The 66,267-nt window shown below is 40.2% G+C and overlaps 1 protein-coding gene across 1 annotated transcript; it reads right to left on the bottom strand.

Annotated features, from left to right (window-relative positions):
* Positions 1-12,751: 12,751 nt before the first annotated feature.
* Positions 12,752-47,466, bottom strand: LOC115256775 (pupal cuticle protein Edg-84A-like). The gene is made up of 2 exons (XM_062842336.1): positions 47,148-47,466; positions 12,752-13,999 (listed from the first exon to the last, which is right to left on the bottom strand). The coding sequence occupies exons 1-2, from the start codon at positions 47,157-47,159 to the stop codon at positions 13,043-13,045; spliced, it is 969 nt and encodes a 322-aa protein (XP_062698320.1). The 5' UTR covers positions 47,160-47,466; the 3' UTR covers positions 12,752-13,042.
* Positions 47,467-66,267: the final 18,801 nt, after the last annotated feature.

Genomic DNA, 66,267 nt, shown 5'->3' with positions numbered 1-66,267 from the left:
CTGAAGATCCCATACAAACCTTCAACTTATTTGCGCTAGCTCAGTTTTAAACCGATTGAGCTGAAATTTTCACAGATTGCCCTTCTCATCTAAAGGCACGATTCTAGAGGATGCCTCGTGGAATTTTTCGGCATTTTCGTATTTTGACGAGTCTAAGATTAGGTAGGCGTAGTTTGACGTTTGACGTGCCTGCACCCTCCCTGGTTTTATGCCCCAGTTGAGTAAATACCCACAACAAATAGTTAATTCTGATATTCGTGTTATTCGTGCGATGTGTGCGTTGGTTTGTCCGTGAGTGGAGAGAAAATCGCGCACGTGTTTTTACCGAAAGAGTGGTCGAGTACACTCTCGCTCCCGCGTCGCTCTGCTAGGCGTCGCGATCTCCGACGCTCGGTCAGCTGTTTTCGGTGGGTGGAATGCGAATGATGGTCGATCGTGTCGTGCCGATCGCCGCCCGACGCCTGGAAATGGGTGGTCTTTTGCTTTATGGTCGTTTGGGTCGTTTACTGTAGGACTTTGGGGGTGGACTGGAACGTTCACTCGACCCATTCAATGACCGATCACTTGCCCTCGCCTGCCTACCTACCTATCAGTTCGATTCGATCGGCGCAGGGCAATTGAATTTTCCAGAACATTCCGTGCAGGGTTGCTAGATACGGGGGGTATTTAATTAATAAAATGAAGACGTTGAATATTCCATTATTTTTTTTTAATCTTGGTTTGGTGCGAGAACTAGTGCGGTTTTTTTTAATAAATGACACCAAAAATGTTTTATGCAATTCTGAATCATAATTTCTGTTTTATATAATTCATTTTGGTATCATAATGGCTAACTTTTCCGATCTGGTTCATAATGCAACTGAAATTAGTTGCATAATGAAACATCGTTGCATAATTTTCAACTATTATGTATCATAATTGCAACTCATATTCAATGCAACTCAAATGAATTGCATTATGAAAAAATCATTGCATAAAATTTTGTATGGAACTCTTTGTATTTATCCAACTCGACAAGCCTCGTTGGATAAAGGTACCCCAAGTAACACAGAAAACATCTTTGGATAACAAAATTTTCAAAGATGTTTTTTAAGCATATTATAAGCGGCATAAAATACATCTTGTGTTGTTACCTAGTTGTAAATATGCTATGCCAAAACAAACAGCACCGAAAAATATCATGTACGGTACCACGTATAAAATACTTCGAAATTACAACTAAACAACAGATGAATCTAGCACACGAATAACTTTAATCAAATCAAAATTGCTATAAAGAAAAACAAGAAGAAGCAACCAATGCTTGTAATGGAATAGAATATTTTTAGGATGCTGTTGCCAATGGATTATCCATTCCACGGGCGTATAGACCGCGAGCGATTCAAGGCAGGTTCTTTCAAGTACCAGTGAGTTTTCAATAATGGCCACAAATATGTCGTGCTTCATTCTATTTTCACCAGTGATTGCGTCTTGTTCGAACCACCATCAATGTTCAGTTTATCACATAACCTGTCACCCCAAACAGAGAATGATTATGATGGTTCCGCCACCTACCATCACAAAGAAACTATAGTTAAATCTGGCCAGCATACGCAAAGACAAAACAACATCCTGAGTCTAACTGGCTTCTCCAGTAATAAATAAACAACAAACTGTGCTGCAGAATAATTTTGATGATCCAGTTTTAATCAATCGATGGAAACCCATTTGTGACACCTCCAGCGCTGTTATCAGCTGCTTTACATGGTTACACACTCGACCACTGGCTGACATGAAACCCTCCGGGACCCTGTCTCAGGGATCCGGTTTGCTGCGTAGTTTTTCGTACCTATCGATCACCTGGAATCCTCCGGCAATTATAAACTTCCGTCGGGCCACCGAGACCAACAAGCAACGCTAGTGAGATTGGCAATGTTTTGATATTTTGACAGTTGCTGCTCTGCTAAGCATATAGCTCTATATAAGTTATTTTTACGTTTTGAAAATGTCCACAAAACAGAAATGTGGCTATTGCTGACTGCACCCCAAATTGGACTGACACAATAGTGTGCACAGACCTTCAAAGTGTGATTGCAGCGCAGGACCACGTCGGATCGAGTTGAGGTCTTCGGTGCACTTATTCCTTGTAAATAGAGGAATAAGTGCACCGAAGACGTCGAGACGATCCGAGGCAAATGTGCACTTTTATCACACTTTTTATGCGTATCAAAAAAAGTGTGATAGTCCAATTTGGGATGTAGCCTGCAATAATGTCTCTTATCTGTTGATAAGATGTTTTTGCCTTTCTCGTACACTAAGTGTACTGGAAAGGCTATATGTTCACTCCAAAAATGACTTTTTGATAGAAGGCCCGGAGGGTCGAGTCACATATACCAATCAACTCAGCTCGACGAATTGAGGTGATGTCTGTGTGTATGTATGTGTGTGTGTATGTATGTGTGTATGTGTGTATGTGTGTGTACAAAAAACTCACATCACTTTTTGGCAGTATACCTCAACCGATTTTAATGACCGACGGTTCATTCAACGCGGAGTCTGGTCCCATTGTTTCCTATTGAAAATGGTTCGGATCGGTCCAGCCGTTCCGGAGTTATGGCCATTTAGGTGTTCCGGACCGGTACCCCAGGAAGGGGCCAGATATGAAAATGCTACAACCCTATGCATGTGACACATAAAACCGCAGCATTTTCCAAAACCTGATGAACGGTATGCAGGAAAATACTCTCAGACCATATCTGAACCGGTAGTGTTCCAGAACCGGTTCCGGGTGCCCCGCCGGAAGTGGCCAAATAAAAAAGTGAACCAAATCCATGCATGCGACACATCAAATAGCGGCTTTTTCGATAACCTGATTAACGATATGCAGGAAAATAGTCTCAGACCATATCTGAACCGGTAGTATTCCAGAACCGGTTCCGGGTGTCCTGCCGGAAGTGGCCAAATATTAAAGTGGAGCAAACCTATGCACGCGACACATCAAATCGCGGCTTTCTCGATAACCTGATAAACGGTTAGCAAGAAAATAGGCTCACACCACATAAAAAACTACAGGTAGTGTTCCGGAACCGGTTCCGAGTGTCGCCGCCGGAATTGGCCAAATACAAAAGTGAATCAAACCCATGCATGCGACACACCAAACTGCAGCTTTTCTGATAACCTGATGAACGGTAAGCAGGAAAAGAGTCTTAGACCATATCTGAACCGGTGGTGTTCCGGAACCGATTTCGAGTGTCCCGCCGGAAGTGGCCAAATACATAAGTGAACCAAAGTAATGCATGCAACACATCAAATTGCAGCTTTTTCGAAAACCCGATGAACGATTAGCAAGAAAATAGAACCAGACTACATTAGAAACTACCGGTAGTGTTCCGGAATCCGTTCTAGTTGTCCCGCCGGAAGTGGTCAAATGTAAAAGAGAACCAAACCCATCCATGTGACACATCAAATCGCAGCTTTTTAGGTAATCTGGTGAACGGTTAACGAAAAAAACTCAGACCACATTAGGGAAAACCAGTACTGTTCCAGAACCGATTCCGGGTGTCCCGCCGGAAGTGGACGAATGTGGAAGGAAACCAAACACATGCGTGCGGCTCATTAAATACCGGCTTTTTCGATAACCTGAAGAACGATCAGCAAGAAAATAGTCTCAGATCACATTAAAGACTACCGGTAGTGTTCCAGAACCTGTTTCGGGTGTCCTGCTGGAATTGGTAATATGTAAAAATGATCCAAACCTATGCATGTGACACATCATTTCGTGGCTTTCTAGGAAATCGGGTTAACAGTTAGAGGAAACTAGTTTCATGCCATATTTGGGACAATTGGTACTGTCCTGGTTCCAGATGTCCCGCCGTAAGTGGTAAAATGTAAAATTGAACCAAACTCATGCATTCGGTGCATCAAATCATGACCTTTTCGATTACCTGATGAACGATCAGTAAGAAAATAAGTTACTACCGGTAGTGTTTGTGGTTCCGGGTGTCCCGCCGGAAGTGGCCATATACAAAAGTTAACCAAACTAATGCATGACACTCGTCAAATCGCGACTTTTTTGATAACCTGATTACCGGTTAGCAAGAAAATAGGCTCAAACCACATTAGAGACTACCAGCAGTATTACAGAGCCAACTTTGGGTGCTTTGCCGGAACTACGAAAGTGAGCAAAATCATAGCGAGCGATAGATATGTGTAATTGTTCTCTTCATCATGACAAAACTTAAGTGATCTCAGAACTCATCAAATCACACCATTTCAGATTCCTACTCATCCTTACAGTCAACGTTGTATGGGAAAATTAAAAATTAATCGCAACAACTCTGAACATTTTTTTCAATCCCCTTTTGCGTCTAAAGTTACTACACAAAATTCTGATGTGATTGGTTGCGCCCTCGCGTTCTGTAATGTGGTTGAAATGTTATTGAGATTTAATTTGGGAAATTTCACTTGCTTGCATTTTTTTTGTTCAATTTTACATGGATCTTGTTATCAGCGATAATAAAATATAGCCTGAAGAGTGATCTGTGGTTGTGAAAAAGGTTATATCTTAGCTTGTAATCATCGTCTTCATATTGATTGGCGTCCAATGACAGTGAAGGAGGTCAAGCAGTCAACTGAGAGCTCTGATATTTTTAAGCTCTGCCTATACGTTGAACATGACGTCGGAATACGCGTCATCAATAAGTTTTTCTATTCGATAATGGCTTTGATAAAATTCTTGCTTTTCTCAATAAAATATTCTCAGGATTCAGGAACACTTCGGCTTACGTCGACATCATGAGTACATATTCGACGAGAAAGGCGCTATCACCACTAGGTGGATTAATCAGGGTTTTTAGATATATTTTCAAAGCTCTTAAAACGGCCTTGCACAATCTGTTGCAGAGTTGCTATCGGAGTGTAATTTTATCGCAATTTCAACATTTCTAAATGCAAACTCTGGAATTGTTGAGATATGTTTTGAGTATTTTATATAGACTACAATACCGGTCAAAAGTATGGTTACACAAATAAAAAAAAAATACAAATTGGAACGTTTTACTGAGGTTTTTGAGACTGTGTTGAAAATTAAAATTCTTTATTTTTAACTAGATGTTTGTTGATCTTACTTGAGTCAAAGCGAGTAGTGAACTATTGGCACATTTATAATTTTGTTAGAAATTTAAATTGATCTTAATATTTTTGAACGACACTGTAAGCGGCATAGAAGAGATGCCATATTGCTTTTCGTGTGGACTGAGGAAAAGATCCCATCAAACGGCACCATTTAGTCGGTTCAACTTACAATTTTCAAATAAATTCAATGGCGATTGAATTATGGATGAGTAGAAACAACTGTTTCACCATAAATCTCAAACCGCAAGTGGAACACCACACTACTGACGAGTGTTGGCAATGTCATAACTTTTATAGGAATTATTTACAAAATGTCATGTGTAATCATCTCCATTTTTCACTTGGAGTTATTTTTTTTCCAAATTGCCAGAATACATTTCCATTTACTTTTTGGCGATTGCTACTTAGCGTACGCATTAATAAATTTTCTATTCGTATTAGTTTGTTAAATAAATGGTATCCGTAGGTTCTGTTACCTACAAATAGCCTAAATAGAACCTTAACATATGATATGTAATATAAAAGTTGCGCATCAGTTATATAACTTTGAAATAACCTAATTTCAACCAATGAAAATAATTGTACCATTCAAGTATTTAACAGGTTTTTTTATTGACACATAACTGAATTTGAGCTTATCAATGAACGAAAGCAGGGTGGAACGCAATTATTAGTACTATAAGCATATTGAAAAACATCTTATAAAACCTGAAAGATGTTTTATAAGCCGCCATTTTTTGCGCTGTTTTAAATATATAAGTGTTCAAAACTAAGTAAATAATACAAGAAAAATACAACAGAACTTGTACGAAAAGTGTATTTTAAACTATTATATAGCAAGCTGTGTTACTTGGGACGACTCGTGTTGAAAAAAAACTTTTTGCAACTCGTTACATAAATAACTATAATCGAAGACGACTAATAACAAGGCAGACATCTACCTTCTTGCTCCATATACTTTGGGAGCTACAAGCACACTAGCGCCGCGAACGACTTCAGGGAACAACATCATGAATGAGTGTGCGTGCGATGCTTCAATTTCCGTGTACATATTAGCATGGACACGCACACAATCATGTTTTAATGTTCCTGTGCACGGTCGTTTGCAAAAACCCATTAATGGGTGAAAAAACACCCATTTTCGCTAGAAGTGCCTCTCCCCATTTAATGGGTAAAGGCGGTTTACCCATAAATGGGTAAAGACGGTTTATGTCAGAGGATGGGTAAATTTTTACCCATTATGAAAAACGAATTTTCAGAAAAAAATGGGTAAAAATACACCCATTTTTGCGATTTTTGCCGGGAGAATTTGTCCAAAATTTTCATAATGGTAAGATGATAATTAATAACCAAAATTACGCCAGATTTGTATAAGTTTTATTCGAAGAACAAAATATACATATAATTTAACACAAATTTGTTAAAAACATTCACTTGTTCAAGTCCAGGCTCCTTTGCTCCGGATTGACCCAGTCAAGTGCATTGGCGTCCTTTCCGATTCGATTCTGGATCCATTTGGTAGGGTTGCGGCAAGGCTTTCAGGTCTGGTCTGGATCGTGTTGTGCGTCTGAACAAATGTAGCGAACTTTGTTCCGGGAGCATTGAAATTTGCCTTGAAGATATCGTGCAAAACCACCAGATTTTGAATCTTCATGGCGTAATCTAAAAACCGACGAAAATTATAAGTGATTGCAATGAACTGAAAATGGAATTTGTGGACGCAATACTTACTATTTATATGAAATCCACTGTTTACTTAACCGGAACATGATTCGTCGAAAAGATTGAAGTAGATAACGTGGTAATAACTAACTTTTAAATAGTTGAGAGTGAAGACGGCAAACGAGGTAGCGACGACGAACTTTTACAACTATTTTTCACCCATTAATGGGGTGAACAGCGGTTTCTAAACATGGGTATTTTTTTACTCTTTTTGTATTATTGATTTCACCCATGTTTTGACAGAACGGCAATGTTCTCGAAAATGGGTGTTTTTTCACCCATCAATGGGTTTTCGAAAACAACCGTGTGAATCGTTGAGGGCCAATGAGAGTATATTACAGGTGGGGAAGAAGAAGAGATGGCTATGTATTAGTAAGGAAAGAAAAATATAAACACAAATAGTGACGTCACTATTTGACACGCGTTCTTATGGGAGCTCGCTTTGCTTGTAGTAGTGACATGTTTTGCACCAGACACGGATCTCACGCACACGAAGTATCTTCTTCCCCACCTGTAATATACTCTCATTGGTTGAGGGCGTTTCAACCATGTCGCCTGCGACAGGGTGGGAGCTGTCTGTCTTGTTATTAGCCGTCTTCGCTATAATCCACCCGTTTTTGTTTTTCTGTTGTATGCCTAAATAAATAAAAAAAAATCACCGGGCATCCATTCTCGTGGAGGTACGCCTGCCTTTTAATTATGCAAGGCGGTGGAATTCTCCAGAACAAATCAAGTGAGATAGAAGTGCGCGCGCTCACAGAGAAAGGCCCACCCAAGGATCATGATCGATTATGAACAAGTCAGCTAAACGGACGAACTCCGGTTGGGAACGGAGCATGGCAACGAGGTCGTACCTGCCTGATGATCGTCCAACCTGGCGTCCAACCGGTGATCGCGAGCGCGATTGCATGCAAACGTTCTAATTTTATTGTTCCATTAGGATAGGTACTTTGCTTGGTAACAGCCCAGCAGCGCCTGCTGGGTACGCGGCGGGTATGGTTGGGTTCTAAATGGATCTGAAATCGATCTACCGTGGAGCAGCCGGTTGTTGTTGGGGAGGTGAACTTTCGATTTTCTTCGATCGCGTTTCGCCGTTGTTCGTCGTTGTAAGGTATACTTGCGAACACTAGCTGGCAGCGTTGGGCGGTGGTTCAAGTTTAATGTGGTGTGGTTTTATTGGTGCTTAAACGGGTGCACTTTTTAATGGTTGCTTTTAAAGGGCGCTTCCATTATGAAGCAAATTGCTGGCAAATGTTAATCATTGTTCGGATTCTAGATGCAATCTTTACAGAAAAGCGACATACACAATACCCAAAATGTGTTTAGTAGTAATACATGTTAAAGGACCCATATAGTCACAGCCAATCGTTCATTATTTTTTCAAAGAAAAATACTGTTACAGTACATCGACGGTCTTTTTTTTTTCGAGCACAAATCTTGTGATTTCCCTAGATTTATACGTATTTTTGCTGAATTGTACGACCAAATTTCAGGTAATTTGGTCTTCAAAAACCCTCACGACGAAGAGAACAATCCTGCCGACAATACTCACAGTCACTCTAGTTTAAATTTATCCGCGCCTCTTAGAAAACATTCAGGCGTCGATGAGAAAAAGAGCACAAGCGTTTCTTATCGACAACTCTTTCAGAAATTGACAGAGGGTAGAAATCTACTTCGTCAAATGCGTTAATTTCCGTCATATCAAACGGAAAATAGCCGGTAATTACAGATATTCCAACTTACCATTGCCAATAGCTCTTCAGATGGAAACAAAAAGATATATACTATGAATAACCTATAGCACTGGAAATCGAAAATTTACGCAAAATAATCATAGGATTATTGGCTATTTTTATAAAAAAGATTTCCCTTAGACTGTCCAAAACCGGTGCCCGTATTCTACTCACTTCCCACAGTTAGGCACGTCTTCCTTCATTCCTCACTGTCTATTTCTATTTGGCACTATACATTGCTCACTTTTCACTGCTCATTGATGACTCCTCTCTCCACTTTTTTGTGCTCACTCTACACTTACTACTTTTACTCACTCCTCGACCCTCACTGACCATTCTTAACAGTTTACTTCTCACTTTTCATTGGCCCTTAAACACTTCTAACTGCTCCACACTTCTCATTGCTCACTTATTACTTCTCATTTCTCACAAATCGCTCCCCACTCTTCGTTGCTCATTCCTCGGTTCACGCCACTAATTTCACATTCCTTTTTCACTCACTTCGTTCTTCATTGATCATTCCTCACTAATCAATCTTCTCACTACTCTATTTTACTCAGGGACGGGTTTTTTTAACGGTTCTTAGCAAAGTGGCAAAATTTTTCATTTCGCAAATTTAACTCCATCTCTTTCACAGCACAGAGAACAGACATCCAAGTCCGGTTCCGAAACTGTGTAAGGAATTTAACGGCCATTTGAAATCGGCAACACAAGTGGCAATAGCGTGGCGCTGCAATCGGTTAATTTCCCATACAAATTTAATTCACCACTTGAAATGTTTCAATTCACCACTGACTGTGGCAATATGGTGTTTGGCGGCGTTAGTGTTGTCATCGTGTATTGGTTTGCAACCTTACTCAAGTAAAGATTCAAATCCTTACACAACTTTCCGAATGAAATTTGTTCTAGCCTGGATGTCTGTTCTCTGTGTTCACAGGCTAAAATATGCTTTTGGAAATCAGAAGTGATTCTAACTCATTAGTGTGAAATAATGGAGCTATGTGGTGGTAGAAAACTTTGTCTACGGGCGTCTCCGTGCGATTTTTACGCACAGTGACGACCAAAAGACCCGTGTATGGCGGAAGAAAGTTACGGAGGGAGTGGCGACTGGACGGAAGCTTCACGAGAGGCAACACAGTGGAGCTGTTTGAGCCCAATAAGGATCCTTCTCCGGCCGATAGAAAGGCAGCAGAGCCCAGCGAACTGTCTTCGCGTACTTAGATAACTGTTGTAGCCCAGCAGGGAATAGTACTTTTCCTATATTCCGGTTTACGATCGGATTCCTTGCGTGCTATTGGCGGCACGCTAAAGCGTTGTGTGCTACATGTCCAAGGGATCATCCATTAGGTACGTCACGGTCCTAGGGGGAGGGGGGTTTGTGAAAGTGTGAAAAGCAATGTATTAAGCGTGACGTACTTAATGGATGCTCTCCAACAGGAATTTAGATTTAAGCACATTTATTATTATTTTTAGATATAATTAACTTCTTTCACAGTAATTTCATTTATTTACACAAGGCACCAATAGATAGCTGCTTGGGACTAACCACTAATAAGACTTTCAGAGATGAACCAGCCTAGGGCTGAAAATCATGATGATTGCAATCGCTTGTTGCCAACAGATCGTTGAGTCCTCTGCGCTTGCACAAGGTCATGCGGATGTCGGAGTGTTGGTGGAAAATGTTTATTTTTAGCACAGGGTTCACGCATTGGTGCATGGATGACAGGCGTAAAGTGATAGGTTGTGTGAATATTACTGTGAAGCGGCACAGTTCGCTTGGTTGCATAACTTGCAGGCGATATATGCTAGACTGTCTAAGTTTAATCACCGCATGACTTTATGATAATTGAATTTCATTGGCTTTTCTCGGTGAACTTAATACTACTCAAAGAAGGAGGAAGTACCGAAAGTAATGAAAGAAACGGTGGATAGAATCGCAAGTGTGCGGTGAAAGAAGTTGAATAGAAGTTGATTATTAACAGAGGGCCATAATTGAACAACACAATCACAACGACGACCCCTTTGCCTAACGTTCTGGTTTTGAACGGCTAGGTACTAGTAGTTTGATGATGACTACTAGCCCTAGACATGCAAAAAGAAAATAGGAGTATATGAGATGAAAGCGCAAATCGTTCGCTCGATATGGTCTCTGTACAAGTGTAATCGATCAATAGAACCGAAAGCAAGGCCGAACAAAATACAACAGATCACAACCACGATCTTTGACTATTATATAAAAATGGTGCCTACTATTTCTGCATGGCGATTTTCATACATGGCGACAAATTTGCAGAACGACTGTAGTTAGCCAAAAAATAGATATACACCATGCTATAAAAGTGCTAAATAACAAAAGCTGTTACTAACACTATAACGAATAATTTCCATACATGGGCATACGTAACAGACATGGACTGACTTTATGAACAAATGAAATTTCTTTTATTTCATTTAATTGTTCTATTCCTTTGCCTATTACTAAAAACGCCAAATGTTACAAATTTCTCTCCTCCCTCACTGATTACTTTTTATGCCTACCTCATCCCTCATTCTTCACTGCCCACTCCTCATTTCTCATTTCTAATTCATCAGTATGTTACAGCTGATTCCCCACGATTTATTTATCACTCATCATTGCTCATTCCTAACTTGATACTTTTCACTTCTCTCTCATCACTACTCATATGTCAAAGCTTCAAACTCCTTACTGTTAATCTCTCACTGCTCACTTCTTACTCCTCGATCTACATTTCTCACTTTTGATTTCTCACCTTTCTGTGCTTATTCCTCACTACTCACTGCTCACTCCTCACTCAGAACTAATCACCTCTCACTCCTCATTCTTGTAGTCCGTCCGAAGTCTAACACCGTACATCAAACCGCTTTTAATTAGATTTTGTTTTAGATTTCATAGAGGCATTTTAAAATCTTCCCCTGTGTTATAGAGATAGGGATTTTTCAAAACATCATCGTTCTTCTTCTTCTTCTTCTTCATGCAACATCAAATCACTAATCACCTAGAATGATGGTGACTTCGGAAAAGTTGTTGAGTTGCTCAAGGACTGACAGATGCCGGTCCGTTTGATTCGGAACTTCACACATAGATGGCGCTAGTAAGCATGTAAGTATTACGCATATGATCACATTTATAACAAGATCCTGACCACATAGAAATTTGGTGTCTTTGGCAAAGTTGATTATTGGGTCAAGTGTTTAATAATGATGGACCGTTTGTTTGAAAATTCTAAACCTAGATGGCGCAAATAATAGTGCTTTTTTATTCCATGTATTTCAGAATCCTGAGCACCTAGAAAGATATTATCTCCGCAAAGTTGTTGGGCAGGCCAAAGATTTACAGATTATGTGCCGTTTGATTTGCAACTCCACATATAGGTGGCGTTACTGAGCACGCATTCTTCATATATCTCATATATCATAGGATTCTGATCACTTAGAAAGATGGAATCTTCGGAAAAGTTTTTGCGTAGGCCAAGTACTTACAGAACATGAGCCGTTAAATTTGGAAATTCACCATACGTGGATGGCCTGGTTAGCTTGCAAATTGTATATGTCATACATTACAGGATACTGACCTCAAAGAAACATGGGGTCTTCAAAAACTTTCAGCTAAATTATTATTTGGTTCAAGTTTCTGATTAAAGCCTGTATCCGCAATTATCGGGACACAGAAGTACGGCTGTAGCTCTGTAATGAATCGGTAAAATTGGCCAAATAATTGACTGAGAACTCTTTGGTGTATGTTTATTATTTGTGCCAAATTTCATAAAAATCGATGCATTACTTTTAACTGTGGATGAAAAACAAACAGACGTGGTTTTAAACATTTTGTACAATCATGACCAATTTTCATTCGCATAGTAGATGGTTCTTTTACGCTACAGTTCAAAGTTCGGTGTGATAATTATGAAATTTCGTTAGCAGTTATGATACTTATAGAGACACTTTCTTGCAAAATTTCATCAACTTTGATCAATTGGTTTGAAAGCTACTGGTGTTGATAGGGGTGAGTGTTAGTGAAAATGTTTCGTGTTTTTCATGAGCGATTTTTGCCTATTCATATCTTTTGAATTTCTCTGCCAATTTTCATGAAATTTTCACAGAAGTAAGATAACTCACGATTAATTCCAGGACACTTTCGGATAACACCAAGCACACCACGGAAGTCAGTTTTCATCAATGCTTTGCATTATAACATACGACTTCTCCTTCATAAACATACATACAAATCAATCAACATTGTTCAACAGGTGCCAAAAAGTGCGACACGCAGAAAAACGAGCGAAGATCGAGCGTCGGTTGAGGCTACTTCCGCCTAACGACTGCGGAACGTGGCCCGTAGCGGCGGAAGCATTCCTCCTCCTGATTGGCACTCAAAACATGGTTCAACAGTAGGAAAAATAAAAATGAAATCCGGCTTAGGTGTAAGGTGTAAATTTTGGCATCGTAGAGTTAGACTAGTGCTGCTGATAGCGGTGATCCTGCTGCTGGTGCTGGTGCTGGTAGTGGTGATCATCCCACAGTTCCGGCTTGTACGATCCGTCATCCTCCGGGCCGTGCGAGGCCGCGGCGTGGGCACTGGCCAGCGCATTCAGGTGCGCTTCCTTGGCGTGCTGGACCTCTGGGGTCTCGACGGGGACTCCGCCGTGGATGACCGGGATGTGCACCGGTCCCTTCCATGGGCCGTACTTGGTCTGATCTTCGTGGGCAGCCGGGGTTCCCGGGTACTGTTCATGGGCCGGGGCGTAGCCATGGATGTGAGCCGAAGCGTGGAAGGCGCGGGCATGCTGAACTTCTGGGGTTTCCACCGGGACGCCATTGTGGATCACGGGGATGTGGATGGGTCCGTGCCATTTCTGAAGGGGAGCCTCGTGGTGGTGATCATAGTGGGGGGCTGCCGGAGCTGGTTGGGCGTAGTGGGCTGGTTTGATCTCAGGGGCGTGAGCCGGGACGTACTTCCAGGAAGTGGTGTAGAGCGACCGTTTGTGTAGTCTAGCCTTGGCTTCGGCGTGGGCGGCAAAGTGAGCGGCCTTGGCAGCCTGGACTTCCGGGGTTTCCAGGGGAGCTCCGTTGTGGCCCAGAACGACGGGGGAGTACGAGTGAGCCCATGGACCGCCGTAGTGCGAGTGTACTGGAGCTGGAGCCTTGGGTAGATTGGTGCCAACGACTTGGAAGCCGTGGAAAGGATCCGCAGTGTACTTTACGGTTTGCACGTGGCCATCACCATCGACGTAGGAGTAACCTCCGTGGGTGATTCCATGGGCATCCTTGGTCTCGTGCTTTTGCGAATTTGGATCAGCATAGCCGTACGAGTATCCGCCGATGCCATCGTGAGCCTGGTACTGTGAGGACACTTCATGACTCAAGTATGACCCGGACGAGGCCGAGGCCAGCAGCAACACCGAACCCAACACCTGAGGATGGAGAGAAATAAATCAAGGTTAAACGGTATATTTTGTGAGTTAAATAGATGGCTACTTCACAGACTAATATGTGGTTACTTGTAAGGTATATAGCAGGAACATAAGGTTTGTGAATATGCTCAATCTTGTTTGGAGTTTTCCAACCTTCAAAGATCTGCGAAGTATACCCTGGATAATGGATTCCTATGAGTGAAATCCAAGACTGCAAACAAAATGATCTCTCTTTAAACTTTCGTCAAAGACCAGCAATGTAAGGACCATTCATAAACCCCTTGAAACTGAAGTGGAAGGGGGTAGTTGTGTCCAGATCATAGTCTACGTTTCATACAAATTTCAAAGCTTTTGTATAGACAAAAGTTCTCGAGGGGAAAGGGTTGGGTTTATAAGATTTCTAAAATTTTACATGGTTAATGAAAGGTCCCTTAGAAATCGTATGCTTTCCATCATATTCTGTGGATGCTGAGGTATACCACCATATCATTTTCTTAAATCTTATGCTCTGAGCTTCACTCTTCAAACCAGTCTGAAACCAATTCTCAACCTGGCCATAAAGATATTCTCAACAATAACCTATATCGATAAATGGTTTCTCCGGGTTCCAAAGCATCTTTCCAAGAGATTAGTGCAATTCTTTCTAGGATTCTTCCTTGAGAATCTTCCAGGACTTGTTGGGATTTATTCCGTGAATTCTACAGGAGTTCCTTCCAGGATATATCTCAGATGATGATGCAAGATTTCTCCCAATGTTTGTCATAGGATTCCTTTTGAGTTATTTCTGGCGTTGCTTCCGGGATTTTTTTTTCCCAAAGCTTCTAAAAGAATTATTCCAGCGATCTCTACTGGAGCTCCTCTTGTAATTTCTTCAACAAATGATTGTGAGCTTTCGTGTAGACATTCTTTCGGGATGTTTCTTAAAGGTTCTCGTGGGATTTCTCCAATGATTATCTCAGAGTTTCTACCTCTTAGAAGATTCCTTTCGATGTTACAGTCGTGTTCTCTCTTAGAGATTCTAACTAATTCTAACTAATTCTAGACCTTTCCCCAATATTTCTTCCGGAGTGTCGACTGGGATTTCGGCAGAATCTAGTGATTTTTCATGAAGATCTTTCCACGATTTCTTTCGATTTCCTTCAGAAATGTTTCCAAGCTGTTCCTCGTAGTTGTTTCGGATATTTCTAGCTGTGATCCACCTTAGAATTCCTGCGATTATTCCCAGTCTTCTTCCCAGAATCCCTACAGAAAACCGCCCCAGGATTCCTCTGGGTGTTTGCCGAGATTTTCCCATCCGCTTTCTCTCGAAACTACTCCTGGGATAACACACGGACGTCCTTGTAAGATATTCCCGGCGAAACGGAGAACTGTTGGAGAAACTCCGAGCGGAAATACGGCTAGAAATATTCGGGAAATTCCAGTAAGTATTCAAGCAAACCCCCGGGAGGAACTCCCAGAGAAATTCCGATTTTTTTCTTTCTAAAATAAATCCCTGGTAGCATTTCGTCAGAAATCTAGTCTAGTCTAGTCTACACATACACAGTCATTCATTAACCCTCTACAGGAAACCTTAAATGATGGTCCAGGTTTCCGACTGGGGTCCATTTGGACCCCAAATTCGTTCTTCTGTATCGCATGATCCTGATTTATTAGAATATCGGTGTCTTCAGTAAAGTTGTTGGATTGGTCATGGACTTACAGATGCTGGACCGTTTAATTCGGAATTTCATATATAGGTGGCGCTAGTGAGCATGGAAGTATTCAGTATTTGAGCACATATACGTATATCAAGATCCTGACCACATTGAATTTTGGTGTATTCGGTAAAGTTGTTTATTAGGTAAAGTGTTTACTCATGATGGACCCACGGTGCTCCATTTACCGTTATTATAAAATAAAATATACCATTAAAACCTGAAACGCCATTCTCTTTAATTATCTATCCTACACCTCTGGACAAATTTTTAAAATCATCCTTGGGCGAATTTTTGAGTTACGCCCTTTTAAAGGGCCTAACCTCTAAAAAATCGAGTTTTCTATAGAATAACACCACATTTCATAACAGAATCATGAATTAAAGGCATCAATAACAGAAATTATCATGAACAACATTGAAATTTGGAAGTATGCACCCATATGAATATCGGTGGAGTGCATTTTATATCAAAATTTGTCATTACGTCAATATACGGTAGAAGTTCTTAGGGCCTATAGGAATCAAATTTTACATTGGTGTAACAAATTCAATTAAAAGTATATTGTATTGTGATTCCATATGTCACTAGATGTTCATATTACTCTCCGTCAAGGAATACATGCTCAGCACCAACATTTCAAAAGGACGTAACTGATCTTCAACACAATATCTTCTCCCATAGCAGATTGAATCTAATCTTTCCCAGGACACCAACAACCACTATCGGAAAGAATTGCATTTTATCCGTCCAGTAGTAATTGTACATTGCATCGGAGAGATGAAGGTTTGGTTTCGACAAGCATTTGCGCCATTTCGAAATGTTAGCACCGATATATAATGAGCGTACACTCTCTATACAGCAATTAAATCTGCCTTAAAAACAATAGTTAAAATTTGTCAAAAATATTTAATATGAGCAACCACGAATTAGACAAAAAGAAATATGTCGGTGTGCCACATATTTTAAGTTATAAGAATAGAAATTCAAAATATCGAAAGGACAACAAAGGACATCGGAACAGGCAACAAATAATCAAACATAATATTTTGGGTGAAAATTCTTTCTTCAGTTAAAATATGTAGGTAAGACCTTTTGTCCATACTAATTTAACTTTTCTTGGACCTATTGTCTTTCATTTTTTATTTCACTCCATTTGAAAAGGGTCCAACAGGCTTTCTGCCTTTTTCCAAAATCGCTTCGAGGGCGTAACAGCAGCCCGCCCACGCAAATGAACACCGTTATCCGAAAGATTGATGTTTGCTCTATCTGAAAACTGTCTTAGTTTGTGTGGATAAATTAATGGAGGCTCAGGAGCGACGTATGAAGTCATTGTTTACCAATGCTTGTATGCCCTTTTCAAATGTTGCTCCAGATTTGTACGATTTATCTTTTTAGCTGCAGCATTTCAGAAGGGCGTAACTGGTTGATGATACGGCTCCTTCATCTATGGAAGTAGATTGCATGTCACCCCTCTAATGTAAGCCATCGAAAGAGGAGCATTCTTTTTGCCTAGAAGTGCCACGCCACAGCTTTGAAAAAAAGGTGTTGTTTTGGAAAGCAGTTACGCGCTCTTGAAATGCTGAGGCTGGGAAGACAAAACGTAGGAATGCAAAAAAAATAATCGAAGACAATATTGCGCGTTTCGCCGTAGATTATCGCAAAAAAAAATATTCAAAATCGCTAATAGATTGCCGCCAGTACATCATATCGTATTCGTATCTTCTAGAATAAATGCGGAAAATAGCTAATAATTGACCGCGCAGAAGACACCGAAACGATTATATGTAACCGCGCATATCTATTTACATTTTTGTATAACTTTGCGCGATAATTTTTCTTGTAATGTATAGTAGGTCGAAAAAAATAAAATTAGTAGGGACAAAAGGTCTTACCTACATATTAAAAAAAAGAAAGAATTTTCATGCAGCATTTTATGTGTGATTATTTGAAGCCTGATTCGACTTTTTGTTTTTTGTCCTTTCAATGTTTTGGTTTTCTATACTTTTAACTTAAGCCGTTTGGCACACAGACATATTTCTTTTTATTTAATTTGTGGTTGCCCATATTTGACTATTGTTTTTAAGGTGGATTTTTCTGTATAGAGAGTGTACGCTCTTCATATATCGGTGCTAACATTTCAAAATGGCGAAACTGCTTGCCGAAACCAAACCTTTATCTCTCCGTTGCAATGTACAATCACTACTGGACGGAGGAACTGCAATTCTTTCCGATAGTGGTTGTTGGTGTCCTGAGAAAGATGAGATACGATCTACGGCTATGGGAACAGATATTGTTTTGAAGATCAGTTACGTCCTTTTGAAAGGTTGGTGCTGATATGCAAGTGAATACTATCGCTATGACTGACAGTAATATGAACATCTAGTGACATATGGAATCACAATACAATATACTTTTAATTGAATTTGTTAGACCAATGTAATGTTTGCTTTCTATAGGCCCTAAGAACTTCTACCGTATATTGAGGTAATGACAAATTTTGATACAAAATGCACTCCGCCGATATTCGTATGGATGCATACTACCAAATTTCAATATTGTTCATGATAATTTCTGTTTTTGATGCCTTTAATTCATGATTCTGTTATGAAATGTGGTGTTATTCTATAGAAAACTCGATTTTTTAGAGGTTAGGCCCTTTAAAAGGGCGTAACTCAAAAATTCGCCCAAGGATGATTTTAAAAATTTGTCCAGAGGTGTAGGATAGATAAATAAAGAGAATGGCGTTTCAGGTTTTGATGGTATATTTTATTTTATAATAACGGTAAATGGAGCACCGTGGGACCGTTTGTTTGAAAATTTCACACATAGACGGCGCTACTGAGCGTGTAAATTTTATATTGATGTATCTCAGGATCTTGATCACCTAGAATGATGGTATCTTCGGCAAAGTTGTGGAGTTGCTCAAGGACTGACAGATGCTGGCCCGTTTGATTCTGAACTTTACTCATAGCTGGCGCTAGTGAGCATGTAAGTATTAAGTGTATGATCACATTTATATCAAGATCCTGACCACATAGACATTTGGTGTCTTTGGCACAGTAGTTTAAAGGGTCAAGTGTTTACTAATGATGGACCGTTTATTTGAAAATTTTACACATAGATGGTGCAACTAACCGTGCAAACATTATATTTCATGTATCAGGGTCTTGAGCACAAAGATGATATCTCCGGCATAGTTGTTGGGTACGTCAAGGACTTACAGGTGATGTAGCGTTTGATTTGGAACTCCACGTATAGGTGGCGTTACTGAGCATGCATATTTCATATATCTCATATCACAGAGAACAGACATCCAAGTCCAGTTCCGAAACTGTGTAAGGAATTTAACGGTCATTTGAAATCGGCAACACAAGTGGCAATAGCGTGGCGCTGCAATCGGTTAATTTCCCATACTAATTTAATTCACCACTTGAAATGTTTCAATCCACCACTGACTGTGGCAATATGGTGTTTGGCGGCGTTAGTGTTGTCATCGTGTATTGGTTTGCAACCTTACTCAAGTAAAGATTCAAATCCTTACACAACTTTCCGAATGAAATTTGTTCTAGCCTGGATGTCTGTTCTCTGTGCTCATATATCGCGGGATTCTGATCACTTAGAAAGATGGAGTCTTCGGAAAAGTTGTTGCGTAGGCCAAGTACTTACTGACCATGGGCTGTTAAATTTGGAAACTCGCCATACGTAGATGGCATTGGTCAGCATGCAAATTGTATATGTCATATATTTCAGGATTCTGAGCTCGAAGAAACATGGAGTCCTCGGCAAAGTTGTTGGGTAGATCAACGACTTACAGTTAATCGACCGTATAATTCGGAACTCCACATGTAGGTGGCGGTACCGAGCATGTAAATTAAATATCTCATTTATCTCAGGATTCATTGCCATAACTTTCAGGTTCACCCATTTTGTTGAACGAGTTACTTTTTGCGACGTGGCTCACGCTGTACAATATAATGACAATGAGTACAATTTATGTGTGGGTATATGTTTGTACTACTTACATGGCAAATTTGTGGCCGTGCGAAAAGCATCTTCAAACATACTCTATGGTGTGTGCAAGAGAGAGAGAGCAGCGCTGGAGTCGTAGCAGTGGCGTCATGGTCGCAATTTTTTTTGCAGTCAAGTTCGCAGATTGAGAACAATCTTCGGTACCCACTTTACGTAATTTATGTTTAGTCTCTTACTGTCAGATCGGTGTAACACGCTAAATATAAGGACTGTTCATTTTATAAAGAGGACAACTTTGCAAGGCTATAAAAAGAAAACGCGTAGTTCAAATTTGAGCAGCCTTGGTTAGTTGTTCAGTACATTATATTAGCAGATAATAAACATAAATAAATTGGGTTAAAATTATTGAACTTCATAGAAATGTGGCAAAGCGTTTCGAGAGATCAATTTTTCAATTCCCAAAAACTAAAGATAAACACAAAATTTCTGAAAAACATCGGTGTATCGTTTTTAATTGCATAAAAGTGTTTGCCATGCTGCAGCAGTTTGAATGATACATATTCTGGCAAAATATAAACCCAATCGGAATAATGGTTGTTGAGATATTAAAGTTACAAGTTGGACTCGATTTTCAGAATAAAATTTATTTGTTAAACAAAAATGTATAAAAGTTTTAATTTTTGAATGTTTTCAATGGATCTAGTCGAAAGTACTAATAATGCAATTTCAAATGCAGAAAACCGCTTCTTGGTAGCATTGTTGGCTTGGTTACTGTGCTTCATGGCAGTTACCGGAGATAAAACCGCTTCGTTCTTTGAAGGTTCTTCTAAATAACGATGTACTCTATTGCAAATACAACTTAACAATGATGTCGAAAATAAAAATTAACACATAGGGTCACACCTTGCTGAAAATAAATAATAATAAGCTTCTCTAAAATCAAAAACATGCATTTATGGAGCTGAAAGTAAGCAATTTTTCATTATGGCCATCATTAAGTATTAAATTTGTGATGAAGAATGTATATTAAAGCATATTTTTCTTCGGTATAATTTAGAACGCGATTCTCTTCTATACTGGACAAATTTTGAACCGATTCCGTAGTGTTATTGCATCACTGGACTTAAATAAGTATTTTTTTATCAATTTCATTGATAACAAGGCAACTGACTATATCAAGCAGTATAATGCTTGGTGCATCATTACTGGCCAGCTATTACACTCTACCTTTAGAAGAATAGTATCAGATCCCAACACATTGAAAAGTTCATGAAAATTTTAAAGTTATGTATGTGGAAAGTTGTGTAGAATTTTGAGAAATGGGGTTTTATTGAGTTTTAACGAAAACCGCTTCAGTTCCATAACTAAGGACAATTTGAATAATGTTATATTTTTCCTACACTGTAGAATAGCTATGGAAATTTATGCAAAAAAACCGATAATGATTTTATTGAAAAATAAAAAAAAGATATCACACAAATAAGATGCCCTCTTTATAAAATGAACAGTCCCTAATTTACACAAAAGGCAATTTACACAGAAAAAAATACACGGTAATGAATATTTATTGGATACCGAACTGGACACAGAAAATTTAATGGTTTTCTTTGGTGCATCGAGGTCTTGAAATTAGTCTCTATTAGTCGACTACGACATTGAAAATTATATTGTTGAATGAATTTTTCGAAATTTTAATCATTTGCAACCTTTTTGTAAACCTACTTGTAACTAAATTTGTAACTAGCACCGCTTAGAGATGAAATTTTGCATCATCAAACTGTAAGCTCTTAACTCACCAAACAGTTCTGCCGTGAAAACTATCTTTCTAAGTAATCAGCGTCCTGAGATTGAAAAAATTATAGGCTTTTTAGCGCCACCTATTAGTGAAATTTCGAATCAAACGGCCCATCAACTGTTAGTCCTCGACCTGCTTAACCGTAGTGTGGCCAGCAAAAAAAAAAAAAAACACCCGTAGAATGCCGGCAGGGTACCCGGGAACCCACAAAACTGAAATGATCATATATCCTTAAATTTTCCATCGATTTTATTTTTTTTTTGGCTCATTCAACTCACAAACTCATTATCTATCGATATAGTATTTGGTTAGACTGGTTCGATCACCGTGGGTGCCGGGAAATTCGGATTTCCGGGCTTATGTTTTTATACAAAACAGTGCTTGGAATATTCGGTAGGTTAGTGACAATATCGGTATCAATCATCCTAAAATTGCTTCAGAATATTGTATCTGACCAGCCAGTGATCCTAAAACGTGTTGAATTTATAGCTGCGATTTCGAATCAGGCTTCCCGTGGGGCTATGGCTGGCTGGCAATGGCCACTATACGGTATCTTAGGCTCAACAATGTGGGATTTAATGTGGTATAAAGTCAATACAGTAAAATACAGTCATCAGATCGGCGAAACCACATATTTTCTAGATAGATAATAAGTTTCTGAGCTAAATGAGCCAAAAGAATTGAAATCGGTGAAAAATTTACGGAAATATAATGATTTCAGTTTCGTGGGTACCCGGGTACCCTGCCAGCATTCCACGTAGCAGCCGCTCCCCCCGACCCTCCTCACTTGGAAATTCGGTCAGCCCCGTTAATAGATATATGTTCACGAGTTCTAAGATCTGGCAGAGTTTCAACTTCCTACTCTCAATAATCATAAAAATATCGAGAATTGAAATCGAAAAAGGTGCCCGGGTACCCTGCTGGCCACATAAGGGTTAACAGTACCGCCGAGCACATGAATACTCGAAGTAATCAAAACCTCGAGATATATTGGTGAGACATTGTGTTATTGTTGTGTCTGTTTGTCTCTGATATCACAAGATGTGATGTCTCTTAGCTTTTTCTGGGACCCACTGGTATGCGTTGGGTTCATCAAAATATTTTAACAGTCCCCTGTGAACACTCTGCTTGTGCACTGAGTGGTGTTTTTTTTCTGAGTGCGCGTAGAAATTGAGCACTGGGATTATGGCTTGCAGGCTCTTGTGCTATATGATATATACAAATTGCATGCCCACTGACGCCATCTATGAGCAAAATTCAGAGTAAAACGGCTCATCATTTATAATTTCTTGCAACATAGTTGCAGAATCTTCAATTTCACTAAATAATCTGAATCCTTGTATGCTCACTAGCGTCATCTAATGACAGAGGTTCGAATCAAATGGTCCATTATCTGTAACTTCTTGATTTACCAAACATTTTTAATAGAAAAGATAGTAGAAACGGTAAGAGAGTTATTAGGACCCTGGGATATTTAAAGTATAAAATTTGCATGCTCAGTGGTGCCACCTATGTGTGGATTTCCGAATCAAATTTTGCATCATCTGTAAGTTCTTGACCTATGAAACAAATTTGCCGAACGCACCATGTTTCTATGTGATCAGGATCTTGAGATATATGAGGTGTAAAATTTGCATGCACACTAGCGCCACCTATGTGTGGAGTTTCAAATCAAACGGCCCATCATCTGGAAGTAATTGACAAACACAACCATTTTCTCGAAGGTGTCATCTTTCTAAGTGATAAGGATCTAGTGATATATGAGACACAAAATTTACATGCTCACTAGTACCACCTAGTGGTAGAATTTCGAATTAATCGGTCCATTATATGTAAGCGCTGGACTTACTGAGCAACTTTCCCGAAGACGTGACGCTTCTACAAGCTCTAGATATTCCGATAATTTCGTTTGAAGACATTATACTACCTAATTGTTTATGTCAACTAGCGCCATCTAGTGAGGAAATTTCGAATTAATCAATTCACCGCCAGATGGCGCATGACTTACCGAACAAATTTTCCGAAGACATGAATATTCTAAAACATCAGAATCAAAAGATATAGAGAACTCAATTTGGGGTCCAAATGGACCCCAGGTATACAAAATCGCCCGGTTCAACTTTGACATGGAATAAAAATCAAAGTACGCCATGAAATCAACTTTATTTTTGCTTAAATAATAGAACTAGGTCTAGTTTGAAGGTATTGAAAAAATAAAATCAATATGTTATACTCAACTTGTTTTCCATTACTCCAAAGTTGCCTGGGGTCCAAATGGACCCCAGGTATCCATTAGAGGGTTAAAAAAACAATCCTGGAAAATGATAGAATCGACTAGTTCATTCATTTTTCTTGTCAATATCAATACTTGCAATACATCCTAAACATGTATTACAAGTATTAAAGTGGCCAGGTCTACTGTGCAGCGTTAGTTCTACAGAAAAGCTATATAACAGGGACATCTCGTACCAACCTATCCAATCCAACCAACCAAACGTCTATTAAATGAAACATAAAAAGGCGAGTACGTTGATTGAGAGTGACTTTGCTAAGAAAATTATTGTCACTCCATTGCCGCTTGGATCCCGAGATGGGACAAAGAAATTTCCCCCTTGTGCCATCCCGAAAGCCCAGTACTCGCTCTCAGAAACGGAATGAAATACCATTTCTTGGCGGCAAAACATTATCGAAAGAGTTCCTAGATGAGGCAGTTTCTGAGACAATTCCAAAAGAATTCCCCAAAATGAGTTCCAAGAGGAATTTCAGAAAAAGTTCCAAAAGGGATTCCGGAAACAGTTCCCGAAGAAATCCACAAAGGAGTTCTTGAAGCAATCCCAGAAGTAGCTCCTGAAAAAAATCCCGGAAGGAGGTCCTGGAAAAAATACCACTACCACCTCGAAAGTATCCCCGTCTATCGTTACATTGCTGCCAAGGCTATAATACTCGATTTGCAGCTGCAGCTCTCCAACGTCGGTCACGCCCAACACTCGCCAGATCACGCTCCACCTGGTCCGCCCATCGTGCTCTCTGCGCTCCACGCTTTCTTGTACCAACCGGATGGTTAGCAAACACCAACTTTGCAGGATTGTTGTCGAGCATTCTTGCAACATGCCCTGCCCACCTTATCCTTCCGGCTTTGGCCACCTTCTGGATGCTCGGTTCGCCGTAAAGTGCAGCGAGCTCGTGGTTCATTCTTCTCCGCCACACACCATTCTCTTGCACGCCGCCGAAGATCGTCCTTAGCACCCGTCGCTCCGAGTGCTTGCAGGTCCTCCTCGAACATCGTCCATGTCTCGTGTCCGTAGAGAACCACCAGTCTTATCAACGTCTTGTACATGGTACATTTGGTGCGGGGGTGAATCTTTTTTGACCGCAGTTTCATCTGGAGCCCATAGTAGGCACGACTTCCACTGATGATGCGCCTTCGTATTTCACGGCTCACGTTATTGTCAGCTGTTAGCAAGGAACCGAGGTAGACGAATTCTTCTACCACCTCGAAAGTATCGCCGTCTATCGTAACATTGCTGCCAAGGCTTGCTCTGTCTCGCTAAGTCCCACCTACCAGCATGTACTTTGTCTTAGCCGCATTTACCGCCAGCCCGATCTTTGCTGCATCACGTTTCAGACGGGTGCACAGTTCTGCCACCGTTCCAAATGTTCTAGCAATAATATCCATGCAAAACAGACAAACTGGCCGGATGTCGTGATGATCGTACCCCGGCTGTTGAGCCCGGCTCATCTCATAACACCTTCCAAGGCGATGTTGAATAGTAGGCCGGAAAGTCCATCACCTCGTCGTAGTCCCCATCGAGATTCGAATGAACTGGATTGTTCACCCGAAATCCTTACTCTGTTCTGCACACCGCCCATCGTTGCTCTTATAAGTCTGGTAAGCTTTCCGGGAAAGCTGATCTTGTCCATGATTTTCCATAGCTCTGTGTGGTCGATACTGTCTTATACCGCCTTGAAGTCGATGAACAGGTGGTGCGTTGGTACCTGGTATTCACGGCACTTCTGGAGGATTTGCCGTACGGTGAAGATCTGGTCCGTTGTCGACCGACCGTCGATGGAACCGGCTTGGTAACTTCTGCTGAACTCATTTACTTCAGGTGAAAGACGACGGAAGATGATCTTTGTAGGCGGCATTCAAAATAGTGATCGCCCTGAAAATCTCACATTCCAAATGGTCGCCTTTCTTGTGGATTGGGCAGATTGTCCTTTCCTTCCACTCCTCCGGTAGCTGTTCGGTTTCCCAGATCTTGACTACTAACCGGTGTAGACAGGTAGCCAACTTTTCCGGGCCCATCTTGATGAGTTCTGCTGCGATGCCGTCCTTACCAGCTGATTTGTTGTTTTTGAACTGGTGGATAGCACCCTTAACTTCCCTCAGCGTGGGAGATGGTTCGTTTCCGTCCTCTGCTGCACCAACATAGTCATTTCCTCCGCTACCTTGATCCCTCTTGCACACCCTCTCTTCGCCATTCAGGTGTTCGTCGAAGTGCTGCTTCCACCTTTCGATCACCTCACTTTTGTCCGTCAAGAAGCTCCCGCCATTATCCCTGAAGATTTCGGCTTGCGGCACGTAGCCTTTGCGGGATGCGTTGAGCTTCTGGTAGACTTACGTGTTTCTTGTGAGCGGCACAGCAGTTCCATTTCCTCGCACCCCGCTTCTTCCAGGCGACGCTTTTTCTCCCGAAAGAGACGGGTCGCTGCTTCCGCTTCTGTCTGTATCGCTCCACATTCTGTCTGGTTCCATGTTGCAGCATTACCGCCAGCGCTGCGTCCTTCTCCTCCAGAACCGCTCTGCACTGCTCGTCAAACCGATCGTTTCGTCGACTCCGTTCTACGTACCCGATAGTGCTCATGGCTGCGTTGTTGATGGCTGCTCTGACTGTTCTTCAGCAGTCCTCTAGAGGAGCCACATCGAGCAAACCCTCATCCGGCAACGCTTACCATCCGGTTGCTTCAATCGCTCTTAGATCGTACCGGGGCGGCCGCCCCCGTACATTCTCAATAACGGAGAGTTTTGGGCGCAGTTTAACCATCACCAGGTAGTGATCAGAGTCGAGATTTGCGCCACGATAGGTCCTGACGTCGATAATATCGGAGAAGTGCCGTGCATCAATCAGCACGTGGTCGATTTACGATTCCGTTTGTTGTGGTGATCTCCAGGTGTAACGATGCGGGAAGATTTGCTGGCAAAAAGTGCTTTGAATGGCCATGTTCTTGGAGGCGACGAAATCGATGAGGCGTAGGCCATTTTCGTTCGTCAACTGGTGAGCGCCGAACTTTCCAATCGTCGGTCTGAATTCCTCCTCCTGGCCCACCTGAGCGTTCAAATCTCCTATGATGATCTTGACGTCGTGGCTTGGGCAGCGATCGTACTCGCGTTCGAGCTGCGCTTAATGCTCAAATGAGAATGGCAAATGTTCCAGAACTAAAAAAGCACTTTTTCTCAAAATGATCGACAAATCGAAGAAAATAAGAATGTCCGATTGTTTATCTAGTCAATTATGACAATCGGACACGCTGGTTTTGTTCGCTTTTCCGTCATTCTGGGGAAAAGTGCTTTTTCAGTTTTGGTTAATATGCGATTCTCATTTGAGCCTTAAAATGCGTCCTTGTCATCATCAGTACTTCCGGAGTGTGGGCTATGCACGTTTATTATGCTGAAGTTGAAGAATCGGCCCTTGATTCTCAACGCGTCTCTGCATGTCGCCCATCACTATGTCCAGCACACCTCGTGCATTGCTACGGTCCGAATCCGCGGTCCTTCAGTATATCGGCGAGTATGCGGGTGCTCCCGATGAAGTTGAGAGATCTACAGTTCCACGTACCGAGCTTCCAATCGCAAGTCCTTTTTCGTCGCTGTGGTCGTCGACATTTCTATCGGTTCGCATTCTTCTCTTGTTGATTTTCCGGTGCTTGTCTATTGATGGCTGGCTCGCAGGGCCTGACATCAACCCACTAACCCAGGGAACTAGGATTACCTTCCCTCGAAACTACGGGCTCAACGACAAACATGTGCTGCGTGTGACAATCGAAAGTAAACGAGGGTACAAATCCTGCACCCTCCATTCGTTGACTGAAACCGCAATTGAATTCAGTTTTGGCGTGATATGATCTTCTACGAATTTGTTCCTAATAGTGTCTTGGACCATCTAACATGGATAGATACTGTTCCTATCTAATCGTGTCTCAAAAGTTAAATCAATCGGTACACAATTGACTGAGTTATAGCAGCAAGTGCCCAAAATAGGTGCTCCTGCCCAGATGGTCCCAGACCCTAGTATCAACAGATATTTTCTTCACTTTGAGCCAAATCGAGCACGACATACTACGGGGGTGTCCCATGGATTCTACGCCGTACAAATGTGGGGCTGTCTAGTGTAGCAACCTAGCAACGATTATGCTGTTGACAAGCACACAGGCTCGAGGCATAACACGCGAGGCATAACACCCTCTGGTAACTGAACAACAAACTGAAATTAACCCATATCCGCCCAGCGTCCTATTTATAGGACAGATGCACCAAACGCCCAACGTCCTATAAATAGGACAGTCCTTTTGATGTGAATATCTCCAGAATTATGCAATATTTTAGAATACTTTCCTCAGAGGAAAAGTTCTTCACATCCATACTTTGCTCATAGTGGACAATATAGTTTGAGACTGGTTCACTAGGTCGCGTAAACGATGCTGCTAGGAGATTAGATATTGTCACGATCTATGAGCTTGATTTCCAATGCGAAAAATAATATTTCCCTGGAATCTTGACAATCCCAACTAACAATCACTCATTTTACAAGCACCTTTACAACGAATTGATTGAGCATGATGCTGAACAGAGCGTTCATGATTAACAAAAAATTTAATCATGATTAATCATTGATGATTAAAATTTCAATTTTGGTGATTATTGATTATGATTAATGAATAATTTGATTTTTAGGATGATTAAAGATTATGATTAATGATTAAAATTGGTTTTACCTGTGATTATTGATTATGATTAATGATTAAAAATGGCTCATTGATTAAAAATCATGATTAATCATGATTAATCAATCACAAAAAACTGGAAATGATTAAAATATATTTATTGTTTAACAGTTTCGAAAGTAAAAGGTAACTCTTTCCGGGAGATGTTTGAAGAAATAATCATAAATTATATTATTTAGAATAGCATTTGAACCAATTTAAATTGGATCATACATTTTATATGGTGATTCAGTTTTGGTGATGAATGATTAATGATTGATTAATATTTTTTTCTTATGATTATGATTACTGATTAATGATTAGATTGCTAAAACAGTGTGATTAAGATTAATGATTAATGATTAAATGGGATTTTTTTGTGATTATGGTTAATGATTTTGATTAATCTTAATCATTAATCATTAATCATGATTAAATTTATGATTAATCATTAACGCTCTGATGCTGAATAACATTTGGATAATTTTCAGGCACGACCTTTGTTCGGGTTTTTTTCACTCAAATTTGAAGAAACTATAAAGCATAGTGGTGTGTACCAGCTGAACTGTTTGTTGTTAAATCGTTTTACAACTAAATAGTAAAGCTGTTATTCAGCTCTATCAAAAATGATCAAAAATTTAAATAAATGCAAATTTTTCTATTTCAACGACAGTTTATGATTAGAACTTGATGCTGTGAACAAATATTGTGAAACAATAGCTACACATAAATTTACCTAAACTCAGATTCGAACTCGAGATCCGTCGATTGCCAGCCGCATGCCTTCCTATCTGCGCCATCCTAGCGGTGGTGAATTAGCACAACATTATGGTTAACGACTGAACAACAGATTAATCCAGCTGTTGTTCAGTAAAAACCACGTGTTTTTCATCATGTACTCCGAGTTAAAGTATGATGAAATGATAGCGCTTATTTGACATGTGAAAAACACATTATACAGATACATGTGCTAATGTTTACATGAACTTAACAAGAAGCATGAAGAAGTCTTGTTAAACTATGTTGTAAAGGAATTACTGCGAGTCGAATAAAAATCTTACTGAACGCTTGATTTATCATTGTCGATACCAGTACGCAAAGTTGAACATTGGCTACTTTTTCAATTGAAATAGCATTTGTACAGTAATGTGTACAGCATAGTTTTAGTTCAGCTATAATTACTATTATAAAGCAACAATTCAGCATGCATGCTTGTTTGCAGCTGACGATTGTTAGTTGGGAATGGTTAATAATTTATAGTTCACCTAACTAACAATCACTCTTTTTACAAGCACCTTTACGACGAATTAATTCAGCATGATGCTGAATAACATTTGGATAATTTTCAGGCACAACCTTTGTTCGGGTTTTGTTCACACAAATTTGGAGAAACTATAAAGCATAGTGTTGTGTACCAACTGAACTGTTTGGTGTTAAAACGTTTCACAACTATACAGTAAAGCTGTTATTCAGCTTTAGCAAAAATGATTAAAAATAAATAAAATGCTAAAATATTCAATTTCCACGACAGTTTATGATTGGAACTTATTGCTGTGAAAAAATATTGTGAAATAATAACTACACATAAATTTACCTAAATTCAGATTCGAACTCGAGACCCGTCGATTGCCAGCCGCATGCCTTCCTATCTGCGCCATCCTAGAGATGATGAATTTCGGCGCTCAAATCAAAACATAAACTTCCCGTGGTTTAATAATGATCAGACTTCGACTTCTATTCAGCAGTGGTGAATGAGCACAACATTATGGTTCATGACTGAACAACAGCTTAATTCAGCTGTTGTTCAGTAAAACCACGTGTTTTTTCATCATGTACTCCAAGTCGAAGTATGATGAAATGAAAGCGCTTATTTGACATGTAAAAACACATTTTATAAATACATGTGCTAATTTTTACATGAACTTAACAAGAAGCAGAAAAAAAGTCTTGTTAAACTATATTGTGAAGAAATTACTGCGAGTCGAATGAAAATCTTATTGAACGCTCGAAAAGTGCTTTAAATTATCATTGTCAATACCAATACGCAAAGTTAAACATTGGCTACTTTTTCAATTGATATAGCATTTGTACAGTAATGTGTACAGCATAATTTTAGTTCAGCTATAATTACTATTATAAAGCAACAATTCAGCATGCATGATTGTTTGCGGCTGGCGATTGTTAGTTGGGAATGGTTAATAAATTATAGTTCACCCAACTAACAATCACTCATTTTACAAGCACCTTTACGATGAATTGATTCAGCATGATGCTGAATAACATTTGGATAATTTTCCGGCACAACCTTTGTTCGGGTTTTGTTCACACAAATTTGGAGAAGCTATAAAGCATAGTGTTGTGTACCAACTGAACTGTTTGGTGTTAAAACGTTTCACAACTATACAGTAAAGCTGTTACTCAGCTTTAGCAAAAATGATTAAAAATAAATAAAATGCTAAAATTTTCAATTTCCACGACAGTTAATGATTGGAACTCAATGCTGTGAACAAATATTGTGAAATAATAACTACACATAAATTTACCTAAATTCAGATTCGAACTCGAGACCCGTCGATTGCCAGCCGCATGCCTTCCTATCTGCGCCATCCTAGAGATGATGAATTGCAGCGCTCAAATCAAAACATAAACTTCCCGTGGTTTAATAATGATCAGACTTCAACTCCTATTCAGCAGTGGTGAATTAGCACAATATTATGGTTAACAACCGAACAACAGATTAATTCAGCTGTTGTTCAGTAAAAACCACGTGTTTTTCATCATGTACTCCGAGTCGAAGTATGATGAAATGATAGCGCTTATTTGACATGTGAAAAACACATTATACAGATACATGTGCTAATTTTTACATGAACTTAACAAGAAGCAGAAAAAAGTCTTGTTTAACTATGTTGTAAAGGAGTTACTGCGAGTCGAATAATAATCTTATTGAACGCTTGAAAAGTGCTTTAACCCTTATAATCTGAACGTACGATTTGCATATTCAGAATCAGACTGGAAAAATCATAACTTCGTTAATTCTGGACCGATTTTGATCATCGACGTCCCAAAAGAACCGGGTAAATCTCTAGTTTAGATACGTGAACCAAAATTTTAAATTGGCCATCTGGTTCCGGAGTTATTCCGGGACGTACTGGGGTATGTTTTTGGCCAGGCAAAGGGACACTATCGTTGGGTTTCTAAAACTCAGCATGCGACATATCAATCTTCATGGTTTTGCAAAACAAGTTCGATGGTGTCATTTTTTGGATTTTTGGACACGTTGGACACGTTCCGGGATGTTCCGGGAACCTGGTTCTTCCGTGAAAATGGCCACTTTCATGTCTCTTCTAAATCCCAGCATGCGACATATCAATTTTCATGATTTTGCAAAACAAGATCGAAGGAAGTAATTCTGCGGATTTTTGGCCACTTTGGACACGTTCCGGGGTGTTCCGGGAACCTGGTTCTTCCGTGAAAATGACCACTTTCATGTCTCTTCTAAATCCCAGCATGCGACATATCAATCTTCATGATTTTGCAAAACAAGATCGAAAGTATTCATTTTGCGGATTTTTGGCCACTTTGGACACCTCCGGGATGTTCCGGGAACCTGGTTCTTCCGTGAAAATGGCCACTTTTATGTATCTTCTAAATCCCAGCATGCGACATATCAAACTTCATGATTTTGCAAAACAAGATCGAAGGAAGTAATTCTGCGGATTTTTGGCCACTTTGGACACGTTCCGGGGTGTTCCGGGAACCTGGTTCTTCCGTGAAAATGGCCACTTTCATGTCTCTTCTAAATCCCAGCATGTGACATATCAATCTTCATGATTTTGCAAAACAAGATCGAAGGAAGTAATTCTGCGGATTTTTGGCCACTTTGGACACGTTCCGGGGTGTTCCGGGAACCTGGTTCTTCCGTGAAAATGGCCACTTTCATGTCTCTTCTAAATCCCAGCATGCGACATATCAATCTTCATGATTTTGCAAAACAAGATCGAAAGTATTCATTTTGCGGATTTTTGGCCACTTTGGACACCTCCGGGATGTTCCGGGAACCTGGTTCTTCCGTGAAAATGGCCACTTTTATGTATCTTCTAAATCCCAGCATGCGACATATCAAACCAAGGTTACTGATAGACGAAAATTCTCGCGAAAGCCAAACAATTAATTTCAGTGTGTATCGTCCCAAATGTTCATCATAGAAACAACAACTCGTTCATTTACTCACAAAGGCGTGAATGAACTCATCCTGCGTGAGTGTGTTGCCCGCCAACTAACTGGAATGAAAATTGCGAGAGTGCTCTCGAACTATTTTCCATTCAGCTGCGAAAGATAATCTGCTCGAAAATATCGTGCTGATTCTCAGCTTTCATTCCGATTCCCACTCACGGCGATAATATCATCGGAATCGGCAGGAGCATGGGGAAGATTTCATCAGAAGCCCGTTTGTGTGCATTAGGGTTCGGAATTAGTCAGAAATAAAGTTATAAATTTGTTTGGTAGATCGAGGACTGACATGCAAGGGTTCGTTCAAAAATTACATAACGGGGAGGAAGGAAACCTAGCGCGTAACGCTCTTCATGCAAAATTTTTAAAATTTGAAAATACAAAAGTTGTTTCGTAGTTGGGGGTTTTGGGGGGCTGAAATTGTCAAATGTTGCTTTCCTTTCGATTGATTAGCAAATGTGTTATCAACTAGCACTCAAGTGCATGAAGATTTTAAATCTCGGAATTGATCAATGGATAAATATCCCGAGCGGGAGCGGTTGCGTCGTGTACTGAGACACGCATCATGAAAAATGCACGCATGTTGTACACCGCGTGAGCGCGGCGTCGCTGCAGGTAGTCAAAGCCGCGACTGCTCGAGGGGCATTTATTGGACAAATCGGCACCAACATTTCAAAAGGGCGTAACTGCTTTTGCAACCAATGCCTTCTCACAGAGCTGTGGGTCGTATTTCATTCATCTCACGCAATTCACATCCATTAATCGAAAGAGGAGGATTTTATCTTTCTATTTGTGCTAGTGGATTGCTCGAGAGGGATGGGATACGCTCCACAGCTTTGTGAGAAGCCATTGGTTGTAAATGCAGTTACGCCCTTTTGAAATGTTGGTGCCGAAATGGTGTATCCGGTAAAGTTATTAAATAATTCAAGGATTTACAGAAGAAGGCACAAAAAAGCAAACAATTTTGTCCAATTACATTATCTCTATCTAAATGATCAGGATCATGATATGTGATGTATTAAATTTTAGTATGCTTGAACAATTTTTGATTCCTCCCTTCTCCCTCAGAGAAGCATGTTTTTTAACTATGTAATATGTATGCGGTCCGACCCATAATCGTAGAGGGAGTCCACGCTTCCTAAAACTGCATCTTTTTTTACTCTTCAAGCAAACATTGCAGAAAACACCATCCTCTTGTGCTCTTACCAGTGCATTTTGTATTACACAAGTTTAACTTGTAATACGAGAACGACCAATCCACGCTCGATGAAATGACCTTGCCAAAGGCACACATCTTCCGGTTCATCAGTTAGGTTTAAAATACCGTTAGAGTTGCTTATCAAGCTCATTTTACTGTAGCGCGAAATATGTGTCTCAAATATGTAAATGCATCAAGGTATAAAAATTTGCATCTTTGGTGAGCATTATTTAAAGACACGGTATCGATACCGCGCTGTTTTTCCTTTGAACCGGCACTCGTGGTGATAAATTATTTTCAATCGCAGTGAAAATTATCACCCGCGATAATAACTGCTCCAGTTTTCGCTTACTTCGAATCGTTCACTTTCGAGCAGCGGTGCGAGAGTTGTGATCGATGAATGAACACCACTTCGAGAGCGTGAGTATCTTTGTTTACAAGCGCCACTGGAACCAGCGAGAGTTTTCCTCAGCTAGATAGTGACAGCTGAGTTCATTGCATTAGTGATCAAAATATGCACGGTGAGCTTGGGAATGCTTATCGGCTAAAAAATCATAATGAGTGCTCCACGATACGATTATTGGTAACCTTGTATCAAACTTCATGATTTTGCAAAACAAGATCGAAAGAAGTCATTTCGCCTAGTTTTGGCCACGTTGGACACGTTCCGGGAGGTTCCGGGAACGTGGTGCTTCCGTGAAAATGGCCACTTTTATGTATGCTCTAAATCCCAGCATTCGACATATCAATCTTCATTATTTTGCAAAACAAGATCGAAGGAAGTCATTTCATGTGTTTTTGGCCACGTTGGACACGTTACGGAATTTTCCGGAACCTGATGCTTCCGTGAAAATGGCCAGAATTTTCTGAAGGAATCTCTGGAGGTATTCCTGGAGAAATTCATGGAGGAATCCCTGAAGGAATTCCTTGAGGATCCAATGGAGGAATCCCTGGAGGAATTCATTGAAGAACCAATGGTGGTTCCTGGAGGTATTCCAGAGGATTTCCAGGATGAATTCATTGAAGATGCAATGGAGGTTTCTGGAGAAACCCCTGGAGGAATTCCTGGAATAAAATCTGGAGAAATTACTGGTGAATGTTTCTAAAAGAATCTCTGGAAGAATCCTTGTAGAATTTTTGCAAGAGTTCCTCCACAGATTTTTACAGGAATTACTCCAGGGATTCCTCCAGGAATTTCTCCAAAGATTCCTCCAGAAAATCCTCCAAAGATTGTTCCAAAATTTTCTCTTGGGATTCCTCCAGAGATTCCTCTAGGAACAAGAATCAGGAATTCCCAAGTATCTCCCAAATTGTTAAACCTTATCGTTTGAATTTGGGTGTCCCGATTTTTGATATAAATTGTATTTTGAAGCTTTAAATAGGATCAAGACTCTTTTGCCGACAATTATAGGAAATGATTCCGGATTTTTAAGACTGCCGCTATATAAGAAATTTATGTTTTTGTTCTGAGTTCCATTGCATTTTTTCGACACATCGCTAAATTGATTTGTGAGCTTTTTTGTTAGCTAATTATATTTTATTCTGTATATTCAAGTCGTTATGAACATTTCCATTGTGAACAGTTTTTATACTGACGATAATTAGCCCTCAACATCCATGTCTTGCTGGATATTAGTGCGTTTACTGCTGTAGCTATAGGGAATGTCAAGTATCATCAACTGAACTCATATTTTTGCCTATATTTTTACAAAGACAATCATCGCGGGAGGAATCCCTGAAGGAATTCCTGGATAAACCCTTGAAAGAATTCCTGGAAGTCCCTGGATAAAATGGAATTCCTTGAGGAGTCCCTGGATGAAATCCTCGAGAAATCTCTGGTGAATTTCTTGAGGAATTCCTTGAAGAACCAATAGAGGTTCCTGGAGAAATCACTGAAGGAACTCCTGAAGGAATCCCTGAGGAATTCTTGAAGGGATTCCTGGAGGAGTTCTTAGAGATATCCTGATGGATGTTCCTGGAGGAATCTCTGGAATAATCTCAGTAGGAATTTTCGGAAGAATCTCTGGAAAATTTTCTAAAGGGATCTCTGGTGGTATTCTTGGAGGAATCTCTGGAGGAATTCTTTGAGGAACCAATGGATGTTCCCTGGGGGAATCTCTGGAGGAATTCCTCCAGGAATTCATTCCTTGAAAAACCAAAGAATGTTCATGGAGAAATCTCTGGAGGAGCTCCTGGAGATATCTCTGGAGGAATTCCTTATGCATGTTCCTGAAGAAATCTGTGGAAGAAACCCATAAAAAAATTTATGGAAGAATCTCTGAAGGATTTCCTGAATGAATCTCTGGAGGTATTACTGGAAGAATCTCTGAATGAATTCCTGAAGAAATTCATGAAGAAATTGCTGGAAAAATTCCTGAAAGAATTTGTGGAGAAATCCATCTCTGAAGGAATTCAATGAGGAACCAGGAGGAATCCTTGAGGAACCCTTGAAGGAATTCCTGGAGAAATCTCTGGAGGAACCCCTGATGGATGCTCCTAAAAGAAAGCTTTGGAAGAATCACAGGATGAACTTTTGGAAGAATATCTGGAGGACTGCCTGCAGGAATCCCTGCAGAAATTCCTGGAGAGACCAACGGGGGCTCTTGGAGAAATCTCAGGAGGAATTCCCGAGGAGTTCCAGGATGAATTCTTTGAAAAACCAATGGAGGTTCCGGGAGAAATCTATGGAGGAATCCCTGAAGAAATTCCTTGAGAAATCTCTGAAAAATAGTGGTGGATGTTCCTGGAAGAATCTCTGGAAGAATTCCAGGAGAAATTTTCGGAAGCATCTCTAGAGGATTTCTTGAAGAAATCTCTGGAGATATTCTTGGAGGAATCCCTGTAGGAATTCTTTGAGAAACCAATGGAGGTTCCTAAAGATATCTTTGGAGGAACTCCTGGAGAAGTCCCTGAGGAATTTCAGGATGAATTCCTTGAAGAACCAATGGAAGTTGCTTGGGAAATCTCTGGAGCCACTCCTGGAGGAATTCCTGGGAAATTCCTGGAGAACTCCCTGGAAGAAATCCTGGACAAATCTCTGGAGGAATTCATGATGGATGTTCCCTGAGGAATCTCTGAAAGAATCCCAGGAGAAAATTTTGGAAGAATCTCTGGAGGGTTTCCTGAAGGAATCTCTGGAGGTATTCCTGAAGGAATTCCTGGAAGAATCTCTGGAGGAATTCCTGATACTTGTTCCTAGAGGAATTTCTGGAGGAATCTCTGGAGAAATTTTTGGAAGAATCTCTGGAGGATTTCCTGAAGAAATCTGCTGAAATCCCTGGAGAAATCCCTGTAGGAATTCTTTGAGGAACCAATGGAGGATTCTTGAAAAAATCTCTGGAGGAACTCCTGGAGAAATCCCTGAGGAATTTCAGGATAAATTCGTTGAAGAACCAATGGAAGTTCCTGGAGAAATCTCTGGAGGAACTCCTGGGGGAATCTCTGCAGAATTCCTGGAGGGATTCCTGAAGGAGTTCTTAGAGAAATCTCTGGAGGAATTCCTGATGGATGTTCCTGGAGGAATCTCTGGAATAATCTCAGGAGGAATTTTCGGGAGAATCTCTGGAGGATTTCCTAAAGGAATCTCTGGAGGTATACTTGGAGGAATCTCTGGAGGAGTTCTTCGAGGAACCAATGGAGGTTCCCTGGAGGAATCTCTGTGGGAATCTCTGGAGGAACTCCTGGAGGAATTTCTGGAGAATTCTAGGATAAATTCTTTGAAAAACCAGTGGAGGTTCCTGCAGAAATTTCTGAGGCCACTCCTGGAGGAATTCCTGAAAAATTTCCTGGAGGAATCCCTGGAAAAATTCCTGGAGAAATCTCTGGAGGAGTTCCTGATGGATGTTTCTGGAGGAATCTCTGGAAGAATCTCAGGAGAAATTTTAGAAAGAATCTCTGGAGAATTTTCTGAAGGAATTTCTGGAAGAATTCCTGAAGAAATTCCTAAAGGAATTTCTGGAGAAATTCCTGTAGTAATCCCTGGAAGATTCCATGGAGGAATTCTCTGAGGTTGGAGGTTCCTGGAGAAATTTCTGGAGGAATCCCTGAGGAATTCCAGAATGACTTTCTTGAGGAACCAATGGAGGTTCCTGAAGAGAACTCCAGGAGGAATTCCTTGAAGAATTCTTGGAGCAATTCCTTAAACTTGTTCCTAGAGGAATCTATGGAGGAATCCCAGGAGGAATTTTTGGAAGAATCTTTGGAGGATTTTCTGGAGGAATCTCTGGAGGAATTCCTGGAGGAATCCCTGGAAGAATTCATGGAGGAATTTCTGGAGGAATCCATGGAGGACTCCCTTGAGGATTTTTTGAGGAATCAATGGAGGTTCCTGGAGGAATCTCTGGAGGAACTCCTGGGGGAATCGCTGCGGAATTTCTGGAGGGATTCCTGGAGGAGTTCTTAGAGAAATCTATGGAGGAATTCCTGATGGATGTTCCTGGAGGAATCGCTGGAAGAATCTCAGGAGGAATTTTCGGCAGAATCTCTGGGGGATTTCCTGAAGGAATCTCTGGAGGTATTCTTGGAGGAATCTCCTGAAGAAATTTCTGCAGAAATCCCTGGAGGAAGTCTTTGAGGAACCAATGGATGTTTCTGTCTGAATCTCTGGAAGAAACTCAGGAGAAATTTTAGGAAGAATCTCTGCAGAATTTTCTGAAGAAATCTTTGGAGGTATTATTTCAGAAGGAATTCCTGGAGAAATTCCTGCAAGAATCCCTGGAAGAATCCATGGAGGAATTCCTTGAGAAATCAAAGAAGGTTCCTGGAGAAATTTCTGGAGGAATCCCTGAGGAATTCCAGGATGACTTTCTTGAGGAACCAATGGAGGTTCCTGGAGAGAACTCCAGGTAGAATCCCTGAGGAATTCCTGGAATAATCTTTGGAGGAACTCCTGGAGGAATCCATGGAGAAATTCTTGGAGAAATTTCTGATACTTGCTCCTAGAGGTATATCTGGAGGAATCCCAGGAGGGATTTTTGGAAAAATCTTTGGAGAATTTTCTGGAGGAATTCCTGGAGGAATCCCTGGAAGAATCCATGGAGCAATTTCTGGAGGAATCCATGGAGGATTTCCTGGAGGAATTCCTTGAGGAACCAATGGAGGTTCCTGGAGGAATCGCTGGAGCCATTCCTGGAGGAATTCTTCTTGGAGGAATCCCTGGAAGAATTCCTGGAGAAATCTCTGGAGGAATCCCTGATTGATGTTTCTGGAGGAATCTCTGGAAGAATCCCGGGAAAAATTTAAGAAAGATTTCCTGAAGGAATCTCTAGAGGTTTTCCTGGAGGAATTCCTGAAAAAAAATCCTGAAGAAATTCCTGGAGAAATTCCTGCAGGAATCCCTGGAAGAATCCATGGAGGAATTCCTTGAGGAATCACGGAGATTCCTGAAGAAATTTCTTGAGGAACCAATGGAGGTGCATGGAGATAACTCCAGGAGGAATCCCTGAGGTATCCCTGGAGGAATTCCTGGAAAAACCTCTGGAGGAACTCCTGCAGGAATCCCTGGAGGAATTCTTGGAGGAATTCCTAATACTTGTTCCTAGAGGAATCTCTGGAGGAATCCCAGGAGATTTTTTTGGAATAATCTTTGGAGGATTTACTGTAGGAATCTCTGGAGAAATTCCTGGAGGAAACCCTGGAGGAATTCCTGTTAAAATCTCCTGCAAAAATTCGACAGGGATTCTTCCAGAGATTTTTTTAGGAACATCCACCAGTAATTTCTCCAGATATTATTCCAGGAATTTCTCCAGGGATTTCTCCTGGAACCTTCATTGGTTCTTCAAGGAATTCCTTCAGGGATTCCTTCAAAAATTTCTCCAGGTATACCTCCAGAGGTTCCTTCAGGAAATCCTGGCCATTTTCACGGTAGCATCAGGTTTCCGGAACATTCCGGAACGTATCCGTATCCGTGAAATGACTTCCTTCGATCTAGTTTTGCAAAATCGTGAAGATTGATATGTCGCTTGCTGGAATTTAGAAGAGACATCAAAGTGGCCATTTTCAAGGAAGCGCCAGGCTCTCGGAACATCCCGGAACGTGTCCAACGTGGCCAAAACTCCGCGAAATGACTTCTTTCGATCTTGTTTTGCAAAATCATGAAGATTGATATGCCGCATGGTGGGATTCATAAGAGATATAAAAGTGGCCGTTTTCACGGAAGAGCCAGGTTCCCGGAACACCCCGGAACGTGTCCATAGTGGTCAAAAATCTGCAGAATTACTTCCTTCGCTCTTGTTTTGCAAAATCATGAAGATTGATTTGCCGCATGCTGTGATTTAGAAGAGACAGGAAAGTGGCCATTTTCACGGAAGAACCAGGTTCCCGGAACACCCCGGAACGTGTCCAAAGTGGCCAAAAATCCGCAGAATTACTTCCTTCGATCTTGTTTTGCAAAATCATGAAGTTTGATATGTCGCATGCTGGGATTTAGAAGATACATAAAAGTGGCCATTTTCACGGAAGAACCAGGTTCCCGGAACATCCCGGAGGTGTCCAAAGTGGCCAAAAATCCGCAAAATGAATACTTTCGATCTTGTTTTGCAAAATCATGAAGATTGATATGTCGCATGCTGGGATTTAGAAGAGAATGAAAGTGGCCATTTTCTTGGAAGAACCAGGTTCCCGGAACACCCCGGAACGTGTCCAAAGTGGCCAAAAATCCGCAGAATTACTTCCTTCGATCTTGTTTTGCAAAATCATGAAGATTGATATGTCACATGCTGGGATTTAGAAGAGACATGAAAGTGGCCATTTTCACGGAAGAACCAGGTTCCCGGAACACCCCGGAACGTGTCCAAAGTGGCCAAAAATCCGCAGAATTACTTCCTTCGATCTTGTTTTGCAAAATCATGAAGTTTGATATGTCGCATGCTGGGATTTAGAAGATACATAAAAGTGGCCATTTTCACGGAAGAACCAGGTTCCCGGAACATCCCGGAGGTGTCCAAAGTGGCCAAAAATCCGCAAAATGAATACTTTCGAACTTGTTTTGCAAAACCATGAAGATTGATATGTCGCATGCTGAGTTTTAGAAACCCAACGATAGTGTCCCTTTGCCTGGCCAAAAACATACCCCAGTACGTCCCGGAATAACTCCGGAACCAGATGGCCAATTTAAAATTTTGGTTCACGTATCTAAACTAGAGATTTACCCGGTTCTTTTGGGACGTCGATGATCAAAATCGGTCCAGAATTAACGAAGTTATGATTTTTCCAGTCTGATTCTGAATATGCAAATCGTACGTTCAGATTATAAGGGTTAAATTATCATTGTCAATACCAATACGCAAAGTTAAACATTGGCTAATTTTTCAATTGATATAGCATTTGTACAGTAATGTGTACAGCATAATTTTAGTTCAGCTATAATTACTATTATAAAGCAACAATTCAGCATGCATGATTGTTTGCGGCTGGCGATTGTTAGTTGGGAATGGTTAATAAATTATAGTTCATTTCTTCGGCAGAGTTGTTAATCAAGACATACAAAAGTCGATGTATGTATGATTGTATGTTCATATGTTTGTATGTTTGTCTATTTGTGTGTTTATATGTATATACGTATGTACATATGTCCGGCATAACTCTGGAATGTGTCAAGAAATTTCAATCAAATTTGGCATACACATTCCTTAGGATGTGAAGGTGGTAGGTAATCCATGAGAAGAACTCAAAAATGAATATGCGACGCCATTTTGAAATCCAAGATGGCGAACCATATCCAAGATGGCAGACCACATCCAATATGGCGGCCATGGAATGGTAGTTTGAGCTATAATACCATGCAATATGGGTATCTATCGATCGGGCTTGATGAGTAGAAGTCAAAACTCGATATTTGACGCCATTTTGAAATCCAAGATGGCGGACCAAATCCAAGATGGCGGCCACGGAATGGTAGTTCGATCTATGATACCATGCGATATGGGTATTTATCGATCGGGCTTCATGAGTAGAACTCAAAAATGAATATCCGACGCCATTTTAAAATCCAAGATGGCGGACCTTATCCAAGATGGCGGCTATGGAGTGGTAGTTTGAGCTATGATACCATGCAATATGGGTATCTATGGATCGGGCTTGATGAGTTAAAGGGTAGAGGGTGAGGTAGAGGGTTAGGTTAGATGGTAGGGTAGCGGGTAGGATAAACGGTGGAGCAAACGGTTGGGTAGAGGGTTTTAATGAAAGATACAGTAGGGGGGGGAGTGGAGTAGAAGGTCAGGGTAGAAGATAGGGTAGATGATAGAGAAGAGGGTAGGATGGTGAGTAGGGTTGAGGGTAGGGGAAGGGCTAAGGTAGAGAGTAGGGTAGACGGTACGATTAAGCTCAATATAAAGAGTATGGTGAAGGGTTAGAGTAGAGAGTACGGTGAAGGATAAGGCAGTGGTGATGGTAGAGGATAGGGTAGAGAGTAGGGTAGAGAGTAGGGTAGATGGTAGGGTTGAAGGTTATGATAGAGCATAGGGTAGAGGGTTGGTATAGAGGGCAGAGAAGACAGTAAGGTAGAAGCTAGAGAGTAGGGCGAAGAATTGAGATGAGATTAGATGAGATGAGGTGTTTTTTGAGACACCTATTGGAATTCTTTCCGGGATTCCTTTAGGCATTACTTTCAAGAATCTTCCCAAGTTTCCTCCCGGGATTCTTTCAGATTTGCTGTACGTGATTGCTGCTGGGTTCACTTCAGAAATTTTTGCAGGGGTTGCTTTGGAAAATCCTGAAAGGATTTTTTTAGTTATTATTTTCTACATTCTTTCATGGATTTCTGCTGGAATCACTTCACAGATTTATCCTAGTATACTTTCAAAGTGTTCTGTCGAAATATATTCAGAGAATCCTAGTGGAATTCTTTTAGGTATAGGTTCCTTGCTGGCTTCTTGGGAAATTTTCAGGCATTCCACTTGGGTTTTATACAGCTATTCCTCCCGGGATTTCTTCTGTGGTTATTTCAGGGATTACTACCAAGCTTTCAGCTGATATTCCTCTCAGGATTCGACCAGATATGCCTCCCAGAATTCCCTCAGTAAATCCTCTCGGGGTTCCTTCACGAATTTCTACCGGGATTGTTTTGAAAAATCTTGCAAAGTTTCTTTCAAGTGCTCTAGTGCTCTAGTCAGTACACTTAAGGATTAATGCTGGAGTTTATTCAAAGATCCCTTCTGGGATGTCGTAAAGGATTCCTTCAGAGGTTTCTACTAGGATTGCCTCAGGGATTCCAACTTGTATTCTATCAAAACATTCTGTGAAGCTTGAGAATCTTGTGGGATTCTTTTATGTATTCATGCCAGGATTCCTGCCGGGGTTCCCTCAAAGGTTCTTCCCGTTTATTTTACATTGAGAACGACTTCTTTTGAATTGATGGTGTTTGAAAAATGGAATGATGATGAACTTTGGCGTGTTAGTCGAATACCTGTAAGTACGAGACACTGAAGACGTTGAGATCGAAATACGTGGCTTTCGAAGGATGCAAGTTCTTAGTGGAATTAAAAGAAATAGTACTTAACACGATTTTCCTTTTAAAACATGCAATATTTCTGAAAATTGTACGTATGGTGAGTACGTAGGAAGATTTTGTGGGGTACTGAATGAAACAATCAATAACTTTATCAGAAATCATCATCTGTGGAAAATATAACTTCAACAGTATTTTAACGTTTGGTTATGCTACATATAAGTAAGCACACTTTATTTGATTTGCTTTAGAAAATTAAATTTGAGAAATGTTGAACAGTGCAGTTGAATCTGCGTGAAATTACAAAGCCCATGCATACTTTTAGGTATTTATCGGGCTAAATTTCTGCCTCAATTTATAAGTCCTTTTTTATTCTTTTTGAGTGGTTATCATCTCTCTCGCTTGTTTAAAGCTGTATTGTATCTATACGGATCAGAATATAACGATAGCGTGAAGGTCTCTTTAATAAAGTCAAATCAATCAATTAAATCAACGATAGCATAGAAGTTGTACTGAAATAGAACTTGAAAAAATTATTAGATATTGAGGACCTAAAATGAAGATTTTTCTTGGAACCACACCATAGACTTCCATTTTTTTCATCGAATCATGCTTATTTTTTGGGACTTGACCTATGATAACAAATTTATTTAAAGATTTAAATTGTGAGACACCTTGGGCGTTAACGGCTAAACTGGAGTTCCTCCCCATGAAAACTCCTGGCATCCCCTGTAACTCGTCTGAAAATCACTGCAGTGCCCTTGAAATTCCCTGAAACGCCTTTGAAGTCCTCTGAAATCCCCTAAGACCACCTAGAGCGTTCATCAAATACATTGAATACCCCTGAAACGCATTTGAAACCTCCTGAAACTCTCTGAAACCCTCTAAAACACTCCTGAAAACATATGCAAATCCCTGGAACGCCCCTGAAACCACTTGAAAACTTCTAGAAACGCTCCTGAAAACTCCTGGAGTATCTTATTTTTTTTCGAAATGCACCAGAAGATGTTGAGAAGCAGTCTTTGTTTAGTCAATTGTTTATGATGATAATCTCTCATTGATTTCATTGCGAAAGTATCAGAATGATACTGCACGGTGCTCCCCAGACCGTTATTATAAAATAAAAATCTCCATCCAATCGGTGCCCATCATTCGTTTTCTATGGCTATCCTGCATGTCTGGACAAAATTTGAAAAAAATCGGAGGGCCCATTTTTGAGTTACTCCCTTTTAAAGGGCGTAAAGCCCAATATTCAAAGAAAAAATCGAAATATTTAGTACCGTAAACCGGGGTCAAATTGATCAGCGGGGTGAAATTGATCACTCGGGTACTAAATTGTAATTCCATACTAGGAACTCTTAAGCGTCGTAATGATCTTAAACTTTTTACGTCATCTGATTCGTAGATGTCTAGAGATGAGTGTAGACTTTAAATTTTTTAGAAAAAAGTTAGTTTTGCCTTATTTTTTCAATGAATTTGCAATGTATTTCTCATTTAGCTGAAACCATTGCTACTATACAATCAATTGCTAATAGGACTTCCCGTGAATTCTCTGTTTTAACATTTTTGTGGAGCCTTGGTAGAGATGTAATGCAGCTAATCAGAAAATGAAATAGTTATAAAAAGTTCATTTTATGAAGAAATAGTCATTTTTTGTGATAGAAATCACTTATTTTAAATGAAATTGCCTACCTTTAGGCGTTTAAGGGGAAATTTCAAAATTTAATATTGCATTTAAAGTAATAAATTCACTAATTGTAAGATTTTAAACGCGTTATTCGGTTTTAGAAGAGCAACATTAAGCGGTGAAGGAAATTTTCCTTTCCAACCGATGCTTAATTGTATACTGATCAATTTCGCCCCAAAGTGGCATTTCCAATATTTTGATATTTGAAGTTATTTAACTTAAAGTTTTAATTTGTTGAACAAAATTCTGTCACATGGTTCAATGGAGATCTACTGGGTACTGGTTTTACAGAAATTCTTTTGGCAATATTTGAACAGGCACTGATGTTATCCGCAAAAGTTGTTTTAAAGTGATCAATTTGACCCCGGATTACGGTACTCAACCATTTTTTAACGATTTTGATGAAATATTTTCCTGAAGAATTGTATTGCATTGAGTATTAGATTTATTTAGCATAGTGTTGTTGAAATAACACAGCGCAACATTTTTTTGTCTCAAGAGCAAACTTATGTGTCTCCGAAGGATTTTGGGCCGCTGAATACGAATCCGGGCTCAGATTTGCTCCAACACGTCACAATTTTGAGCCATACCTCAAATTATAGGGCAAAATATGCGATTTTGGGCTTTTTTGACTGTAAGCCATTAAGCAAGGAAATATTTTTTTTAAGCAATCAAAAGGTTAATTGGTCAATTAATATCTAAATTAACGACTCATGCAAAATATTTCGTTTTACCTAATCAAATTTGATGGATTTAAGCATTTTATGTTAGTATGAAAACTTGCCTGCAACTTTTGGAGGGTGACTTGTATGGGAAATATCGTACCTAACATAAATCGCTTAAAACTATCAAATTCGATTTGGTAAAACGAAATATTTTGCAAAGGTCATTAATTTAGATGTTAATTGACTAATTAACCTTTTGATTGCTTAAAAAAATATTTCCTTGCTTAATGGCTTGCAGTCAAAAAAGCCCAAAATCGTAAATTTGGCCCTATAAATTGAGGTATAGCTCAAAATTGTGACGTGTTAGAGCAAATCTGAGCCCGGATTAAGATTCAGCGGCCCAAAACCCTTCGGAGACACATAAGTTTGCTCCTAAGACAGACAAAAAGTTAATTTTTGTTACGCTGTGTAATTGAAGAAAATATGACGTTTTTGTGAGTTGACATGAATAAAAGTGTATTTATATGAAAATATTTTAATAATATTTGTAACTTTTCAGGTTCAAATCTTGATTCAAATACGGTAAGAAAAACGTGAATGTATATAAACAAAAAATTAAGTAAATGAAAGGAAAGCTCTTAAAAAGGAAATTTAGCATAACATGTGAAAAGGGCCTAAGTGCTTTTTGTAAACTAACATGTTTCAGAAAGTGCAATCTTCGGGCTATCGGTAAAGGGTGGAGATATTCGTGGGTACAGTTGGGCCCTACAGCGATCGAAACGTGTTTGTTAACAAAAAGCACTTAGGCCCTTTTCACATGTTATGCTAAATTTCTCTTTTTAAGAGCTTTCCTTTCATTTACTTTATTTTTTTGTTTATATACATTCACGTTTTTCTTACCGTGTTTGAACCTGCGAAGTTACAAATATTATTGAAATATTTTCATATAAATACACTTTTATTTATGTCAACTCACAAAAACGTCATATTTTCTTCAATTATTTTAACAAAAACTATGCTAAACAAATCTAATACTCAATGCAATACAATTCTTCAAGAAAATATTTCATCAAAATCGTTAAAAAATGGTTGAGCACTAAATATTTCGATTTTTTCTTTGAATATTGAGCTTTACGCCCTTTAAAAGGGCGTAACTAAAAAATGGGCCCTACGATTTTTTTCAAATTTTGTCCAGACATGCAGGATAGCCATAGAAAACAAATGGTGGGCACCGAATGGATGGAGATTTTTATTTTATAATAACGGTCTGGGGAGCACCGTGTACTGAATAACTTGTCATTACAAGGAGCAATGTGTTGGTATAAGCCCGTAAAGGGTAACACAGACGTGTCCATCAGAATGAAAACACAAAGAAATAATTAACCCCTTTGATGCTATCCACTTTCTAAGTCTTCCACAACCAGTTACACCAACTCTAAAACACTTTCGATGTTCTCCAATCAACCGTCAAAACTTACGAAGGCTCGCATGATGATTCAATCACTGCAGCAGCACTTTCAATTTCCTCACACAGCACTGTTTGTTTGTTTATTATTGTCCGTCAGTCACTTGCACACAACACTGTTGCACCGTCTGACGAGAGAACCTATTGGGCAGGGGGGCGGTCGGTGGCTGCACTTTTCTAGTAGTTAGTAACTATTGGAACCCGAAACCTCACTAGCAGCTTGCGCTAGGACTGTTTGCGAAGACTGTGCCTTCCCCGGGAGGACGATGCGCGGTTTTATACCGCGTGGCGATGAAACTTAACCTACACTGCCGACCGAAAGCATGGTGCTTTCTTCGTCGTGGCGGCTTTTCAGTCTAACGGACGACGCGCGCCCGCATGCCGACGTTGCCGTGGCGACGCGACGGCGACTCTCTTGTTGGTTGCCTTTTTCTCTCCTCCGATAGCAGCAAAGCAAACGCGCGCACGCGGTCGATCGACGAGCACGTGTTTGGTTCTCTCGCGCTGCGCGCATTGTGATTTGATCACGGCGAAATTAATGTACACATCGGTACCATATGAGAAGTGTCAACTCATTAAGCTGTGATCTACTGGAGACAGCTGGAGACATGCGGTATCATTGAAAATATATGCGTACACACTAAGAAAAAGTTGTTCAGAAATGAGTAAGAACCACACAAATCTGAGCAAAAGGGGGAAAACACAAAAATGATAAAATTGCATTTCCAGCCCTAGCGCTGAGGTCTATTTAAGCCGTATAATTTTCTTGGCATTATCAAGGTTATTATTCGGCTTAAGCTGATTAGATTTTCACACCTATGGTAACATAGTGCAGGAAATACACCTACCGGCGTAGGTGCCAGGTTTCGAGATGAGTTTAAGAAGTAGGCGTTAAGTTGACCAGGCGGAATGAAATAGGTACTCACACTCATAGATGAACAGACATAGTAGTACCAGCGGCGTCATGGTCGCGATTTTTCCGCAGTCAAGTTCGCAGATTGTGAAGAATCCTCGGTATCCAATCACGTAATTTATTTTTGGTCCTTTACTGTCAGATCGGTGTAACACGCTAAATGTAATTTACACGAAATGCAATTTACATGGAAAAAACACACGGTAATGAATATTATTGGGTACCGGACTAGACAAACAAAATTTAATGGTTTTCTTTGGAACCTCGAGGTCTTGAAATTAGTCTATGGTAGTACTCTCATTTGCAATCATTACACGCGTTAATGGTCATTTTAAAAATAAATTTGGACTGCGCCATGGTGGGGCTGCTGTACCTACACCACCTTTCACTTTTGGAGAGAAATGAACGCAACACCGATTAGTGTTTACATAAAATGACTCAATCGTGAACCTTCATTCATTTTTAATGAATTAATGACGTCACAGAGGAGTTGTCACCTGCTTAATTGTTACATCGAACCGAGGGATACTACACCAGCAAATTTCTTCTTAGTAATGTGTCTGTTAGTATGGAAGAAACATCAAATTCACGCTCCAGTCGACTTTGTTGATTTCATTTTGGTCCCATATGAACTGTGCAAAATTTCAGTGCAATCGGTGAAACTATGATTTAGTGCAAGTGGTTCAAATTTTTCATAGGATTTACTATGAGAAAAGTTACACTTTCAGATAAAAAATCCCAGAGGTCGCCCCCTGTCTCCTTAATTCAAATCGATCAACGCTTCTTGTAGAAAAATCATTTATGAAACTTTCCTTCGAAGACAGCAAAACGATTGGATGCTTGTGGAAAAAGTTATTGCTTCATTACCGATATGGATCACGGACGGCTTTTTGTTTTGTTTTATTAGCAGCATTGTAGATGCTGTCTTGGTTGCTGCTGTTCCTGAAGGTGGTGATGCCTCCCGCCACCGCATGCAACAACGATAAGGGCAGTGCTGCTGATAAAACAAAACAAAAAGCCGTTCATTGGATCACTTAACGGTAATAAACCAATAACTTTTTCCACCAGCATTCAATCGTTTTGCGGTCTTCGAAGGAAAGCTTCATAAATGATTTTTCTACAAGAAGCGTTATTCGATTTGTATTAAGGAGACAAGGGGTGACCTCTGGGCAAGCCTCTGGGGTTTTTTGTTTAAAAGTGTAACATTTTCCATAGTAAATCTTATGCAAACTTTAAACTGCTTGCGCTAAATTAAAGTTTCAACGATCGCGCTGAAATTTTGCACAGTTCATATGAGACCTAAATGGGATCTAAAAAGTTGACTGGAGCCCGGATTTTTTTTTCCACACAAGCGTGTCCCTTACTAATGTCTGTTTTTCTATGCATGCTGCGTGCTGAAAGCAAGAGCTAACATTGTATAAGTCCGGAACAAATCCCATTTTCTTCTATTGTCACAGATGCTCGTTGATTCGTCCAAGAGGGACGATATAAAATAAATGTATTTCTAAAAAAAAAAATATTCAAACAATTAGGCAAAATCGTTAAACTCATCCGATTTGTTAAGAAATTTTCTGGGTGACTCTAGTTTCACCTTAGAGGTTCAATTTTTTTTGAATATTCGATTTGTATCCCCCTCAAAATGTTGAACATAAGACATAAGAGCAAATCGAAATTTGTGTCAGCCTAATTTCCCTTTTATTTTCTATAGGTCAATGTTTTCCTCCGTGGTACTTACTATCACGAGTCACCACTTGAGACGAGACTTACCAGCTTGATAAGTGTGTGGATGATTGGGAATGATACTTGTTTGGGTCGCTCACAAACTATTTGGATCGCTCTCGGACTATGTTATAACGTGGAACTGAAAACGACCGCCGCACTCGTTCAGTTGAAAAAAAAAAGTAACTAAAACTGAACTACATTGGAACTAAGGTCGTAGACCTTCTCCGTGGGCCCCGTGCATGCTAAGAAAATGTTGCTCATCGGTTGGATTGAATTTACTCATTGAATCGTTTCGTGCATGAAAACGCTTTTTTTCCGGTACGTTACATGGGGTCTGAGGGGGTTTAAGGGGGATTTCAGAGGCATTTCAGGAAGTTTTTGAGGGTATTCGGCGATGTTCAAGGGTTTCGGATGGTTTCAGATCCGTAACATGGGGTCTAACAGGGTTTCCGAGCGTTCAGTGGGTTTCTCCATGAAACGCCCTTATAAACCCACCTGAAACTTCCGAGAACCGCTGAAACCCCCTGAATTCGCTTCAAATACCATGTAATCACCATGTGGCAGCACTGTTGGTCACAATACCATGACGGCCGAAACAATCATTGACAGCTTTGTCAGGATGACAGAGCATGAGTGACGGATGAGAAGACAGTTGTGTCGATCAGATGTCATGCAGTAAAATATCCATTGTCATAGTGAAACTCGTTAAAGTTAGACAAACCCATAAGGTGAATATTGGAACTATTTCTTTTTTACTCAGCTAAATTTGTTACCAATCTAAAATTAGTTGTTCCTTATCTACAGTGTTAGTGATTCATGTAAAATTGTAAGTTACCTGTTTCTAATACTATAACTTAACCTAATTAGAAAGTTCACATGCAGGAATCACAGAAAACGATAAGAGTACGGGAGAATTGACCTCTCCGCACTTGCAGACCGATTAATGTAAGTAAACTTAAACTAATGAATTGCACCTAAACTAATCCGTAAATAAATTTGCAGCAAAAGCTACGTTATAGCAGAACAGAACTGTTGCAATTTGCTCAAAGAAAATCGACCTCGAGAAGGACGTCATGTGACTACAAGCCTACCCCTGAAACATATCTGAAACCTCCGTGAAACGCCTACGAACGCCCCCAAAAGCCCACCTGAAACATCCTAGCGAACATTTAACTTTCGATAAAGCTATATTGTTTGTAAAACTTTTGAAATTTCTGTCAGATAATCAAAAAAGCTTTCTAAATCTGATCATAGAACACTTTTACATTTGATGATGATTAACCTGGGCTTGTTAGGGAAACATCTGTAAATAAAAAGAAAATCGCGTTAAGTGCTGTTCCTTTGAATTCCACTAAGAATTTGCATCCTTTGACAGATACGTATTTCGACCTCAACTGTAAGGTCGTCTTCAGTCTTGTACTGTAGTCGAGTCAAGTACAAGACACTGAAGGCGACCTTACAGTTGAGGTCGAAATACGTATCTGTCAAAGGATGCAAATTCTTAGTGGAATTCAAAGGAACAGTACTTAACGCGATTTTCTTTTTAATTACTCTTACGTTTAATTTCTGAGGATTTGCAAAAAAAAAATATAAAAAAAAGTTGCATTTCCTGAAATTTCTAGAAAGACATGATATTGAATGTTATTTACGATATGTATTGTATTTACAATTTAGAACTGCAAGCAAAATGGAAATGATGAAAATTTATTTTTAAAAGATCTCAGTAAATGTGGTAATAGCTTGTGAAAGATTCCGCTCAATCGTTTAAAACTGAGCTGGCGCAAATGAGTTGAAGGTTTGTATGGGATTTTCAGTCCAAATATATTGGAAATTGGATGACCTACAGTCTCTCACTCAGCACGCCGGTTCAGAGAGTTCGATTTGGCTCAGAATTGAAAGAATGGTAGTTGATACCCTAAGGAACAACTTTGTAGAAGACCATATCATGATAAAACTTGATTTAGTTGCGGTTCCAGCTAACGATAGCAGGATGAGGACATCTTCCCCCGCTTACTCTCGGTTGTTACATGCAGCACGTGTTTGTCGGTCGAAGCTTGCACGCAACAACATACGCGGCTCTGTATTTTTTCATTGTTTCGATACCCGCCCACGTACGTGTGAAATTGAAATGACGGACAACATAGTCGCCTATGATGTAGAAAGTAAGTTTCGAACAGCAAACACGTGCTGCATGTAACAACCGAGAGTAAACAGGGGAAGATATCCTCATCCTGCTTTCGTTAGCTGAAACCGCAACTAAATTAAGTATCATCATTATATGGTCTTCAACAAAGTTGTTCCTAGGATATCAACTACATTTTTTTCAATTTTGAGCCAAATCAAACTCTTTCAACCAGCGTGCTGAATGAAAGACGGTGGGTCATCCAATTTCCCATATATCTGTACTGAAGATCCCATACAAACCTTCAACTTATTTGCGCTAGCTCAGTTTTAAACCGATTGAGCTGAAATTTTCACAGATTGCCCTTCTCATCTAAAGGCACGATTCTAGAGGATGCCTCGTGGAATTTTTCGGCATTTTCGTATTTTGACGAGTCTAAGATTAGGTAGGCGTAGTTTGACGTTTGACGTGCCTGCACCCTCCCTGGTTTTATGCCCCAGTTGAGTAAATACCCACAACAAATAGTTAATTCTGATATTCGTGTTATTCGTGCGATGTGTGCGTTGGTTTGTCCGTGAGTGGAGAGAAAATCGCGCACGTGTTTTTACCGAAAGAGTGGTCGAGTACACTCTCGCTCCCGCGTCGCTCTGCTAGGCGTCGCGATCTCCGACGCTCGGTCAGCTGTTTTCGGTGGGTGGAATGCGAATGATGGTCGATCGTGTCGTGCCGATCGCCGCCCGACGCCTGGAAATGGGTGGTCTTTTGCTTTATGGTCGTTTGGGTCGTTTACTGTAGGACTTTGGGGGTGGACTGGAACGTTCACTCGACCCATTCAATGACCGATCACTTGCCCTCGCCTGCCTACCTAGGGGAACTAAGCCCAAAATGCCAAGATGGGGTAAAATGGCCCAACTCATAAATTCATTCCTGAATGGGACTTGATCATTACTATAGGTGAATGGTGTCAAGATATGTTTGCATCGAACATTCTTCAAGAAGCTAGGCCACCAAACCCACGAAAAATCTTTTGATTTCCCAATGAAAATTGGCAACTTCCGGTTTTTCGTGCTTGCAATTAAGGTTTTCTGGTGATTTTATTACCAGCCAAGTGTTTCCAACAAGATTGAGGCACAAATGGAGACGCATGGTTGTTGATGTCTACGCTTTCCATGTTAGGGGTCATTCAAATATTACGATCATCGTTTTGCGGGGAGGGGGGTACCACTCCGTTTATTGAGTATACGAAAAAAGGGTGACAGAGGGGGGAAAGGAGTCGCAAATGTCCGAAAATTGGTGGACGTAATTTTTGAATGTTTTCATGAAGTGGCATCTTACCCCACGGCAGATGGTCTTTTTGCACCACTTCCGTTTTACGAATCAGTTTTTAAAATCTCTAAAAATCGATGAGAATGCAATAGTTTAGTGAATAGTTTTGCTGAAGTATCGAGCAAATATTGTCTAGTTGCTGTTACCACTTTGAAAGCCTAACAAATGAGGCTAATTATCATTGAAAACGATGAAAGTTTGAAAAATGGCATTTTACCCCACTTGACCCTATCAGTTCGATTCGATCGGCGCAGGGCAATTGAATTTTCCAGAACATTCCGTGCAGGGTTGCTAGATACGGGGGGTATTTAATTAATAAAATGAAGACGTTGAATATTCCATTATTTTTTTTTAATCTTGGTTTGGTGCGAGAACTAGTGCGGTTTTTTTTTAATAAATGACACCAAAAATGTTTTATGCAATTCTGAATCATAATTTCTGTTTTATATAACTCACAAGCTGACCCGGCAAAAGTTGTATTGCCCATTTTAATTGTGGATTTTGCACTACGACATAGTTTTTTCTAATGTTTTTGTTATTTTCTTAATTTGTTCTACAAAAATTCATTAATTAGTTGTACGGGAAATAGGGGTAAAATGAACACCCCAAGCGTTAGGTGACGTTTTTAATGCAAATATGTTAAAATCTTGCATTTTTTCCATGTAATATCTTAGATGGGATTATGTTCTAAACATTCTAAGAACAAAATTGGTCAAAACTATACAGTTTTCTTTATTTTTTTCCGATTTTAAAAAATGCAAGAAAACCGAGTAGCGAAAAACAGTGAGGGTAATGAACAATCGATGTGGGTAAAATGAACACATATTTAAAAGTTCATTTAAACGTGGAATTACAATATAACCGCTTGTCAATAAATTTGATGTAAATTGTATGTGTTACGACTTTAAAACTTCTTATTTCAAGTTTGCAATGTATTGAAATAATTATTCGAAAAAATGTACTAAAACAGGCGATTTTTCTAATAACAATCTTATTCTGTTGAAGTAAAATATGTTTTCTTAACTTTTTACTCTAGTTATCTGACGATATGCGTTAAAGATTTCAGTATATCGAGTTTGAACAAAATCTGATATAAAGTTTGAACCAATTGTACCCCCAAGCTCTGTTTGTTTTAAAGTTACTATAGAAATTTTATTAAAAACAATACCTATTTTTTCACTAAAAATTTTCTTTTAGGAGTAAATTATTAGAATATGGTATCCAACATGTGGAAATTTGCGAATAATAGATCAATTGACCTTAATTATGATTGGTTCTGTTTTACATCAGACCATATTATTTGCACGATTTTTGATATTTTCGTCATTTTATAGTGGTTTAGTTAATTTTTAAGTCCAATATCAGCAGAAGTGGCAGAAGTACAATGATTTATGTTGTTGCATAAAACCTAATTGTTAAAATATGCAAAAATACCATGAATGCTACTGCAAAAATAGCAGCCTATTTTAAAAGAAGGAAAAATATCAGATAAAGAATGCTGTTCGGTGATTTGGTTGCTAACCAACTCTTTCTCAATGCAATTTAAAGGGACAAATCGATCATAGAGTTAACAGTTCAACTGCCATAAACTTCACAACAGTGCCACTTGAAAAAAAAAATTCGATTGAAGGTAGGAAACACTTAGGTATGTTGTAAGGGTTAGCAGTTGTTCGGTAAAAAAATGTAACAGTGTGACTTGAAAGAACAGCCTATTACAAAAAGAAGGATACATCTCTGATGAAGTGAGCATTATAAGCAGCAGGAAGTATAACCTGTGTGACGAAGTGGGCATGGTGGATTCAATGAACATTCGGCCTGATGTCCATTCGGGCTATTTTCCATTCGGCTCTATGAACTTCGTCCTAATAGCCGTCGGACGTACACTTTTTCCTAGTTATGCAAAAATTTCTATTTAATTTGTATAAGAACCCCCTACACCCTCTGGAAGGATTAACAATATCATGGACATTCCATGCCTTCAAAAATGTCCACATGCCAAATTTAGTTCGTTTTGTACATATTATGAAGACATTCTCTGTATTCTGTTTCATTGGGGTGACCGGGTGTTGCGCCCAGATGAAGGATGGGTCGTTGACCCTCAACTTTTGAAACATTCCTTGTCTTCAACACACTCTACATGCCAAATATTGTTTTATTTGCTTGATTAATCTTTGAGTTATGAGTCATGTTTTATCTGTATGATAGCGTTTACCTTTTCCCACCACCTTAGAAACATTTCTGGTCTTCACATACCTTCTCATTTTTAGTAATAAGAAGTTCAAACTTCTATCAGTATATGCTTATTATCTGGGAAACTCACAATTTGTGTTTAATTGTCTGAATAAATATTATCTTATGTCGATTTTTTTTTTCTAGAATGCCCACTCCTTCATTACAGTGTAATGCGAAAGATTTACCTATTTTCAAAAGAAGGAAAAATCACAGATAGAGTGAGCAGCATAAGTATCAGAAAGTACAACCTGTGTGACAATGCGGGAATGATGATTATTCTGCCTGGTGGCATTTTGGTTCAATGTCTATTCTGCCTAATGTCCCTTCGGTCGCTTGCGTATATTATTCATTTGGCTGCATGACGTTCGGCCTAATGGTCTTTTCCCTTTTCATAGATGGAAGGGAAGCGTTAAAACTTCCATATGCCAAATTTAGTTCCCTTTGCTTTTTTACGGCTTTGTAACCGTTGGGTTACAAATGATTGGTTTTTGTTTCGTATTTTATATTGAGTTTCGGACCTTTCACGTTTCTTGTGTAAAAACAATAGGAAAATATAGAAGTGAAATAGTTTGTCGCTACCAATTATGTAACATTGCTATAGAAATGAGCGACAACGAAATAGCAAATGACGGGAAAGGGAGAAAATTAGAATTTTAGCGGCCACCGCCTTAAATCAGCAGCTATTGCTAACGACGTCCGTGTGCTGTGCATGTTTAATCCTTTATAAGGCAGTGGCAACTATATTGCCGCCTAAACTTTTTTTCTGCTCGATAACAGCTTATATCGAAATTCTTTTTTGGTCCACTCATATATTGTATTAGGGCCCATATAGCCGAGGCGGTAAACGCACGGGTATTCAGCATGACCATGCTGAGGGTGACGGGTTCGATTCCCGGTCTGTCCAGGATCTTTTCGTAAAGGAAATTTCCTTTATTTCCTTGGGCATAGAGTATCTTCGTGTCCGTGTAGCTGCCGGCTTAGAATAGCACTACGGACCACCTGTTCCGGGGGTAAAAGTCCACCAAACAGGTAACCCCAATCCAAGGTGTCAGGCGACCCGTGCTGAGGGATGAATGGTTGAGGGGGTTTAAAACATGCTCGATCTTTAACGGAGCCCGTAGCGTGGGTAGATCGCCTTTTTGGGTTGCGTTGCGGTGTTAGATCTACCAAACCGAAATCTAGTGTCGTCCTATTTTTCAATTTTGGAATATGTGTTCTGATAATTATAGGCATTATAGTATTTAGTCCTTGCTACTGGTGTTGTGATGACTTCCAGTCTTTGAATAAAACTAAGTTTACCAACTTTACTTTGCATATAGTTAAAAACCTCACCATCTGAGCCTAAACTCAATGCAAAGGAAATCAAATTGGGTTAGGGATCCATGTATGTACTAACTCTTCGAAGACTGGAAAGTGCTAGTACGCAAGGAACATACTAGAATCCTTATTACTGAACACATGTCCCATTATTGGAATGATATTGCTGCTAATGTTAAAACCCGGGTCCTAAACCTGGGGAGAATTTAGCAGTAAAACAAGGGTGATGCTAGGTTTCCGATGCATGGCCAATATCAGTACTCTTGTTTTGTTTTCTAAGAAAACAAAACAAAAACTGTATCAAAATCGATACTTTATTGCCCCTCAATGGCAATTGAGTAATGCGACATGCACTACACTAAGGATACGGGTAATGTCACAATAGATCTAAAAACTGGTCGCAGTGACAAACCCGAACAGGAATAAAAAAAAAAATCTTCGTGCCTGCCACACGATATACACATGCAAAATGGTCATTGGCAGAGGAAGCTCTCAGTTAATAACTGTGGAAGTGCTCATAGAACACTAAGCTGAGAAGCAGGCTTTGTCCCAGTGAGGACGTTACGCCAAGAAGAAGAAGAAGAAGATATATTGTATTACTAACAACTCTGGGTATGCTTTTGATCCTGAACTAAACTAAACATTAACATTTTGATCCTGAACTAAAACCGATGAGGGGACTAATAGCTAGGCCCGAAGGCCCTAAACGCAAGGGAGCCAAATGTAACCAGGCGTCCGGGTGAGTCAGACCGAGTGTATTGAAGTTCCGTAGAGTTTGTATTAACCACCCCCCACTCCCCTTTGTTAAGGAAGAGATAAGGATTGTATATCCAGAATACCTCCATTCAGGTAAATCTGCAACAACCTCATTTCCATTGGCCCACCAGATAAAAAAAATTATCCACTTTAGGACCTCGTATCCGATATAAAACGGTCACACACGGCGGCTCGGGAGTCAAGATGGCTCCCGAGTCTAATAGCAAAAGACCCGCCATCGTCCACTGCAAGACGATTGCCTCAGGCCATTGGCCTTAACCGTAAAGGAGGGTTTCTTCTCGGCACGGTCGTTCCGGTCTCGTCCTGGGCCGTGCCAATCACGACAAAGATGCCTGATGCCCGAGTCCATCCATCAACGCACGCTTGTTCCCTGTCGGTCGAGCACTGACCCGACGTACCGCCATTTCATTCCCGAGCTGCCCCGGCGGCGAAATTCCGGCCACACGGTAGCGTAGGAGCAGCTGTGTGGGCCATAGCAATGAGGCGGTAGTCCGCAGCAGCAGTGAGTAAATAGGCACAATTAAAAAATCTCGCTTACACACTTTTGGAATTTTGATTGTGATAGCTGTCTCGGCAAACGTCGTACTGCCTGCCTACTGTGTTTTTTGACGTGCAGCTCCATAGGGACGTTCCCCGCAAGGTCATTTGTATGGGAGCCCCCCGTTCCAGAGACCGGAGAGGTCTCACACCAAGCTAAGAACCTTCCCCGACCCCAAAAGTATCCTCATACAAAGTTTCAAGCCGATCGGTTCAGTAGTTTCTGAATCCATAGCGGTCAGACAGACAGACAGACAGACAGACAGACGGAAACCCATTTTTATATATATAGATTTTGGTATCATAATGGCTAACTTTTCCGATCTGGTTCATAATGCAACTGAAATTAGTTGCATAATGAAACATCGTTGCATAATTTTCAACTATTATGTATCATAATTGCAACTCATGTTCAATGCAACTCAAATGAATTGCATTATGAAAAAATCATTGCATAAAATTTTGTATGGAACTCTTTGTATTTATCCAACTCGACAAGCCTCGTTGGATAAAGGTACGACTCGTGTTGAAAAAAAACTTTTTGCAACTCGTTACATAAATAACTATAATCGAAGACGACTAATAACAAGGCAGACATCTACCTTCTTGCTCCATATACTTTGGGAGCTACAAGCACACTAGCGCCGCGAACGACTTCAGGGAACAACATCATGAATGAGTGTGCGTGCGATGCTTCAATTTCCGTGTACATATTAGCATGGACACGCACACAATCATGTTTTAATGTTCCTGTGAATCGTTGAGGGCGTTTCAACCATGTCGCCTGCGAGTGGGAGCTGTCTGTCTTGTTACACTAGTTTACAGCATTTTTGAACTCGGTAAGCTGATGATCATTTTTGGTGTAGAATCATGCCCTGAGTTCGAAAACGCGTAGGAAAAAAATTACAGTAGAGCGGAATTTTTTTCGACTTTCCATACAAGGTTGAGGATTTGAAATCGATTTTTGTTCTATTTTTAAGCAAAGTCGCTCACTTCAAACATCTCATTCTCCGTAATCAATGCTCCGATTGAGCTGAAATTTTTACTGTAACTCGCCTACATATGATATGTCAAATAAACGTCGAGAAAGAATTTTTAAGTTGTTTTTTACTTATTGAAAAAAAATACATTTCTTCAAAAAAAAATTGGGAAATTTTGCTAAAATTTAAGAAGATTGTCCCTAAAACTCGCCATTATCTTGAATTTCATCAGTCTGACGCAAAATCTGCATTCAGATGATCGAATGGTATTGTATTCAGCTTTTAATTTATGGAAAAAGATTTAAAATTGGTTGAACAAAACGCAATATATTTGAATTTTAGTAAATTACACGTTTTGAAAAGTTGCAAAACTCGATATTGAGCTAAAACTCAAAAACTGTTCTACTTAAAATTTTTTGAAGGTCGGTTTCGAAATCAGCACTAAATTGTGCTTCAAAAATTTTGGTCGATGACAGAAGTTCACGACTTTCGTTTTATTTTGTAAACTTGTGTTATAAGCCGTCTTCGCTATAATCCACCCGTTTTTGTTTTTCTGTTGTATGCCTAAATAAATAAAAAAAAATCACCGGGCATCCATTCTCGTGGAGGTACGCCTGCCTTTTAATTATGCAAGGCGGTGGAATTCTCCAGAACAAATCAAGTGAGATAGAAGTGCGCGCGCTCACAGAGAAAGGCCCACCCAAGGATCATGATCGATTATGAACAAGTCAGCTAAACGGACGAACTCCGGTTGGGAACGGAGCATGGCAACGAGGTCGTACCTGCCTGATGATCGTCCAACCTGGCGGCACCGGTGATCGCGGGCGCGTTCGCATGCAAACGTTCTAATTTTATTGTTCCATTAGGATAGGTACTTTGCTCGGTAACAGCCCAGCAGCGCCTGCTGGGTACGCGACGGGTATGGTTGGGTTCTAAATGGATCTGAAATCGATCTACCGTGGAGCAGCCGGTTGTTGTTGGGGAGGTGAACTTTCGATTTTCTTCGATCGCGTTTCGCCGTTGTTCGTCGTTGTAAGGTATACTTGAGAACACTAGCTGGCAGCGTTGGGCGGTGGTTCAAGTTTAATGTGGTGTGGTTTTATTGGTGCTTAAACGGGTGCACTTTTTAATGGTTGCCTTTAAAGGGCGCTTCCATTATGAAGCAAATTACTGGCAAATGTTAATCATTGCTCGCATTCTAGATGCAATCTTTACAGAAAAGCGACATACACAATAGCCATTAAAAATTATCTAAGCCCATGTCCGCCCTGCGTCCCAATTATAGGACAGCGCTTTAGAAGTGCATATCCTAAGAAGTCCACTATATTTCGACATACTGCATTCGGAGAAGTTGTTCTGAAGATTTTGTTTGTTTAGAGGGACTTTACCATGGAGTTTACCTCTACCCGGGCAGAGGTCAAGTACTGACGATCAAAATATGATATTGATTTGTTGGAGATAAGAGGTAAAAGTACTGAAAATAATAGCAAAAAAATGTTCTTGAACCATCTAACCAACAGCAGAATTTGATATTTGAAGATCAATCACATAGCTCACTGCTATTGGTTAGATCTTACCAAGATCTAAATGAGCTAAAATTGAGATATTATTTTCAGTACTTCTACCTCTTATCTCATACAAACAAATATCACTTTTTGATCTCCATATCAAAATATGCTATTATTGAGTTATTTTCCTCTGCTCGGGTATGGCATTCGTCTGTGAGGGTTCTGAAGATTCATACTTCACACAATTGGCTCGCTATATTTTTAGATTGATGTGAATGTTATACACTGGAATCTCCTGTTTATGCACCTGGCATAAACAACCTAAGGCATGAAGTACACAGGGCCAAATATTTAACAATGAAAGAACTTAATAAACAACATCAGTTGGACACTAACGAAAATTCGATCGAGTCAAACAAGATGTCTGAGCATTGGTTTTTTTATTGGGACAAATATCGGCACGATCAGTCGCGTTGAAGACCGAGATAAGGGTAAGCAAAAAGGCCTGCTTTGAGGGTCTCTGCTAGAGTAGGTAACAATGCGAATCCGTGGGATGATGCCTACAGGATTGTGAATGCCAAGACGAGAGGTGTAATGGCTCCTACAGAGCAATCGCCACAGATGTTGAAGGGGATCTTGGAGGGGCTTTTTCCGCGTCATGATCCTAGTCCTTCTTTCGTAGGACAGCCGGGGACTGGGACAAAGTTCCTTGGTGTAGGCAAGGCTTCAGGTTTGGATCAATGGCACAAATTTCCAAAATGGAGCCGACCTACTGATACCTGAAGGCCTCAGATTCAAATGAAGTTCCGAACCTGGCCTTCAAAGTAGCTATTGCAGAGGCTCCCAAATGTTCCGGTCTGTTATGCAGAAATGCCTGAACGAAGGAATTTTCCCAGAGGTTTGGAAGCGACTAAGCCTGGTACTATTGCCAAAGGCGGGGAAACCATCCCGAGACTTGTCGGCATATAGACCAATATCCTATCGGTATCCTTATCAGGGAGGACATAAAGTGCTTCGAAATGCGCGCCACAATAGGAATACGTTAGTCAGGATGGCCTCCATGGTCAAATGGCAGCGCTCGTGGGACAGTTCCACCAATAGAAGGTGTACCCATAGGTTGTTCCCGAGGGTAGATAGTTGGGTTGACAGGCGCCTGGAGGCAGGCCCGGATTTAAGGGGGGGCAAAGGGGGCAGGTGCCCCGGGCCCCCCGATTGAGGGAGCCCCCAATAATCCCGAAGCACTATATATATTTGGTTCTACGAAACCATATAAAATGCACTTATCCTAGACTAGTTGTATATGGGTTCCTTAAGATATCCAGATTATTTTATTATCTAAATTTGGACTTGAGAGCAAATCAAAACCCTAAACTTCATAATTTTTGGTGCACTGGAATTATTTTTAGAATGGATTTACAGTTTTTGTGTGATTTTTTCTTCAGTACGAGCTACCATTATAAAACCATTAAACTGTTTTGCCAACTAATTCATCAATGCAAAATAATTTGGCCTTTCCATTGGAAATTAAAAAAAAAAACAAACAAACAATATAATTGTTAAGTATTGAAGTGTATTTCCCAGAATGACTATTTTGAGGAATTAGTTATAATACTTGATTGAGGTATAGAGTGTTCAACAATAAGAAATAAAAAGATGTTTCTTGCTAATTTTGGTGTGCCAGCAACTCTTAAACCTCGTGAAAGTTTGTATTTGATTCAATAGAAAAATTAAAAGCGTTTCTAAACAATACGAAAGTTTTCAGAGTAAATAAAACGATATGTGTGGATCAACAGAAATGTCATTTCATTGATAATTTAATAATTCAATCACTTATTTGACAATGATTTTGCATACATCTGCTGATTATACGATTATATTCTGAAGACAACTGAACCCATCTGCATCATGTTCGTCGAGGACAGATGTTATCATGGGAAAGGTATGATAAATTCGGATTCAATTTAACGGATCAATTTTGCGAACCTAGTTTCCAAAAACATCTCGGAGCAGCGGTTATGCATATCTATATTTTGGGATGCACCGATGTTTCTGAAATTTGTTTGCTACATTTTCCTCCTAAAGCATTAACCCAAAGATAAAGTTTTTACAGAACATCGAAAGTACGCAAAATTTGGCCTGAATATTTCAAAGAACAATACAACATCATAAAATCATTTGAAAAGAAATAAAAAAAAATATATGAATAAACAAAACAAATGCGTAATAGTAGCATAGTTTCTTCCGAAATCACAAAAAAAACAGTTAAAATAAAAAAAAAATACGAATTACACAACATTGACAAAAAAGTAAATGTATGGTTTTGGGGGCCCACTCTATAGGGTTTGCCCCGGGCCCCCCGAAGCCTAAATCCGGCACTGCCTGGAGGAAGTACACTAAAACCCCAATTTACGCTCAAAATGGAGGCAGCGTAACTTTGGGGGAGCGCTATTTGGGAATTAGTGCGTAAATCGGTGGAGTGTTTTTTTTAGTTTTATAATTAGTTTGTGAAGATCGAAATCACAAAGTTCCTAAATTGTGAAAAAGTTATAAGTTATCCAATTACAATTAATAATTTAGCATTGCATTGCCGGTCGATCTTTTCCATTCTGGAAATCGCCAAACCCAGAGATGAAGTCGTCATGATGGGTGACTTCAATCTTTCAGAGATCACGTGGAAGGCATCATGCAATGGATTTCTCTTTCCTGACGTGGAGCGGTCAGTCATTCACTCCACCGCATCTTGTCTTTTGGACAACTATAGTGCTGCAACTCTCGCTCAAATCAACCACGTCACCAATCAGAACAACCGTAGTCTGGACCTCTGCTTCGTCAGTGCACAGGACACTGCTCCACCCATATGCGAAGCGCCGGCTCCTCTAGTGAAATTAACAGTCCACCATCCTCCTTTGCTGTTAACAATCGACGCAAAGTCGCCTCTTGAATTCGTCATTTCACCGATCGCCGTTTCCTATGATTTCCACAAGGCTGATCATCGTAGCATCGCCGAAGTGTTATCCGGTCTGGATTGGGGTGATATTCTTGACACCGAGGACATTGAGGTGGCTGCTCAAACCTTGTCCAATGTGCTGGCATACGTTATTGACAGACACGTCCCCAAAAAGCTGCACCGCAATACATCGCGTCGTCCTTGGGAAACAAGCGAACTGCGTATGTTGAAATCTGGAAAGAGGGCCGCTCTGAGGAAATTCACCAGACACCGCACACTGCAACTCCGGAACTACTATGTGAGGATCAATTACGAATATAAGCGCATTGCGAAACAATGCTTCCTTCGTTATCAGCGTGGCATGCAGAGGAAGCTCAAATCTCGTCCTAAACAGTTTTGGAAATTCGTAAACGAACAGTGTCAAGAATCCGGTTTGCCATCGTCTATGATGTTCAACGGCGATGTGGCCTCCTCTCCGCAAGATATACACTACCCGCCATAAATATGGAATCGCATCCCCTAGTATTGCAACACCCCAGTTGAATATTGCAGCACCCCCAGAAAGTTTGGCATCACCTGAAGACTTTTTCACTTTCTGAACTGTAGCTCAAAAACCGTATCCCCTGCATAGTTTAGACCTTCAGCAAAGTTGATCAGAGGACCTATGGCTATCAAATGGTGGTAAGTTTAGTGCGTAATTCCGCCGCTATGTGGCGCCAGTGTGCGTTTAAAACAAAGTACTTTGACATGGGTTATCTCATGATTCTGACCACCTAGAAAGTTCGTGTCTTCGGCAAAGTTGACCAGACGGTCTATGGCTATAAAATGGTGGTAAGTTTAGTGCGTAATTCCGCCGCTATGTGGCGCCAGTGTGCGTTTAAAACGAAGTACTTTGACATGGGTTGTCTCATGATTCTGACCACCTAGAAAGTTCGTGTCTTCGGCAAAGTTGATCAGACGGTGTATGGCTATCAAATGGTGGTAAGTTCAGTGCGTAATTCCGCCGCTATGTGTCGCCAGTGTGCATTTAAAATGAAGTACTTTAACATGGGTTATCTCATGATTCTGACCACCTAGAAAGTACGTGTTTTCGGCAAAGTTGATCAGACGGTGTATGGTATCAGTTGGCGGTAAGTTTAGTGCGTAATTCCGCCGCTAGGTGGTGCCAGTGTGCGTTTAAAACGAAGTACTTTGACATGGGTTGTCTAATGATTCTGACCACCTAGAAAGTTCGTATCGTCTGCAAAGTTGATCAGACGGTGTATGGCTATCAAATGGTGGAAAGTTCAGTGCGTAATTCCGCCGCTATGTGTCGCCAGTGTGCATTTAAAACGAAGTACTTTGACATGGGTTATCTCATGATTCTGACCACCTAGAAAGTACGTGTCTTCGGCAAAGTTGATCAGACGGTCTATGGCTATCAAATGGTGGTAAGTTTTGTGCGTAATTCTGCCGCTAGGTGGCGCCAGTGTGCGTTTAAAACGAAGTACTTCGACATGGGTTATCTCATGATTCTGGCCACCTGAAATGTTCTTGTCTTTGGCAAAGTTGATCAGAAGGTCTATGGCTATCAAGTGTGCATTTAAAACGAAGCACTTTGACATGGTTTGTCTCATGATTCTGATCACCTAGGCCATACGCCGCAGTTTGTCACGCCGCCGGTTTTTATTTTTCGCGCCGGTGATCAGTGCACAAACAAAATTAATGTTGCATTCCTTCAAGGATTCCTCTTGAAATTCTTTCGGGGATTTCTCCTGATACGCTGTCGTGGATTTCTTCTAAAATTCCTTCGGGGTTTCCTCCTGGAATTTCTTCGATGATTTCTTTTAGAATTCCCACGGAGATTCCTCCTTGATTTCCTCCAGGGATTCCTCATAGAGTTCCTCCAGGAGTCCTCCTGAAATTTCTTCGGGGATTTCTGCTAGTGTTTCTTCGGAGATTTATTCTGAAATTCCTATGGGGTTTGCTCTTCGCCCTGAGATTTGTCCTGTAATTTCTTCGGAGATTTCTCTTGAAATTTCTTCAGGATATCCTCCTGGAATTCCGTCGAAGTATTCATTCTGGACTTCCTTCAGGGATTCCTTCGGAGATTTCTCGTTGAATTCTTTCGGAGATTACTTTTAGAATTCGTTCGGGGTCTCCTCCTAGAGTTATTTTGGAACTCCTCCAGCAATTACTTCGGAGGTTTTTACTGGATTTCCTTTGGAGTTTCCTCTTGGGATTTCTGTTGTGATTCCTCTTCGAATTTCTTCGGAGATTGCTCCAGAAATTTTCCATTGAATTCCTCCGGGGATTCCATCTAGAATTCCTTCGGGGTTTCCTACTGGAATTCCTTGGGGAATTTCTTATAGAATTCATTCGGAGATTCCTCTTGCAATTCCTTCGGTGATTCCTCTAGAATTCCCTCAAGGATTTCTCCTGGAACTCTTTCAGAGGATATTTTTCGTTGATCCGTTATTGAAATCCTTTGGAGATTCTCACCCGAATTCCCTTGGAAGTTCCCACTGGAGTCCTGCTGGAATTTCTTTGTGGATAATTGCTGGAGTTCCTTTGGGAATCATGCAGGATTATTTTCGGAATTTGCTCTTGAAATTCCTGCGGAGATTCCTCCTGAAATGCCTTTGGGGATTCCCCCTAAAATTCCTTCGAAGATTCTTTTCAATTTTGTCCACTGGTTCCTCATTAAATTTCTTCGATGATTCCTCTTATTTTTTTTCGATGGTTCCTCCTAGAAGTCTTTTGAGGATTCCTT

The sequence above is a fragment of the Aedes albopictus genome, chromosome 1 (assembly GCF_035046485.1).
Source record: "Aedes albopictus strain Foshan chromosome 1, AalbF5, whole genome shotgun sequence".
Lineage (NCBI taxonomy): Eukaryota > Metazoa > Arthropoda > Insecta > Diptera > Culicidae > Aedes > Aedes albopictus.
This window is presented reverse-complemented; position numbering and strand designations above follow the sequence as displayed.